Below are 72089 nucleotides of genomic sequence, written 5' to 3' on the forward strand. Positions count from 1 at the left end.
CTCCTGAAAACTAGGACCACAGAGTTTGTGGCCGTTCTGCGGTGTTAAATCAGGTGGAGATGTTTCAAATTGAGGGGAAAGCCGTATCAAACTCAACCCCTCCCCTATACTTGTCGTCCCTCCAAAGTTTTGTTAGGCAAGGGGATGAAAGGTAATGGAACAAAGGTGGCTGGATGGAGTTAAGATGCAGAGGAGCCATGACCTAATGAATGGCAAAGTGGCTCAAGGGGCTGAAGGGCCTCCTCCTGTTCCCATATTTCCTCAATCTGCACACCATGCACTTCCCCCATTGGCCCCAATATTTAAATGAGGACCAGTGGTGTTGATTCCCTTAACTTCCTGTTTTATTCTTTCACAGGATGCGGGTATCACTGGCCAGGCCAGCAATTGTTGCCCATCTCTAATTGCCTTTGAAGTGAGTGGCTTGCCGGGTTATTTCAGTGGGCAGTTGAGAGTCAAGCACCACATACGAATCACAATTAGGCCAGGCCGGAGATGGGTATTTACAACCATCAGTGATAGTTTCAGGCTACCTTTCATTCAATTCCAAATGTATTCATTAATTGAATTTAAATTCCAGCAGCGGTCATGGTGGAGTTTAAACCCTTGTTCCAAGAGTATTAGTCTGACTCTCTGGATTACTAATCCAGTCACATTGCCGCTGGGCCACCATTTGCCCCACAGTGAAGGGTTCTCAGTGGGTATCTGTGAATGCCATTGCCACTTTGAAGGGGGAAAGAATGAGGCTATATTTAAGAAGCACAGACCTCATAAGGTATAACCCCCTGCTCCTCCCACTCACCCTGGCCCATAGGAAAACACAGGGAGCACATCTCCTATGAAGACCCAAGTGTGTATTAGAAGATTTTGGGCATGATCTACCGGCCGCGTTGTGCCCAAAAGGCGGCACGACATGGCAGTTAGGTCCTTCTTCCAGGATATCCCAGCCTCCGGAGATTGCATTAGATAGCTATGGGCTTTGAATTATCCAGCTGTGAAACTAACCACAATACTTATAAACATCTAGCTACGATTGACAGCTCCTGGACCACATCAAAGACAGTTAAGTGCTTTCTGCAGAGATAACAAGGAAATGAAAGCACTTAAAGCACTTCATTGATTAGTTTCACAGCGGTCTACTTCAAAGCCACTCAAGGTGAAGAAAGATGGATGAAACAATGCAGACAGCTGGATGTGTGCGGAAGCTGTCACTCACAGCCGAGTGACAACAATTTTACATGGAAATGAATGAAAGGCTTGGAGATCAAAGATCTGAAGGGGTTTAAACCCAGCGGACTGGTTTTTGAATTCCAGGAATTGTGAGCTGCTGCTTCCTCTGCCTGAGCCAGCAGATATATTACACAGGTGAGTTTTAAAGCAGTGATTCATTTCACTGCGTCTGCCTGAACTGCTCTCTAGGTTCTAGGCAGGGGTCTTGCTGGTGGGGGGTCTTCCAGGTGGGGTCTGTCTTATATGGGGCTTCCAATTAGTGGTCTCTCTTACGGGAGACTTCTCGGCAGGGTCTCTCTTATGGGGGGCTTCCAGGCAGGGTCTCTCTTATGGGGGGCTTCCAGGCAGGGTCTCTCTTATGAGGGGGTCTCTGGTGGGGGTCACTGCTGGCTGTTTTCTCTTACAGGGTGTCTCTGATGGGATCTGTAGTGGGGTCTCTGGTGGGGTTTCTATAATTGGGGGTCTCTGTAATGGGGGGTCTCTGGTGGGGGTCTCTCTCCTGGGAGTCTTAATGAGGGGTCGTGGGGTTCGGGTCACCATCGTATTGTGAGGGGACACAGAAAATACTGGGAGGGGTAGCTGAATTGGGTTGCGGGGGGTAGGGGGGCGCAGCCATCGAACCTCATTATTGGGTTATATAGCGGGATTCTCGAGGGAATCCCTCGCAATCCTCACCATGCATAAATTTGTATGGCTAAGGACTGTGCCTTGCTTCCGATTCTGCGCTCCCAGCCTGAGCACAAATCAGGTGAGATTCAGCTCCAGCGGGACAACAAAGGGCTGGATTCTCTGATTATGAGGCTAAGTGTGGAGGATCTGTGGCGTTTTATGTGAAAGAAATCGGCGGTACCCCCTCACCGATCCTGCGACCGGCTGCTAGAGGCTAGCCGCCGCGCCGTGTAAAACCCCCGGTTCCCACAATATAAATGGCGGGAGAATGGCCGGGTCCGTGGCTGCGCCTGGGCACAGCGACGACCTGCAATGGTCACGCTGTAAAACATGGCGCTGACCGTGGGTGGACCTGATCTGCCTGATGGTGCCCCCCCTGGCCACCCCTTGGCTACCCCCCACCAGCCTCCCCAGCCCCTGTGGAAGTCCCCGCCGGCCAGCAGCACGGCTCCCGCAGACTGTGGCGCCGCTGGACATAGTCCGCAGCTGCCCCGCCGGGCTCCCGACTGCTGAGACCACACGTCCCCCGCGTGGTCGGGAATTCTGCCCACAGGGCGGAGCATCGGGAGAGGGCCTTCAGGTGACATGCTAAGGCCGTCCCAATGGCGTGCGCCGCGTGATGCAATGACGCCATTTTGGAGGGGGCGGAGCGTACAAAACCTGCATCAAACAGGCGACATCCCCGATTTTGTCATCAAAAGGGATCCTCCGCCTGGTCGGCGATTACAAAATCGGCGTCGGGGAACGGAGAATCCCGCCCATAGTCTCCCAAACGGAGAATCCCGGCCATTATTATTTTAGAAGTACAAGTTGTTGTGTTGGCATTATAGAACTAAACAGATTGTCAGATTAAAACACCAAAATGTGGGTAGGGAGGTGAGTTAAACTGGATAACCTGGTACTGATTGCCTGCTATGTTACATGACTGCTGCGTCCAGCCTGTTCTGGCCATTGGGCCACAATCATCAACAGGGGATCATGACTGCTGCCAGGAAAACAGGCATTCATCAGTACACAGGTCACACACCAGCTGCACAATGCTGATCAGTATGGCCAAGTTCAGATAAGGAGCATGAAAACAGTGTGTGCATTCGATGGCCCCCCTTCCCCTTGGAGAAGCCTGTAAGCAGAGCAAATCTTCCTGTTCACTCAAACCTAACTGACTGGTGAGATGGAATGAGATATATATGTTGCTTATTCTATAGCATCTGCCTGCTGCAGATGTATCTGTCCATGACAGAATTGGTAGAAGTGATCACCGCACAGTTCTTGTGGAGACAAAGTCCCGTCTTCACATTGAGGATACCCTCCATCGTGCTGTGTGGCAATACCACTGTGCTAAATGGGACAGCCTGTGAACAGATCTAGCAACTCAAGACTGGGTATCCATGAGGTGCTGCGGGCCATCAACAGCAGCCGAATTGTATTCAAGCACAATCTGCAACCTCATGGCCCGACATATCCCCCACTCTACCATTACCACCAAGCCAGGGGACCAACCCTGGTTCAATGAAGAGTGCGGGAGAGCATGCCAAGAGCAACATGAGACATACCGAAAAATGATATGTCAACTTGGTGAAGCATATAGCACAGTGGTTAGCACTGTTGCTTTACAGCGCCAGGGTCCCAGGTTCGATTCCCGGCTTGGTTCACTGACTCGTGGAGTCTGCACGTTCTCCCTGAGTCTGCGTGGGTTTCCTCCGGGTGCTCCGATTTCCTCCCACAAGTCCCAAAAGACGTACTTATTAGGTGAATTGGACATTCTGAATTCTCCATCAGTGTACCCGAACAGGTGCCAGAGTGTGGCGACTAGGGGCTTTTAACAGTAACTTCATTGCAGTGTTAATGTAAGCCTACTTGTGACAATAATAAAGATTATTATTGATAATTATTATTACAGTACAGGACTACTTGAGTGCCAAACAGCATAAGCAGCAAGTAATAGACACAGCTAAGCAATTCCACAATGATCTAAGCTCTGCAGTCCTGCCACATCCAGCCGTGAATGGTGGTGGGCAATTAAACAGCTCACTGGAGGAGGTGGCTCCACAAATATCCCCATCCTCAATGATGGAGGAGCCCAGCACATATGTGCAAAAGACAAGGCTGAGGCAGTCACACCAATCTTCAGCCAGAAGTGCCGAGTGGATGATCCATCTCGGTCTCCTCCGGAGGTCCCCAGCATCACAGATGTCAGTCTTCAGCTAATACGATTCAAGATACGGCTGAAGACACTGGATACTGAAAAGGCTATGGGCCCCGACAATAATCCGGCAATAGTATTGAAGATTTGTGCTCCAGAACTTGCCGCCCCGCTAGCCAAGCTTTCCAGTACAGCTGCAACACTGGCATCTACCCGGCAATGTGGAACATTTCCCAGGTGTGTCCGGTGCACAAGAAATAGGACAAATGCAACCCAGCCAATGATTGCCCTATCGGTCTACTCTACATCATCAGCAAAGTGATGGAAGGAGTCATCAACAGTGGTATCCAGCGGCACTTACTCAGCAATATCCTGCTCATGGATGCTCAGTTTTGCCTCTGCCAGGGTCACTCAGCTCCTGACCCCATTACAGCCTTGGTTCAAACATGGACAAAAGAACTGAATGCCAGAGGTGAGATGTGAGTGCCTGACCTTGACACCAAGGCAGCATTTGACCGAGTATGGCATCAAGGAGCCCTAGCTAAACTGGAGTCAATGCGGATCAGGAGGAAACTCTCCACTGGTTGCAGTCATACCCGGCAGAAAGGAAAATGGTTGTGGTGGTTGGAGATCAATCATCTCAGCTCAAGTATATCACTGCAGGAGCTCCTCAGCGGAGTGTCCTAGGCCCAACCATCTTCAGCTGCTTCATCAATGACCTCCCTTCTCTCATAAGGTCAGAAGTGGGGATGTTTGCGGATGACTGCACAATGTTCCGCACCATTCGCGACTCCTCAGATAATGAAGCAGTCCATGTTCAAATGCAGCGAGACCTGGACAATATCCAGGCTTGGGCTGACAAGTGGAAAGTTACATTCATGCCACACAAGTGCCAGGCAATGACCATCTCCTACAAGAGAGGATCTAACCATCGCCCCTTGACATTCAATGGCATTACCATCGCTGAATCCCCCACAATCAACATCCTGGGGGTCACCATTGATCAGAAACTGAACTGGACTAGCCATATTAATAGTGTGGCTACCAGGGCTGGTAGTTTCAAGATGATGGCCCGCAGCTGCTCTCCGGCATTGGGCTTTGGACGAAGTAACCTGTGGGCTCTGTGCACTTTTAGGGGTTTAGGGGCACTTTCCCTCCAACCAGTTAGCCAAGCATCTCTGCCACATACTCCATAAGGTTCCTGCCCTCAGTACCCACCGGCAGGCCCACAATGTTTAACCTTCGTGACCGGTTCTCTTGATCTTCGACCTTTGCCCTTAGCATCCCTTGTGTCGCTACCAACTTTGCCATCTCTGTTTCTGATTGGTCGAAGGCTTCTGCAGCTCTCTGATCATCATCTCCTGTGTCTCCAGGCATTGCTCCGTCTTTTCCAGCACTGCTTGAAGGAGGACCAGCGCCTCTGCTATGGCCGCTTTCACCGTTGCCATCATAGAATCATAGAAGTTTACAGCATGGAAACAGGCCCTTCGGCCCAATCATTTCTAGCTTGATACTGTCTTAGAACACTTGGAGCTCGTGTGTTCGGAGATCCATCCATTCCTTTCTCGGGGTAGCCCAGCACATGGCCTGGTGGCCCATTCCGTTCGGGTGTGCCCCCCCCCCCCCTGGATTTAGCAGTTTGTTTTTAGTGTCTAATTTCAGATTGTGAAATCCACTCAGCACATCGCCGTCACCGGGAGTCTCGTTCAGCACCATTCGCAACTCCTCCAATACCGAAGCAGTCTGTGTCCATCTGCAGCAAGACCTGGGCAATATCCAGGCTTCGGCTGATAAGTGGCAAGGAACATTCGTGCCACACAAGTGCCAGGCAATTACCATTTCCATGACCACCTCCTCCAAGAGAGGACCTATCCATCGCCCCTTGACATTCATTGCATTCGCTGAATTCCCCACTATCATCATCCTGGGAATTACCGTTGACCATAAACTGAACTGGGCTAGCCATATAAATACTGTGGCTGCAAGAACAGGTCAGAGTCTAGGAATACTGCAGAGAGTGACTCACGCCCTGGTCTCCCAAAGCCTGCCCACCATCTACAAGGTACAGTCAGGAGTGTGATCGAATACTCTCCACTTGCCTGGATGAGTGCAGCTCCAAAAAACACTCAAGAAGCTCAACATTATCCAGGACAAAGCAGCCCGCTTGACTGGCACCCCATCCACCACCTTCAACATTCACACCCTCATCATTGACGCACAGTGGCAGCCGTGTGTACCATCTGCAAGATGCACTGCAGGAACTCCCTAAGCCTCCTCCGACAGCACCTTCCAACCCCACAATCTCTACCAAATAGAAGGACCAGGGCAGCAGATACCTGGGAACACCACCACCTGGAAGATTCCCTCCAAGCCACACACCATCCTGACTTGGAACTATATTGTTGTTCCTACACCGTCACTGGGTCTAAATCCTGGTACTTTCCTCCTAACAGCACTGTGGGTGGACCTAAATCATGCGGACTGCAGCAGTTCAAGGAGGCGGCCTCACCACCACCTTCTCAAGGGGCAGTTAGTGAAGGACAGCAAATGCTGGCCTTACCAATGGCATCCCCTCTCCACAAATGAATAACAATAATGCTAAGGACATGAGAGGCTCTACAGAAATTCAGTTTATCTGCTTGTCTCCATGAAGATGGTATATAGAATGAAAGGATCCTATGACATGGCGGCCTCAAGATTGCCAGGCTCCCCTGGCGGGTGTGAACCTTTAATAAAAAGATGAGTGTGGGTTGCTCTGGTTAGTGAATCCTATTTGCACAGTGTTGTTTAGCAGCCACGAAAATTGCTGGACGATAAAGGGTGTGTTGATGATCAGCACAAGTCCAACTAAATGCTTCAGAAATTGTGTAAATTACTGCACAATATCAACATTAAATGTTCTTCAAACAAAATTATTTGGTGGCATGGGAGTTAACAACAATGCTTATTGCTTTGTCTCTGCCATTGATTTTCCCATATGAAATGGGACAGCACTCTGTGGATAGACCGGCCTATAGCAGCAGGCTTCTGAATTACTGGTTGGAAAGTCACATTCACTGTGTGTCCACGACAGGGATTTTCTGATTTTCACTGTTTCAGCCTAATATTTCTTCTGCATCGCAAGCACATTCATTTCCAAATTCATTTGTTGCAATGGTCTTTCCAGTTGCTCTTGAAGCACCCTGCATGGGCCGAATGACAGTTCCTTTGGAAGTCCAATGACAGCCCTAGACTGGCAGAAAGAAGATGAAGGGCACGATTCGCAGGCCTCATTAAGCTGTCGCTCAAGCGAAACAAGGCTGTTGAATAGTGGGAGAGGCAGAAAACGAGAACCGCGGCAGGCGCCAAACAGTTTGCGATGCAACTGGCCCAATCCCATGGGCAAAATCGGGATCTTGCTGAAGCGTGGCGAGAAACCAATTATCACCACTTGAGGCCTTTTCCACACAATTAACAAGAGCCACTCCATATCCAACAGCCTTTCCCGTCATTCATCAGCTTCCCCAGCAATTGGTCACGCCGGCGCCAGTTAGTACTCTATTTGAGAAACGTGAACCTCTTGGAAGGGCTTCTGTGGGGATCTGAGGAGGGGAGTAGCCATCTTTACTCACAGGCAAAGAGCCCAGGGGGTGCTGGGCTTGCTGCCCCAGTGCTCAGAGGGGAGGGAGGGGGAGGTCCCTCAGATGAGGTGGGGGACCCTCCGCAGGGGTGGGCAACCGCTCGCGGCACCATCATGCCAATCCCTGGATTGTGTGTACCCATTCCAGGGGCAATCTTTGTCTGCCCGTCTGCCTCAACAACCACCCATAATCCCGACCGACTGCTGAGGCCTCTGGCTGTGCGGCTAAAGGCAATTGCTAATGGGGAATTGGCAATCATAGTTAAGTGAGCACTTCAGACAACCCAAGGATTCTCGTGGGTACGTGGGCTATGTAGCATGTGGGAGTTATTGCCTCGCATTCCAATCAAACCACAATGCCTGGACACTGGGCCGGAACACCACACATGCAGCAGCTAATACCCGAACACCCAGGGGATGGGACATAGCTCCAGGGACATGTCCACAGCTGAAGAATAGGTGAGTGCAATGGTTAGGGAATCAGCACCCGGTCCAGGTGACGTTAGGAGTGGGTGCCTGGGGTACAGGGTCTGGGGTCCGGTGAGGGGGGCCCAATGCTGCTGTGAGGTCATGGCAGGGCGTTCTAAGTGGGGGGGGGGGAATCAAGGTTGGAATGGAGGGCCCTGGGGTGGGAAACACCGCTGTTTGTCAGTCTATCACGCGCTCCCAGTTCCTTCCAAATATTGAACATTATGGCAGGGATGTTGGACGCAGACGTTGCCCTCGTGGTGCTGCTGCTAGGCCGGGCAGCCAGGCGCCGGGGATGGCGGCAGCAACAACACATCTGCAGATGCTCAAGGTGCGGACCATGTGCTGGACCCATCCCACACCATCAGGACACGGCCGCGCATGAGGTCAGGAGGGACCCAGAGGGGGAGTCCCGTGACGGCCCAGGGTGTACAGGCTTCGCTGGTCATTCGAACAGATGACGCACAGCGCATGCTGTAGGAGACTCTGCCTCAACAAGGAGACAGTGTGACACCTGTGTCATGTCCTCGTGGACCTGGCACCACGTGGAGGAGGAGGACACTCTCTCTCGGTGGCCGACAAGATCACCGCAGCCCTGAACCCTGTCTCCTCGGGATCATCCCAGGGCTCGAGCGGGGATCTGTGTGGTATCTCAGGCCACCGCCCACAGGTGTATTCGACAAGTCACGAACGCCCTGTATGCCCAGGGTGGACTTTGACATGGACCAAGCCCAGCAAGATGCCCGGGCTGCAGGTTTCTCCGTATCAGTGGAATGCTCCAGGTCCAGGGGCTAATAGATGCCACACATGTTGCCCTGCGCTCACTGGGCCATCTGGGGGTGCCCTATGTTAACAGAAAGGGGTTCCACTCCCTCAACATACAGCTCATTGGCGACCATCAGATGAAGATAATGCACTTGTATGCACGCTTCCGGGGAGTGTCCGCGACAGCTACATCCTGGGGCAGTCAGTTATCCCTGGCCTCTTTGAGAAGCAACCCCTGGATGGGCGATTGGCTCTTGGGGGTAAGGGGTTTCCGCTGAGGATCTGGTTAATGACGCCAGTACGGAGGCTGGAGACTGAAGCGGAGACCAGGTACAACGAGGCCCATGCGGCCACCCGGACTGTCATTGAGTGGTGCATCGGACTCCTCAAGTTGCGGTTCCGATGCCACGATCGCTCCGATGGTGCCCTGCAATACCCTCTCCGGTGGGTCGCCCACTTTGTGGTGGTCTACTGTGCCCTCCACAACCTCACACAGCAGTGTAGTGACGAGCTGGAGGTTGGTGATGAGGAACATGTGGCCACCTCTGGGGAGGAGGAGGACGAGGCTGATGAGGTGGCGCTGGACCAGCAGGGACTGCAGGACGAGCCCGGGGAGGAACATGAGGATCAGCTGGAGGCTGAAGGACAGGCAGCAGCAGCGAGGGTCCAGCAAACCCAGAGGGCGAGGGAGGCACTCATACTCATCCAATTCACTTAATATGTGGCCTGGTCGTCAGCCTCACCCCCATTTCCCACCCTACCAGGGTCTCCATCACATCACTCCAGAGTGCTGGGGCTGTATTGGCGCCACCAGCAGCTCACTGTCGAAGGCGGGGGTGAAGATAACCCGCAGAGAGCTGAGCGCCAGCCCTCCTCAATCTCTGCCATAGTCTGACCCCGGTCTGCCTGCTGAGTGCTCGCTCACACCCATCATCTGCACGCGGTGTGCCTGGGGGGACAGGGGGTTGCCAGGAGAGATGGGCCAAGGGTTCAGAGGCCGGCCTGTATTGCGGACGAAAGTGACAGAGGCATCATATGGTTTTGCACAAGGGTGTTTAATGTGTAATACAAGTTCCCACTCTCCCAATGAAGACGCCCCCAGCCCAGTCACCCTCTACTCTGTTCCCTCCCCCCCCACCTCGTCCCACTGTTATGTTCTGTGTTGTGACCGTAGTACAGATGCACACAGAACACCGAGAAAGATCATTTATTAACAAAATGAACACGTGGAAAGAGAACTAATGAATTGTGATACAAACAGTAAGGAATAAATGAATTCAGTGAACTCTCCTGGAGCTATTTCTCATGTAACTATCCTCTTGTACGACGTACTGCCAACTGCCGAATCTCTCGAGTCATATGGTGGATCTCTATCACCACCTGGTGGTCGGAGGCCATACCGATAACTATATACATTGATAGAGAACTATATACTATCTCGTGTGCTGGCTGCGAGACGCAGCCTCATCAGAGGGGTGGAACTCGAGAGAGCTGGTGGCCACTGTCGCCACTCCAAGGGATGGGACCGGGCTGGCACCCAGCGTCCCCTCCTCCTGATCGGTGCCCTTCGGGCCCTGGGGTTCACCTTGGGATAGAGGGGCAGCTGGTTAAAGTCCTGGTTGCCACTGCATCATCTGGCTCTGCCAGCTCTGGCGGTTCCCCAATGTCTGCACCATCATGTCGACGCCCTCGGCGATGTTCCTCGGTGACTGGGACAAGCTCCGCAGCGCCTCAGCCATTCCCATCTGAGAGCGGGACATGTCCCTCAGAACCTCACCAAGATCGGCCTGGCACGGGTCACATACCCCAGTGAGTCAGACATTCTGCCGAGACCCTCAGCCCTGGCCATCACCGACTGCCCGACGCTTGGACACCTTCACTAATCATGCCGACGTTGTGCACCAGGCTCCCCACTGCAGTCGCCACCCGAGCAGTGTTGACCTCGGTGCCACTCATTGCTGGCGACAGCTCCAGCGCATGTAACCTCTGGGAGTTCTCCAATCAGCTATGGACATACTGGAGTGACACTAACATCTCCCTCTGAATGTCCCGGCTGCTCCCTTTCATCTCCATCTGCTCCGGGTAACTCTGTACGACAGCTCAGCATCAGGCTGGGACCCAGCTGGGTCCTTGGACCCAGTAGCCCTCTAACTGCTGTCTTGCCTGGGGGTTCTTTCCTCCACCTGATGTACATCAGCAGCAGTGTGGTGCTCACCAGATTGTGCCCCCGAAGCCTGTCCACTAACATGTCCCACCGAGGTGTGCGTATCTGCGCTGGTGGAGGGTGGGAATGATAGTTGTAACCATTATGATGGCATCCTCGGAGCGGAGCTCTCCTCCGAGGTGATCTCCTGGGAAACTGGAGAGGGAGCCACCCGGGATGGGCTGGCGACATCGGCTGGAGGACCTTCCACACATCCTCCTCGGCGGACGAGGCCTGGTGTTCATCCTCCTCCTCCAGCACATTGCCGCTCTGCTGCGTGATGTTGTGGACACAGCAGGCCACCATGATTGGATTGGATTGGAATTGTTTATTGTCACGTGTACCGAGGTACAGTGAAAAGTATTTTCCTGCGAGCAGCTCAACAGATCATTAAGTACATGAGAAGAAAAGGGAATAAAAGAAAATACATAATAGGGCAACACAACATATACAATGTAACTACATAAGCACTGGCATCGGATGAAGCATACAGGGTGTAGTGTTAATGAGGTCAGTCCATAAGAGGGTCATTTAGGAGTCTGGTAACAGCAGGGAAGAAGCTGTTTTTGAGTCTGTTCGTGCGTGTTCTCAGACTTCTGTATCTCCTGCCCGATGGAAGAAGTTGGAAGAGTGAGTAAGCCGGGTGGGAGGGATCTTTGATTATACTGCCCGCTTTCCCCAGGCAGCGGGAGGTGTAGATGGAGTCAATGGATGGGAGGCAGGTTTGTGTGATGGACTGGGCGGTGTTCACGACTCTCTGAAGTTTATTGCGGTCCTGGGCCGAGCAGTTGCCATACCAGGCCGTGATGCAGCCTGATAGGTGATGCGGGTGACCTTCTTAACATCATACTGGAGGCCCCTCCAGAGCAGTCCAGGCACCTGAATCCCATCTTCAGGATGCCGAAGCACCGCACAATCACGCTCCTGGTTGATGTATGGGCGTCATTGTAGCGAGCCAACCCCCCAACTGCGGGGGAGAGTCTTGACCATGTCAGGAATCGTTCAGCATGCCAGGATGAAGACATCATGCACAGTGCCCAAGTTGGGCACAGAGGTGAATGATGCGTAGCTGATGGTCACATATCAGCTGCACATTCATTGAGTGGAATCCTTTTCGGTTTGTGTAGAGCAGCCGGTCATCTGCAGGTGTCAGTGAAGGGACATGTATCCTGTTGATCAGCCCCTGGATCCGGAGCATCCCGGCGATGGCAGCAAACACCGCTGCCCCGGCAGGCTGGTGGGTCCTGTCCACATTGAAGTGGATGTATTGAGCCTTCTGGGCATATCGTGCCTCCGTGATGCCGTGGATGCACCTGTGCACCGAGGTCTGTGAGATCCCGGACAGGACCCACTCGGCGCCTGGAAGGAACCCGTCGCATAAAAGTTCAAGGCGACCGTCACCTTGACGGCCACTGGGAGCGGGTGTCCTCCCCCATACCCCCGCAATACCAGGTGTGCTATCATCTGATGGCGGCACGGTAGCACAGTGGTTAGCACTATTGCTTCACAGCGCCAGAGTCCCAGGTTCGATTCGGGCTTGGGTCACTGCCTGTGTGGAGTCTGCACATCCTCCCCGTGTCTGCGTGGGTTTCCTCCGGGTGCTCCGGTTTCCTCCCACAAGTCCTGAAAGACGTGGGGCTGTATTCTCCATGCGGTGACGCCGGTTTCGCGGCGAATCAGTATTCTCCGGACCGCCAAACTTGACGTAATCATGGCTCCTGCCGTGCGGCCAGGAAGCACAGTCTGCATTTCATTATCTGCCCTGAAGACCGATTCTCCGGGGCCTCGGCGATTCCGCGCCCCGGATGGGCAATTTCCCGACGGCATGTTTCTAACATCCTTGAAAAAATCGTGAAGCTGGCGTGCTGGCTGAGGCGGTTGCGAGAGGAGGTAGGAGGTGGTGTGGGGAGACTGTGGGCTCCCCTATCGGACCCCGGCCGTGCTTTCTGGGGGGGAGGCGGGGGGGGGGGGGGGGGGGGGGGGTTGACAGAACGGGGGAGGGGAAGGGAGGGCGGGATCTGGCCGATCAGCCAGATTTGACAGGGGAAGCGCCCAGGCACCGAGCGTCATTACGACGGCCACCTTGTTGGCCACCAACCCCGGCCCCTGGGTGCCACTGAGAACACGGCATATGGGTGGGTGCCCCCCGGCCCCCCCCCTCCCCGGCCACTCAACTCAACCGACGACACCCACCGGGGGACCACCCAGGGCCACACCGACGGCAACCCCCAGTGAGGACAGTGCCATCAAACGGTGGCCCTGGAAGCAGGGACGGGCGCCAGGACCGGGGGCACCGACGGGGCCATGGTGCGTGGCTGGGGCGCGCGGTGACAATCGGGGCCACCATGTAGCCCATGGTACCTGGTTGTGCATGGGTGTATGCAACATGATAACACGTTTTCCCCTCACCCCTTGCAGATAATCATGTTTGGTCAGCAACCAGCGATGTTGGCCGCCGTGGCAGCAGTCGCTGCCGTGCAGGTAGCCCTGTGGCAGCTTGAGTGGGACCGGCTCACAGAGGTGGCAGAGGCTGCAGCAGAGGAGTGAGCTGCAGAGGGGGAGGTGCCAGCCGCTCAGGCTGGAGGGCCCGCCAACAACAGAACAAGGAGGAGGATGTGGAGAGGGGACCTGATGTGTTAAGTAAGTTGGTTCAATGTTGACTGCAACTGGATGCAGTGAAACTAGAAACAGGCTTCTGACACAGGAGATGGTCCAACACTGTTTTATTGAACTTCCTGATTGCTGTACATAGTCTGCTGTGAGTTCACACTCTATTAATCTAACTGATAACCGCCTACTGGCTTGACCAGACTAACTCTCTACCTCATGGTGATAGTGCTCACTGACTTGTGCACTCTTACTGTCTCAGTAGCTGTGTCCTGTAGAGAGAGGGAGAGTCTTAATGCCCTGTGTGCTTTATAGTGGTGGTGTCCTGCCTGGTGATTGGTTGTTATGTGTCGTGTGTGTTCATTGGTTATCCTGTGTGTCAATCACTGCTTGTCTGCATCTCATTATATACATGAGTGGATATTATGACAGTGCCAAAGAGGAGCCGGATGAGACCCGGCGTGAACCGGTGCTGCGTGTCCTTTGAGGACCTTCCGGACTGGGCAGGAGGCGACTGCGCATGAGCAGAGAGACAGTGAGACACGTCTGCCACATGATGGCACACGTGGCACCACATGGGTATGGGGGAGGACACCTGCTCCTGGTGGCCGTTGAGGTGACGGTGGCCCTGAACTTCTAGCGATGGGGCCTTTCCAGTCGCCAAGTGGGCACCTGCCCAGCATCTCCCAGGCATCGGCGCACAGGTGCATCCGCGCCATTACAGACGCCCTGTATTTCCTTGCGGACCGGTACATCCAGTATCCTGTGGACCGCACCCACCAGGGTGCCCGGGCAGCGGGTTTCGCCGACATTGCTGAGATTCCCCGGGTCCAGAGTGTAATCGATGGGGTGCACGTCGCCCTGCGGCTACCGGCGGATAACAGGCCGCTGTTCATGAACAGGAAGGGGTACCACTCAATGAACGTTCAGGTGGTCTGTGACCAACGGATGAGGATCCTGCACGTCTGCGCCCGGTCCCTGGGTATTGCATATGACTCGTTCATACTGGCACAATCGGTGAGCGCCGACATATTCGAGGGACACCCCCCACCGGCTGCGGGGCTGGTTGCCGGGTGACAGGGGTTACCTGTTGTGGTCGTGGCTGATGACGCCTATACGGAGGCCACAGACCCGATACAATGATGCCCATTGTGCGACCAGGGGTGTGGTTGAGAGGTGCTTCGGGGTGCTGAAGATGCGTTTCAGGTGCCTGGACCGCTCCGGGTGGGGCCCTCCAGTACGAAGCCAGGAGGGTCGGACGCATTGTTGTGGTCTGCTGCATCCTCCACAACATCGCACGACAGAGGGGCAAAGTGCAGGAGGAGGATGAGGAGGAAGCACAGGCCTCGTCAGGCAAGGAGGATGAGGGGGAGGGGGACAGGGAGGGGGCAATGAGCGGGACATGGGGGCTGGCCAGGCATGGGAGTCCGCACAACGGAACCGCCAGGGCCAGCGAGCACGGGACATATTAGTCGAGACACGTTTCACCAGCTAGGGGGAGGGGGGGGCTGCTGGGCAGGGACACGGACACCACAGGACCACACCCCTTCACCACCGAACAGCCGCACCTCTCACATCACCGACCACCCTCGCATCCCATACCGCCAATACACCCCCACCCCCACAACACCGACCGCCCTCACCCCCACACCACCAAGCCACCTGCATGCACACCCCACTCCGTTATATATACCTGCGGCACCACGAGCCGGTGGCACTGGGTTGGCAGTGACAGCAGGTCTGGTCCATGGGATGGAGAATGATGACAGCCCGCTCTGTGATGAGCTCCGCGCTCCACCACATCAAATAATGTCTGACTCAAGAGCACCTTGCACCTGGGTGATCCCTGCATGCGAGCTGGCCAGTCCATCACACGGCCCTGTCGAATAGCTGGGGACGGAGTGATGGGGACAGTCAGGGGCGGGGTGGGGGGAGGGGGACTACACGGTCCACCCACTGGGACTCATTCGTCCACCACCCCTCAACCCCAGTGGCCATCATTGACCGCCCCACCCCCACACCCATCAGACAGAGCACAGAGGGAGGCATCAACAGTGTTAACAGGTGTTTATTGTGAAGAGGTATATACAGTCTGTGCCCTAATCCCTATAACTAAACTATGTCCTGCACCCATGCCAATTTAACTGGTGTCTCTAACTTTCTGGCCTAACAGGCCCTCGCACTACGCCTCGGTGGTTCCCCAGACAGTACAGCAGGAGTGGAGGCGGACTGCTGTGACTCCTGCCCTGGGGTGAGGGTCCCTGTTGGCGCACGTCTCCTGGGGCGGCTCGGCCTGGAAGGGTCCGGCTGGTCCTCGGACGTCCCAGGTGGCGTGGTACCGCCCTGTTCTGTCCGCTGCCCACCAGATACACCAGGCACAGGAGAGGGGGAGTCCGAGGTGCTACAGTGCTCCAGGATCTCCCCTGCAGGGGTCGCCGGCATGGGCCCCAACACTTCCTCCTCCCTCGGGGTACCCGATGGCCCCGGGCTTCTCCATGGGATGGGGGTGCGAGCAGAGCCAGACCCCGAGGCCCCCCCTGACACTTGGCGTTTCCAGTCCTGGATGCCCGCTCTGGTATCGACAAGGGTCTGAGTGTTAGCAGCCATGGTGCACAGGGAGTGGGCCTCCTCCCTCTGTGTCTGTGCAACGCCGGCCAGCACCTGGGCAATGCCGCCAATGCTCTCAGCAATGGCCTACTGTGACTGGGCCTTCACCTGGGCAATGCCGCTGATGCGCTCAGCAATGGCCTGCTGTTGAGGGTGGACAGGCAATATGCGGAGGCACCGGAGGAGGGACTGTACAGGGAAAGGCAAAGGCTACATGTAGAATTTGATTTGCTGACAACGGGTAATGCAGAGGCACAGTGGAGGAAGGCACAGGGTGTACAGTATGAATATGGGGAGAAGGCGAGCAGGTTGCTGGCCCACCAATTGAGGAAAAGGGGAGCAGCGAGGGAAATAGGGGGAGTGAGGGATGAGGAGGGAGAGATGGAGCGGGGAGCGGAGAGAGTGAATGGAGTGTTCAAGGCATTCTATAAAAGATTATATGAAGCTCAGCCCCCGGATGGGAAGGAGAGAATGATGTGTTTTCTGGACCAGCTGGAATTTCCTAAGGTGGAGGAGCAGGAGAGGGTGGGACTGGGAGCACAGATCGAAATGGAGGAAGTAGTGAAAGGAATTAGGAGCATGCAGGCGGGGAAGGCCCCGGGACCGGATGGATTCCCAGTTGAATTTTACAGGAAATATGTGGACTTGCTCGCCCCGCTACTGATGAGAACCTTTAATGAGGAGAGGGAAAGGGGACAGCTGCCCCCGACTATGTCAGAGGCAACGATATCGCTTCTCCTAAAGAAGGAAAAAGACCCGCTGCAATGCGGGTCCTATAGGCCTATTTCCCTCCTGAACGTAGACGTTAAGATTCTGGCCAAGGTAATGGCAATGAGGATAGAGGAATGTGTCCCGGGGGTGGTCCATGAGGACCAAACTGGGTTTGTGAAGGGGAGACAGCTGAATACGAATATACGGAGGCTGCTAGGGGTAATGATGATGCCCCCACCAGAGGGGGAAGCGGAGATAGTGGTGGCGATGGATGCCGAGAAAGCATTTGATAGAGTGGAGTGGGATTATTTGTGGGAGGTGTTGAGGAGATTTGGCTTTGGAGATGAGTATATTAGATGGGTACAGCTGCTGTATAGGGCCCCGATGGCGAGCGTGGTCACGAATGGACGGGGGTCTGCGTATTTTCGGCTCCATAGAGGGACGAGGCAGGGATGTCCTCTGTCCCCATTATTGTTTGCACTGGCGATTGAGCCCCTGGCAATAGCATTGAGGGGTTCCAGGAAGTGGAGAGGAGTACTCAGGGGAGGAGAAGAACACCGGGTATCTCTGTATGCGGACGATTTGTTGTTGTATGTGGCGGACCCGGCGGAGGGGATGCCAGAGATAATGCGGATACTTGGGGAGTTTGGAGAATTTTCAGGATATAAACTGAACATGGGGAAAAATGAGTTGTTTGTGGTGCATCCAGGGGAGCAGAGCAGAGAAATAGAGGACTTACTGCTGAGGAAGGTAACAAGGGACTTTCGCTACTTGGGGATCCAGATAGCCAAGAATTGGGGTACATTGCATAGGTTAAATTTAACGCGGTTGGTGGAACAGATGGAGGAGGACTTCAAGAGATGGGACATGGTATCCCTGTCACTGGCAAGGAGGGTGCAGGCGGTTAAAATGGTGGTCCTCCCGAGATTCCTCTTTGTGTTTCAGTGCCTCCCGGTGGTGATCACGAAGGCTTTTTTCAAAAGGATTGAGAAGAGTATCATGAGTTTTGTGTGGGCCGGGTAGACCCCGAGAGTGAGGAAGGGATTTTTGCAGCGTAGTAGGGATAGGAGGGGGCTGGCACTACCGAGCCTAAGTGAGTACTACTGGGCCGCCAATATCTCAATGGTATGTAAGTGGATGGGAGAAGAGGAGGGAGCGGCGTGGAAGAGATTGGAGAGGGCGTCCTGCAGGGGGACTAGCCTACAAGCTATGGTGATGGCGCCGTTGCCGTTCTCACCGAAGAAATACACCACAAGCCCGGTGGTGGTGGCTACTCTGAAAATTTGGGGGCAGTGGAGACGGCATAGGGGAAAGACGGGAGCCTCGGTGTGGTCCCCGATAAGAAATAACCATAGGTTTGCTCCGGGGAGAATGGATGGGGGATTTGGAACATGGCAAAGAGCGGGAGTAACACAATTGAGAGATCTGTTTGTAGATGGGACGTTTGCAAGTCTGGGAGCGCTGACCGAAAAATATGGGTTGCCCCAAGGGAATGCATTCCGGTATATGCAACTGAGGGCTTTTGCGAGGCAACAGGTGAGGGAATTCCCGCAGCTCCCGACGCAGGAGGTGCAGGATAGAGTGACCTCGAAGACATGGGTGGGGGACGGTAAGGTATCAGACATATATAGGGAAATGAGGGACGAGGGGGAGATTATGGTAGATGAGCTGAAAGGGAAATGGGAAGAAGAGCTGGGGGAGGAGATTGAGGAGGGGCTGTGGGCTGATGCCCTAAGTAGGGTAAACTCATCGTCCTCGTGTGCCAGGCTAAGCCTGATACAATTTAAGGTGTTACACAGGGCGCATATGACTGGAGCACGACTCAGTAAATTTTTTAGAGTAGAGGATAGGTGTGCGAGATGCTCGAGAAGCCCAGCGAATCACACCCACATGTTCTGGTCATGTCCGGCACTACAGGGGTTTTGGGTGGGGGTGACAAAGGTGCTTTCGAAGGTGGTGGGGGTCCAGGTCGAACCAAGCTGGGGGTTGGCTATATTCGGGGTTGCAGAAGAGCCGGGAGTGCAGGAGGCGAGAGAGGCTGATGTTTTGGCCTTTGCGTCCCTAGTAGCCCGGCGCAGGATACTGTTGATGTGGAAGGAAGCCAAGCCCCCGGGTGTGGAGACCTGGATAAATGACATGGCAGGGTTAATAAAGCTGGAACGGATTAAGTTCGCCCTAAAGGGATCGGCTCAAGGGTTCACCAGGCGGTGGCAACCGTTCGTCGAATACCTCACAGAAAGATAGAGGGAATGGAAAAGAAGAAGACAGCAGCAGCAACCCGGGGGGGGGGGGGGGGGGGGGCGGGAGGAACCAGAAGGACTCTCAGGGTGTTAGTGTATAAGTCTAATATGTATAGGTTGTTGTTATAGGTAATTGTATACTAGACTGCTGAATTGTATTTTTGGAGAGTATTTATTTTGGACAAGGCAGTTGCCATTTAGTTTTGTTTTGTTTTTTAATTTTGATGTTGTTTATATATTATTTATTTATTGTTTAAAAAACTGGCCATTATTATTTATATTGTTATATTACTGTGTAAAAGATACACAATGTACTGTTATGGTTGGCCAAAAATTTTGAATAAAATATATTTTAAAAAAAGCAATAGCCTGCTGAGACTGGGCCTTCACCTGGGCAACGCCGCCGATGCTCTCAGATATGGCGGGGAGGGTCACATGTGTGTGAGAAGGTAGGGGGGTTAGTGCCAGGGGCAACATCTCTGGCTAACCTGAGGAGGTTGTGCAGTTTTTTCTGCACTGGTGTCCAATCCGGGCCATCTCACTGACGGCGCTGATGGCGGCTCCCAACTCCACTCAGGCACGGCGAACGATGGCGCCTGATGACCTCCGCCCCGGCCTGGGGTACAGTTTCAGCCTCCTCTCCTCCGCGGAGTCAAGGAGGATCTCCAATTCGGCGTCCCGGAAGCGCTGTGCTGCCCTCCTTGCAGCCATGTTGGCTGCGACGCTTGTGAGTGTGAGGGGGAGAATGCTTTATGCGCAGCCACGGCGTCGCGCCAATCACAGAACCGGCGAATTGACGGCCAGTCCGTTAACAGCGTGTTGTGGTTCCCGATACGTGCGTGTCCCTTGGGAGTGGTTGAATCGCTGCAGCTGTGGAGCCGATCATGCCGTCGTGAAACGCCACCGTTTTAACAACAGCGTCAACACTTAGGCTGGGATTCTCCACCCCGCCGCGCCACATTCCTGCCCCGACCGGCCGGCGGGAGTCTCCGTTACGCCGGCCGGTCAATGGGGTTTCCCATTGTGGGGGAGCCCCATGCCGTCAGGAAACCCCCGGGCGCCGGCATAACGGAGCATCCTGCCGGAGGAGAATCCCGCCCATAGTCTCAGGAACGGAGAATTCAGCCCATGCTGTTCAGTAATTTAGACATTCTGAATTCCGCCTGCATGTAACCAAACAGGTGCCGGAATGTGGCGACTAGGGGCTTTTCACAGTAACTTCATTACAGTGTTAATGTAATCCTACTTGTGACAATAAAAGTTTATAAAACAGATGTGACGCACTGTCTCTCTGCTCAGCACGTCTGGTCCGGCATGGTAGCACAGTGGGTTAGCATTGTTGCTTCCCAGCACCAGGGACCCGGGTTCGATTCCCGGCTTGGGTCACTGTCTGTGCGGAGTCTGCATGTTCTCCCCGAGTCTGCGTGGGTTTCCTCCGGGTTCTCTGGTTTCCTCCCACAGTCCAAAGATGTGCGGGTTAGATGGATTGGCCATGATAAATTGCTCTTAATGTCCAAAAAGGTTAGGTGGGGTTACTGGGTTATGGGGATAGGCTGGATGTGAGGGTTTAAGTAGGGTGCAGACTCGATGGGCCGATTGGCCTCCTTCTGCATTGTAAATTCTATGAATCTATGAATAAGGTCCTCGAATGACAGGTGGTGCAAGTACACACGAGGCCTCTTGTGGCGCCTCTGATGCACGATCAATTGCACAAATACTTGAGTTGGGTACAACTGAGGCTTTATTGCTCTAAGATGTGTGGCCTCCCACAGCAGCTGGTGAAATGGCTGCAGCATGGAGGACACACATATTTATACTCTGCCTACTGGGCGGAGCCAGCAGGCAGGGACTACTAATGAACCTGTAGTACAGGTCCTACCATACATCACCTAATAGAGGTGCAACAGTGGTTTACCACAGTCTCCTTGGCTTCTACTCCTCCATGTTGGGCGGCTTGCTCTCCATCCTGGGCATTTGTAACCTGTCCCTCTGCGACACGTTCTGCTGCTGCAGCTTCGTCCGGGGTTTCAGCGACCAGCAGGAAGACCACCATTGTTAGCTGAATTCCAATATCCATTGTCTGCAGGGGGTAAAAGGCCGACATGTTAACATGGTGTGTACCCCCCTGCCCAACCCGGTCCACCAGGCTACATGGTAGCCCCGGTTGGCACTGCGGGCTCTGCCCCCATGTGTCACCCCCAACCCCTTAGCCCTGGCCCTGTCAGTGGCAGGCACTGGCGCACGTCCCTGATGCCACGAGTACCGTCGGCTGGCACTACCCTCACTACGCTCCGCAGCCCCCATAGGGGCTACTGTGGGTGTTGCCCGGGTGGAAGCCTGGTTGGGGGGGGGGGGCATATGGCCGATGTCACTCTGCAGAACCAGGGGCCACAGTGGCTGGTCATCAGTGCGCAGCAAGGTGGCTGTGATAATGGAGGTCCCTGCCTGGACAACACCCCAGTCCCATGGGGGGTCACCCTGGCTGCTTGGCCTATTCCCCCGTCACTTCCCCCCTCCCCTGGCCCTGGCAGGGCTCCCCACCCCAGTCAGCCCGGCTAGTGTCCGGCCCTGCAGCCCATGGCCGTGCCTCACTGTGTCCTACACCCTCCTTCAGCAGCCATCACGCTGCTTTCACGTTTTTTTCACAAGTGAACGACGCCGTCAGGAACTCGGCCCATTGGAGGCAAAGAATCGCGAAGGCCCAGGAGAATACCGGGCCGGGCCCGCTAATGACATGTACGTGCATTTATTGTACGTGTGTTCTGGTACGCTTAGACGCCGCTGTCGAGGTGACGGAGAATTGCGATTTGGTGTCAAATTGGAGTCCGCCTCAATTTTGGTATCGGAACCGATTCTCCGCCCAATCGCGTTTCGCAATTTTACCGTCGGCCAATGGTGAATCCCGCCTCCAGTTCTTCAAAATATGCCCGGGGTCTTTTATACTCACCGGAGCAAGCAGACAGTGCCTCAGTTTAACATCTTACTCAAGAAGCAACTCCATTTTAATCATGGCAGGTTTGCAGATAATAGACCAGCAAGGACCTGTTTTGTTTTACTTCTGTTTCACATCACCTTCAGCACCACACCAGAGTCGGCCCGGGTGTTTGAGGGGCTATTTGAACCCACAACCTTCTAGCTCAAGAAGGCTGAACACTGAGCACTGGGCAAATGGTGCCTGGTGATTGTGCATTCCTGACTGCCACCTCCTGACAAGCCAAGGGCACTGCAGTCCTCTGGGGCAGGTGCCCTGAAATCCCGACGAGCAATTCTGCTTGCACCCTCGTTAATCAGCAGCCTAGCCACTGAACAGCAGAGAGCAGAATATTGCCCGCCCACAGACTCTGCCTCACGTACCCCACCCTACCCCCCACCCCTCCCATTTCAGGGTTCCTCTCATTTCAATCGTTGATTGACACTGCTCCCTCCCACCCCATCATGTACTTGCTTAAGGCCAACAAACACTTTAAATCCATTCAGGATGCTGGCAAAGATGAAAGTAATATTAATATGCAGCCACTTACCTTTATTGATTTTGCAATTTCCTCCATAGCTGCATTGGGTTAGGTGTAGCTCTTCACACTGAGGCCTTTTGTTAAAGGTTTGAAGGCTGACAGGGCATCAGGGGCAGTCGGTACTGAGGAGCCACTAACCTTTGAGTGCACGCATCCTGTTAAATTTGGCCCTGCTCTTTATAGACCATTCCTGGCACAAATTGGACCTGAGATCTCAAAGTATGAAACACCTTGCGTCAGCTCTTTTTCTGGATTGCTACCCTTCCTGTGTGAAAATAAATCAGACTGCCTAAAGAGAGCGCAGCTAGTCATTGCATTTCTCCAGTGACTTGGGGTGTTTTGTTACATTAAAGGTGCTATATAAATATACGTTATTGTCGTTGCCTACCACTATCCTGGGCCAGTTGCATAATTTCTCACGAGGCAGGGTGTTTTGTTCTTAATGGTACCGCCAGCGATGCTGTGGCGCATTTTAATGCAATTCAGAGCACTCAAGCCACTGCTGATGATTTTTAATGAGTCTCATTCTGTCACTCTGAACAAGTTGTGGTAATGGCAGGCTTTGTAAATAAAATATCTGCCCTGAGCACTTGGAAAATAACTCAAGGTTGCCTGGTGCGCACTCAATCACTGCTCTATGGGGGGTGACAGGATGTTGCTTGTCACTTTATGTGAGAGCTACGTGATCTCCGTTGGGTTTATCTCTGGGGAGACTGAGAGCAGAGGGACACAACACCAGGGGTGGCATCAGCCTAGGTTTCAGGTGCAGTTGAAATTGCCCCCGGAAGCATTTCCAAAACTCGGCCTCAATAAACGCAAGGGGAGGTCGCTAAAATAAATCCAACAAAGAATTTGAAGAAAAAAACCCTCTTTTTGCAAAGTAATTAGAAGGTGGAAAATCTGCTCCCACATGAGGCAAACAGCACAGATTCATTTAGATTTAGATTCATTGAAGGGAAATCTAAATTAGTACATGAAGGAGAAAGGAATAGAAGGATATGCAGATAGGGTGAGTTGAAGTTGGGGTGGCAGCAGGCCAGTGTGGAGCCGAAGCACCAATTAGCTGACTGATCTCGATCTGTGTTGTAAGATCTATGTAATTCTATGTAAAGTGGAGTTAGCAATAATGCTAACTCTGCTGGCCTTTCCTTCACTCCCACAGACTTACTAATGGTTGGTTACACTGCAGCATTGGCAAGACGTGCTGGGCGCACATTTCCGGCTGACAGCTCCGATACTACATGAGCCGGGGGGAAAGGGGAGACGGTGTTCTGTTGGGATAGTATTATGTATCATTAGGAGAAAAGGAATTGGCTGTTCCAATGCCCGAATGAGCCTTTGTTCAAAGATTTCTGGAGCTATGTCAGCGCCACCTGTGCAGAACTCCCAATTCTGCCTTTAGCTTGAAGCTTCATGCGAGCGAGCACATCAAAATTGTTTCGCCATCTTTGTTCTAATGTTCGGCTGATGTCCAAGCGCTTGTGGGCGTTCCTCCATTAATCACAATTCAGGAGTGAGAACCCCTGGTAGAACTCGCTGTGGCTAAGCCTGGGAATGCCCATGATTCAACACTCTATCCAAGATGTGTTCACATGTCAAAGACCAGGATTAAACTGGGGCCATCCCCTGGATTGGATTGATTATAATCTTTATTATTGTCACAAGTAGGCTTACATTAACACTGCAATGAAGTTACTGTGAAAAGCCCCTAGTCGCCACATTCTGGCGCCTGTTTGGGTACTGAGTGAGAATTCAGAATGTCCAAATTGCCTAACAAGCACGTCTTTCGGGACTTCTGGGAGGAAACCGCACAGACAGTGAACCAAGCGGAAATCGATCCCAGGTCCCTGACGCATTAACGCAACAGTGTTAGCCACTGTGCTACCATACCGCCCGTACCATAGATCACGGCGTGTAAGCTGACCCAGCATCCAGTTAACCCCCTTTCTTTGATCTTAATAATCATGCTTTTGCATATACGCGGTGTGGTGGTATGTATTAGGGGTAATACGGTACACCACGTGTCGACAGGCTATTGGTGGAGGGATGCCAGGTCCTGATAGGATCTGCCACCTACTGGACTCCACCCAGAAATGCCAGTGTAAGAACCCAGTTTTTCCCTCCATTTCCCTCAGCAGCTGCATTCTGTAACCACGCTGCTGGGGATAAAGTTCTGCTTAATAAAGCCTTCAATTGACATTACCTCAACCTGCCTCGCGTCATATTGATGGTGCTACAATTTATTAAGCAGAATTTAAATTGAAGAAAACGACGTGGGAACATGGAGCTCCGAATCACCCCAGAGTGCCTGCGCATCGCACCCCAAGCAGCTAACTCGGCCTCTATCTTCAAGCACCGGATGGCATGCTTTAAGGGCTACCTCCGAATGGCCCCCGGCACACCGACTGACGAACAAAAGATGCAGGTCCTCTATTCCAGGGTGAGTCCTGACGTCTACACCCTTATCGAGGACGAGAACGGGTTCACCGGTGCCATCGCCGCGCTGAAGGATATCTACGTCCGGCCCGCCAACCAGGTTTTTGCTCGCTACCAGCTCGCCACACGACGGCAATTTCCGGGGGAATCGCTGGACGAGTTTTATAACGCCCTGCAGATCCTGGGTCGAAACTGCAACTGCCCAGCGGTAACAGCAAGTGAACACACAGAGCTCCTGGTCCGCGATGCGTATGTGGCAGGTTTGGCCTCTTCCCAGATCCGCCAGAGGCTTCTGGAGAAAGAATCTCTGGGACTTACAGAAGCTCGGGCCCTGGCGGCATCCCTCGATGTGGCCTCGCGTAACGCCCGCGCCTACGGCCCCGACCGCACTACAGCGCCTTGGGCTCCGTGGACCACCGCTGCGGTCGACTCTCCGACACCCCCCCCCCCCACCCACGCAAACCTGCGCGGCCAAAACACCAGACCAACCGGGGGGGCCCCGCTGCTATTTTTGCGGCCATCCAAAACACCCTTGGCAGCAATGCCCGGCCCGCGCGGCTACCTGCAAAAGCTGCGGGAAGAAGGGCCACTACGCGACGGTGTGCAAGTCCCGCGGGGTCGCCGCTATCTCCGGGGAAGAAATGGGACCACAGACCCAGCCCCCCCAGCGATCCACGTGTGACCAACGGACGCCGCCATTTTGGACCCCGGACGCCACGAGGGAGAGATGGGCGCTGCCATTTTGTCCACCCTCGACCGCGCTCGATCCGTGGATGCCGCCATCTTGGCTGAAGGACCCCGACACAGACGGCCACATACTGCCTGATTACGATGCTCAACTTCAACAACCACGTCTGGCTTCGACGACCCTCGACCAGTCGCGACCCCGGATGCTCCAGACTGCAACCACTACAGTCCTAGTGAATGGCTACGAGACGCCGTGTCTTATCGACTCTGGGAGCACGGAGAGCTTCATTCATCCAGACAGGGTAAGGTGCTGTTCCCTTGTAATTTGGCCAAGCACCCAGAAAATTTTCCTGGTGGCGGGATCCCACTCCGTTCAGATCACGGGGTTCTGCAACGCTAACCTAACGGTGCAGGGGAGGGAGTTCCTAAATTACCGGCTATATGTCCTCCCCCATCTCTGTGCGCCCACACTCCTAGGGTTGGACTTCCAATGCAACCTCCAGAGTTTAACATTTAAATTTGGCGGCCCTATACCCCCACTGACTGTCTGCAGCCTCGCGACCCTCAAGGTTGAACCGCCTTCCTTGTTTGCGAACCTCACCCCAGATTGCAAACCTGTCACCACAAGGAGCAGACGGTACAGCGCCCAAGACCGAGCATTTATCCGGTCTGAAGTCCAGAGGCTGCTGAAGGAAGGCATCATCCAGGCTAGCAACAGTCCCTGGAGAGCCCAGGTGGTAGTTGTTAAGACCGGGGAGAAACAGAGGATGGTCATCGACTATAGTCAGACCATCAACAGGTACACTCAGCTAGATGCGTACCCTCTCCCCCGCATATCCGACATGGTCAATCGGATTGCACAGTACAAGGTCTTTTCCACCGTGGACTTCAAGTCCGCCTACCACCAGCTCCCCATCCGTCCCGGTGACCGCAACTATACTGCCTTCGAAGCAGACGGGCGGTTACACCACTTTTTTAGGGTTCCATTCGGCGTCACGAACGGAGTCTCGGTCTTCCAACGAGAGATGGACCGAATGGTTGACCAGCACGGGCCACGTTCCCGTATCTCGACAACGTCACCATCTGCGGCCACGACCAGCAGGACCACGACGCCAATCTCCAAAAATTCCTCCAGACCGCTCACGCCCTGAACCTCACTTACAACAAAGAAAAATGCGTGTTCCGCACCGATCGTCTAGCCATCCTGGGCTATGTAGTGCGTAATGGAGTGATAGGCCCCGACCCTGAATGCATGCGCCCCCTCATGGAGTTCCCTCTCCCCCACTGTGCCAAAACCCTGAAACGTTGCCTGGGCTTCTTTTCTTATTACGCCCAGTGGGTCCCCCAGTACGCAGACAAGGCCCGTGCACTAATCCAGTCCACCACTTTTCCCCTGACGACAGAGGCATGCCAGGCCTTTAGCCGCATCAAAGCGGATATCGCAAAGGCCACGATGCGCGCCATCGACGAGTCCCTCCCCTTCCAGGTCGAGAGCGACGCATCGGATGTAGCTCTGGTGGCCACCCTCAACCAAGCGGGCAGACCCGTGGCCTTCTTCTCCCGAACCCTCCACGCTTCAGAAATCCGCCACTCCTCAGTGGAAAAGGAGGCACAAGCAATAGTGGAAGCTGTGCGACACTGGAGGCATTACCTGGCCGGTAGGAGATTCACTCTCCTCACTGACCAACGGTCGGTTGCCTTCATGTTCGAAAATGCACAGCGGGGCAAGATCAAGAACAACAAGATCTTGCGGTGGAGGATCGAGCGCTCCACCTTCAATTATGAGATCTTGTATCGTCCCAGAAAGCTGAATGAGCCATCCGATGCCCTATCTCGCGGCACATGTGCCAATGTACAAGTGGACCGTCTACAAGCCCTCCACGAGGACCTCTGCCACCCGGGGGTCACTCGTTTCTACCACTTCCTTAAGGCCCGCAACCTCCTTACTCCGTCGAGGACGTCCGAACAGTCACCAGAAACTGCCAGATCTGCGCTGAGTGCAAACCGCACTTTTTCAGGCCAGATAGAGCGCACCTGGTTAAGGCCTTTCGACCCTTTGAACGCCTCAGTTTGGATTTCAAAGGCCCCCTCCCCTCCACCGATCGCAACGCGTACTTCCTGAACGTCGTTGACGAATACTCCCGTTTCCCTTCCGCCATCCCCTACCCCGACATGACAGCGTCCACGGTCATTAAAGCCCTCGGTACCATTTTTACACTGTTCGGTTTCCCCGACTATATCCATAGCGACAGGGGGTCCTCCTTTATGAGTGACGAACTGTGTCAATTCCTGCTCAGCAGGGGCATAGCCTCGAGCAGGACGACCAGTTACAACCCCCTGGGGATAAAGTTCTGCTTAATAAAGCCTTCAATTGACATTACCTCAACCTGCCTCGTGTCATATTGACGGTGCTACACGCGGCCTATATGTGGACTCCCACCATCCACACGTACACAACATACTGGGCCAGAACCTCTGGGGAGTGGCGGTCCCAGTTGGATTCCTCGCTGAGCTCCTTTTAACTTACACTGAAATGCACCCACCTTCCGCACCCAACCTTCCAACTGGGGCCTCCTCAGAAAAGTGCAGCTCAGTGGGTTCCCGAGGCCCTCAGCAGAGTCAGAGCAAAGAAAGCTCCTTCCGTTTTTAAAAAATGGAACTTGATGCCATAAAGCAGGCACATTTAAATGTTCCAGACACTTTGAGAGGCCAGGAAGAAGGTAAATGTGTAGTAGTAAGTGGGTAGGATGTGGTAGGGGTGGGTGTCGGTTGTTTGAGGGAAGGGGGGATGGTAAGCAGAGATCAGATGGTTATGAGCGGGTTGGATGGTAAGTGAGGAGGAACGGATGGTCAGTGATGGGGTGGTCAGATGGTCAGTGGGGGTTTAATCATGTGGTCTAGAGGTTAGTTGGGGTTAGTTTGGGTGTCGGGAGGCTAGTTGGGTGGTGGGCCGTAGTCGGGGCAACGAGAGGGGATTGGGCGGTTGGAATGGTAGTCAGGTGGGTGGGAGATAGTCGGTGGGGGGGATTGGGAGGGTAGTCGGGTATGGCCGGTGGGGTAGCCAGGGGAAGTTGGGGTGCCAGGAGGGGAGGCAAGGTTGGGGACTAATCGGGTGGGTAGTCAGGGTGGGCTTGGGGGCAGTTGAGGGGTCAAGTAGTCAGGTACAGCCGGTGGTGGGGGGGGGGTGGTGATGATGGATAGTTGGGCCTAGGGGAGTATTCGGGGGTAGTTGGGGATTCGGAGTGTATTTGGGTGTGGGAGGCAGGAGCGTGATCAGGGATTGGGGAAATGTTCAGGGATAGTTGGGGGGTGGGGGTGGTAGTTGGGGTTCTGGAGGAGAGTGGGGTGTCGAGGAGGGACAGGGCTATAGATACCCAGGAATTAGGTGTGGTTTTATTTATTCCAACTTTTCCTGGGTACCTATCGTGCGAACACAATTTGTGCCACCCGAAGTCAGTGACTTAAATCAGAATGGTGGATGACTCCTGGTGCCAGGATAATTGCCCATCATAAATTTGAACTTTCCAGGCAATTCCCATGCAGTCATTATGTGGGAACGTCTCTGGGTAGGGATGGGTCCCCAGTGCATTTCCTGGGATACTTCCTGGTACTTCCCAGCAACCCCCACCCCTTAGAACCACATTAGTAGTCAGGCTCAGTTTTTCACCTCACAAATAGATATTTTACCTCACTAGCTGCAAGAGATCAAGCAGGCATATGTGCATATGTTTTAATGCAAGGAGCATTACGGGTAAGGCAGATGAACTTAGAGCTTGGATTAGTACTTGGAACTATGATGTTGTTGCCATTACAGAGACCTGGTTGAGGGAAGGGCAGGATTGGCAGCTAAACGTTCCAGGATTTAGATGTTTCAGGCGGGATAGAGGGGGTTGTAAAAGGGGAGGTGGAGTTGCGCTACTTGTTCGGGAGAATATCACAGCTGTACTGCGAGAGGACACCTCAGAGGGCAGTGAGGCTATATGGGTAGAGATCAGGAATAAGAAGGGTGCAGTCACAATGTTGGGGGTATACTACAGGCCTCCCAACAGCCAGCGGGAGATAGAGGAGCAGATAGGTAGACAGATTTTGGAAAAGAGTAAAAACAACAGGGTTGTGGTGATGGGAGACTTCAACTTCCCCAATATAGACTGGGACTCACTTAGTGCCAGGGGCTTAGACGGGGCGGAGTTTGTAAGGAGCATCCAGGAGGGCTTCTTAAAACAATATGTAGACAGTCCAACTAGGGAAGGGGCGGCACTGGACCTGGTATTGGGGAATGAGCCCGGCCAGGTGGTAGATGTTTCAGTAGGGGAGCATTTCGGTAACAGTGACCACAATTCAGTAAGTTTTAAAGTACTGGTGGACAAGGATAAGAGTGGTCCGAGGATGAATGTGCTAAATTGGGGGAAGGCTAATTATAACAATATTAGGCGGGAACTGAAGAACATAGATTGGGGGCGGATGTTTGAGGGCAAATCAACATCTGACATGTGGGAGGCTTTCAAGTGTCAGTTGAAAGGAATACAGGACCGGCATGTTCCTGTGAGGAAGAAAGATAAATACGGCAATTTTCGGGAACCTTGGATGACGAGTGATATTGTAGGCCTCGTCAAAAAGAAAAAGGAGACATTTGTCAGGGCTAAAAGGCTGGGAACAGACGAAGCCTGCGTGGAATATAAGGAAAGTAGGGAGGAACTTAAGCAAGGAGTCAGGAGGGCTAGAAGGGGTCACGAAAAGTCATTGGCAAATAGGGTTAAGGAAAATCCCAAGGCTTTTTGCACGTACATAAAAAGCAAGAGGGTAGCCAGGGAAAGGGTTGGCCCACTGAAGGATAGGCAAGGGAATCTATGTGTGGAGCCAGAGGAAATGGGCGAGGTACTAAATGAATACTTTACATCAGTATTCACCAAAGAGAAGGAATTGGTAGATGTTGAGTCTGGAGAAGGGGGTGTAGATAGCCTGGGTCACATTGTGATCCAAAAAGACGAGGTGTTGGGTGTCTTAAAAAATATTAAGGTAGATAAGTCCCCAGGGCCTGATGGGATCTACCCCAGAATACTGAAGGAGGCTGGAGAGGAAATTGCTGAGGCCTTGACAGAAATCTTTGGATCCTCGCTGTCTTCAGGGGATGTCCCGGAGGACTGGAGAATAGCCAATGTTGTTCCTCTGTTTAAGAAGGGTAGCAAGGATAATCCCGGGAACTACAGGCCGGTGAGCCTTACTTCAGTGGTAGGGAAATTACTGGAGAGAATTCTTCAAGACAGGATCTACTCCCATTTGGAAGCAAATGGACGTGTTAGTGAGAGGCAGCACGGTTTTGTGAAGGGGAGGTCGTGTCTCACTAACTTGATAGAGTTTTTCGAGGAGGTCATTAAGATGATTGATGCAGGTAGGGCAGTAGATGTTGTCTATATGGACTTCAGTAAGGCCTTTGACAAGGTCCCTCATGGTAGACTAGTACAAAAGGTGAAGTCACACGGGATCAGCGGTGAGCTGGCAAGGTGGATACAGAACTGGCTAGGCCATAGAAGGCAGAGAGTAGCAATGGAGGGATGCTTTTCTAATTGGAGGGCTGTGACCAGTGGTGTTCCACAGGGATCAGTGCTGGGACCTTTGCTCTTTGTAGTATATATAAATGATTTGGAGGAAAATGTAACTGGTCTGATTAGTAAGTTTGCAGACGACACAAAGGTTGGTGGAATTGCGGATAGCGATGAGGACTGTCGGAGGATACAGCAGGATTTAGATTGTCTGGAGACTTGGGCGGAGAGATGGCAGATGGAGTTTAATCCGGACAAATGTGAGGTAATGCATTTTGGAAGGTCTAATGCAGGTAGGGAATATACAGTGAATGGTAGAACCCTCAAGAGTATTGAAAGTCAAAGAGATCTAGGAGTACAGGTCCACAGGTCATTGAAAGGGGCAACACAGGTGGAGAAGGTAGTCAAGAAGGCATACGGCATGCTTGCCTTCATTGGCCGGGGCATTGAGTATAAGAATTGGCAAGTCATGTTGCAGCTGTATAGAACCTTAGTTAGGCCACACTTGGAGTATAGTGTTCAATTCTGGTCGCCACACTACCAGAAGGATGTGGAGGCTTTAGAGAGGGTGCAGAAGAGATTTACCAGAATGTTGCCTGGTATGGAGGGCATTAGCTATGAGGAGCGATTGAATAAACTCAGTTTTTCTCACTGGAACGAAGGAGGTTGAGGGGAGACCTGATAGAGGTATATAAAATTATGAGGGGCATAGACAGAGTGGATAGTCAGAGGCTTTTCCCCAGGGTAGAGGGGTCAATTACTAGGGGGCATAGGTTTAAGGTGAGAGGGGCAAGGTTTAGAGTAGATGTACGAGGCAAGTTTTTTACGCAGAGGGTAGTGGGTGCCTGGAACTCGCTACCAGAGGAGGTAGTGGAAGCAGGGACGATAGGGACATTTAAGGGGCATCTTGACAAATATATGAATAGGATGGGAATAGAAGGATACGGACCTAGGAAGTGTAGAAGATTGTAGTTTAGTCGGGCAGCATGGTCGGCACGGGCTTGGAGGGCCGAAGGGCCTGTTCCTGTGCTGTACATTTCTTTGTTCTTTGTTCAGGCGATAGAGGCTGCGCAAGGACCTGCCGGAGTTTAAGACACTGTGTGGCGAATGACAAAGATGGCAACCACACCCACTCAGGCCCGGGATTCATTTTTATCCACGTTGTATAAATCGACCCCAGTATTTTTGGTGGGGGGAGATTTTGTGAGGCTTCAAAGGTTATCATATACGCTGACACTTACAGTAACTGGTGGAGTCCATGGAGTGGACCGTTATAGATAAATAGAATTTACAGTGCAGAAGGAGGCCATTCGCCCCATCGAGTCTGCACCGGCTCTTGGAAAGAACACCCTACCCAAGCACACACCACCCTATCCCCATAACCCAGTAACCCCATTCAACCAACACTTAGGGCAATTTTGGACACTAAGGGCAATTTAGCATGGCCAATCCACCTAACCTGCACATCTTTGGACTGTGGGAGGAAACCGGAGCACCCGGAGGAAACCCACGCACACACGGGGAGAACGTGCAGACTCCACACAGACAGTGACCCAGCAGGAAATCGAACCTCGGACCCTGGAGCTGTAAAGCAATTGTGCTAACCACTATGCTATCGTGCACCTAGAGGCAGTGACCTCTCACCACCTTGCGAAGGATTTTCATGGTATCGAGGTGAGGTACCACGTGTTATCTGTGTAGCGCACAAAGACTCCGTGAGACGAATAGAGTGAAGTCGATGAGGCTTTATTAAGCGTGTCTGTTCCCCCGCAGCTCGATAGTAGAATGGCCTGCGGGGGAGGACTCCGGCTTCTTATACTCCGCCTTCAGGGCGGAGCTAGAGGTCAACGGCCAACCAGGACCCGGGATCTGTCAGCCAATGACATTAGGGCTTCCAGTCCCACATGACCCCCTAATACATACTACCACAATCTGAAAGGTTTTCTTTCCTTGAATGTGCCCCGTTACCAAGTCCCATATGGAGCAACCAATTAACAGCGGTCCTGAGGTTTAGTAAATCACATCGCACACCTGTTCGTCAGTAAAAATATCTGTCTTACTTTCATTCAGAAACCATAATATCTTTCTTGCAGCAGCTTTCTAAATGTCATGTTTGATGAGTTGGTTAGGAACAAGTAGCTGAGATGAACACATGGAAAGGTATAGACATGACTGCTGCAGGGGACACTTTTTAATATCACATTGTTGAGGATAATGGATTCACAAGGAACCAGTTTTTTCTTTTAGTTATGTTTCATATCATATTTAATTCTTATTCACTTATTTTATTCCACTTTCCTCTGATCCATTTGCATTCTCCACTGAAAGAATGTTCTGGAATAAAAGATTTCCTCACTACAGCTGACCAATACACATTTGGGACACTAACAAGGGGCGTCATTCTCCGACCCCCCAGCGGGTCGGAGAATGGCCGTTGGCCGCCGTGAATCCCGCCCCCGCCGGTTGCCGAAGTCTCCGGGGCGAAATTCTCCCCAAACGGCGCGATGTCCGCCGACTGGCGCCCAAAACGGCGCCAATCAGACGGGCATCGCGCCGCCCCAAAGGTGCGGAATGCGGAAAGAGTGCCCCCCCGGCACAGGCCCGCCCGCGGATCGGTGGGCCCCGGGGCACCCCCCGGGGCCAGATCGCCCCGCGCCCCCCCCCAGGACCCCGGAGCCCGCCCACACCGCCTTGTCCCGCCGTTCAAAAGGTGGTTTAATCCACGCCGGCAGGACAGGCAATTTATCGGCGGGACTTCGGCCCATCCGGGCCGGAGAATCCAGCGGGGGGACCCGCCAACCGGCGCGACCCGATTCCCGCCCCCGCCGAATATCCGGTACCGGAGACTTCGGCAACCGGCGGGGGCGGGATTCACGGCAGCCCCCGGCGATTCTCCAACCAGGCAGGGGGTCGGAGAATGACGCCCCCGGTACCGGATATTCGGCGGGGGCGGGAATCGGGCCGCGCCGGTTGGCGGGCCCCCCCGCTCGATTCTCCGGCCCGGATGAGCCGAAGTGCCGCCGATAAATTGCCTGTCCCGCCGGCGTAAATTAGAGTACCTATTTACCGGCGGGACAAGGCGGCGTGGGCGTGCTCCGGGGTCCTGGGGGGGGGGGGTGGGGCGATCTGACCCCAGGGGGTGCCCCCACAGTGGCCTGGCCCGCGATCGGGGCCCACCGATCCGCGGGCGGGCTTGTGCCGTGGGGGCACTCTTTCCCTTCCGCCTCCACATCGGCCTCCACCATGGTGGAGGCGGAAGAGACTCTCCCCAGTGCGCATGCGCGGGAAACTGTCAGCGGCCGCTGACGCTCCCGCGCATGCGCCGCCCCGACATGTAATTTCCGCTCCAGCTGGCGGGGCAACAAAGGCCGTTTACGCCAGCTGGCGGGGCGGAAATCCCTCCGGCGCCGGCCTAGCCCCTCAATGTTGGGGCTCGGCCCCCAAAGATGCGGAGCATTCCGCACCTTTGGGGCGGCGCGATGCCCGTCTGATTGGTGCCGTTTTGGGCGCCAGTCGGCGGACATCGCGCCGTTTGGGGAGAATTTCGCCCAAGAAGTGGGAAAACAGGAGGGATATATTTTCCGGTCCCGCCCGCCCCCAGAATCATCACGGCAGGACGGACAATTTGGAGGACCATGGAAAGGTCCATTGACCTTGGGTGGGAATTTCCGGTATCGGGGTGGGCGGGACCGGCACATCTCGTAGCTGGGGAGGGGAAGCTAAGCCTGTGAGGTATTCCCAGCTCAAGAGCTCCCGTACAGTTTGGAAGAATAAAAGGTGATCTCTACTGAATCATGCGGGCGGGATTCTCCGTCGGCTGACACTGGCATCGGGAAATGTGATTGGGCGGAGAATCGGTTTGGATGCCAAAATTGTGGCGGGCGCCGGTTTCATGCCAAATCGCAATTCCCCAGTGCCTCAACAGTGGTGTCTTTGAGCTCCAGAACGTGCGTACAGTAAACGCCATTGGCATTCATTAGTGGGCCTGACCTGGTATTCTTCGAGGTCTCCACGATTCTCCGCCTCCACAGGGACGAGTGCATTGTGTATATGCGGCTGCATCTTGTCAGCCTCCCGAGTGTCAATCACGGACCAGGCGAATCCCGCAGCATTTCTCATTGGAATCGATTGTGTTCCACGAGGCGCCGGTGCTAGCCCCTTAACAGTCGCTGAATCGATTCAGGTGCTGTGCCAGTTTTGATATCATGGATGTCCACAAATCCTGCTCTGATGGCAAGACTTTAGTCTCAGGAACGGAGAATTCCGCCGATAACATTTTTAAGGGGGCTGACAGGGTAGGTATTGAGAGAGATGATTCACCTTGGGGAATCTAGAGCTAAGGGGGGTCACCATCCCAGAATAAGGAGGTCAGTCGTTGAGGAAGGAGATGAGAAGATGTCTCCTCACTTAAACGGTTGTGAATCTTTGCAATTCAATGCCCCAGTGGGTTGTGGGTGCTCTGACTGAATGGAGGTGGAGGTGGGAAGGTGCCATACGGGATCGCCATCTGACTCTCTCCGGCCGAATCAAATTTCCCCCTACCAACAAATTCACCATGGGATTGGACAAGAGGGGCAAAATTCTCCGTTATCGGCGGAAAGTCCGCCGATCGGCGCAAAAAACGGCGCAAATCCGACTTGCGTCACGTCGGAAAAATGGGTCGATAGTCTCCGGCCCGAAATGGGCTAGCAGCGACGTAACGGGATCCGCGCTTGCGCAGTGGTTCACGCCGTGCAGCGTCATACGCGCTGCACGGCGTGACGGCTCATAAGGCCGCGCTGCTCCCCCCCACCCGACCGGAACACCCGACCGCAACACCCGACTGGATGGCTGGCCGTCGCTCAGCCCCGAGGTTCGAGTCACGCGATGTGGAGGCGCTCCTGGACGCGGTGGAGCAGAGGAGGGACGCCCTGTATCCCGGGCACGGCCGCAGAGTTGCCCCACGCCACAGCAGGCGTCTGTGGAGGTAAGTGGCAGAGGCCGTCACCGCTGTGGCCCTGACACCACGGACAGGCACCCAGTGCCACTAGAAGGTGAACAACCTCGTCAGAGCAGGCAGGGTGAGCCTCCCCCATATCCCCCCCTCCCCATATCCCCCCTCCCCCATATCCCCCTCCCCATATCCCCCTCCCCCATATCCCCCCTCACCCATATCCCCCCTCCCCCATATCCCCCATATCCCCCCTCACCCATATCCCCCCTCCCCCATATTCCCCATATCCCCCCTCCCCCATATCCCCATATCCCCCCTCCCCCATATCCCCCCTCCCCCATATCCCCCATATCCCCCCTCCCCATATCCCCCATATCCCCCCCTCCCCCATATCCTCCCTCCCCCATATCCCCCCTCCCCCATATCCCCCCTCCCCATATCCCCCCTCCCCCATATCCCCCCCTCCCCCATATCGCCCATATCCCACCCTCCCCATATGCCCCCTCCCCCATATCCCCCCTCCCCCATATCCCCCATATCCCCTGCTCCCCCATATCCCCCCATCCCCCATATCCCCCTCCCCCATATCCCCCATATCCCCCCTCCCCCATATCCCCCCTCCCCCATATCCCCCCTCCCCATATCCCCCATATCCCCCATATCCCCCCTCCCCCATATCCCCCATATCCCCCCTCCCCCATATCCCCCCTCCCCCATATCCCCCCTCCACCATATCCCCCATATCCCCCCTCCCCCATATCCCCCATATCCCCCTCCCCATATCCCCCATATCCCCCCTCCCCCATATCCCCCATATCCCCCCTCCCCCATATCCCCCATATCCCCCCTCCCCCATATCCCCCCTCCCCCATATCCCCCCTCCCCCATATCCCCCATATCCCCCCCACCCCCATATCCCCCTTATCCCCCCCTCCCCCATATCCCCCCTCCCCATATCCTCCATATCCCCCCTCCCCCATATCCCCCCTCCCCCATATCCCCCATATCCCCAAGTGAATCCAGCCCTAACCTTAACCTCTGCAATGCACGCGCAACCGATGGCGTGCATTCATATACCTGCCTAACACTGTTGCCTTTTACCCCTGCCCCCCCCCCCCCCCCACAGGAGAAGCGCGCACACAACAATAGGGAGCATGTGAGGACTGGAGGAGGGCCCGCTGATGAGAGGCCACTGACCGTACACGAGGAAAGGGCCCTGGAACTGGCTGGCGGACCTGAGGCCCGGGAGGTTGCTGACGCAGAGGTCGGGGGCGTACTAGCGAGTGAGCCACCGACAGCCCGTCCCCATATCCCCCCTCCCCTTTATCCCCCTCCCCCGTATCACCTGATCACTGCCTGATGTCTAACCATGCATGCTTCATTGTGTATCGCAGGACCAAACGTCCAGGCACCCATCCCCGCAGATGCAGACCGCCCGCAGGATGCCCCTCGGAGACCACAGGAGACGGAGAGACCCGCACCCTCCAGCATGCGACGCCCGCAGGATGCCCCTCGGAGACCACAGGAGACGGAGAGACCCGCACCCTCCAGCATGCGACGCCCGCAGGATGCCCCTCGGAGACCACAGGAGACGGAGAGACCCGCACCCTCCAGCATGCGACGCCCGCAGGATGCCCCTCGGAGACCACGGGAGACGGAGAGACCCGGACCCTCCAGCATGCGACGCCCGCAGGATGCCCCTCGGAGACCACGGGAGACGGAGAGACCCGGACCCTCCAGCATGCGACGCCCGCAGCATGCCCCTCGCACACCACGGGAGACGGAGAGACCTGGAGCAACAGGGAGACGACACCCCCGTCACGTGCGGGAGCGACCACCCAGCGACGAGGGGGGCAGCCACAGGCCCCCGTCACATCCGAGCCAGGACACCACTACCCAGGACACCACTACCCAGGACACCACTACCCAGGACACCACTACCCAGGACACCACTACCCAGGAAGACGAAATACCGGACAGTGACTCAGAGTGGATGGGTGGAGACGACCCCCACCACAAAGTGCCATGGACTCAGAGTGGGACGAAGAGCACGACACAACGCCACTGCTGTCACCAACACCCTCCACCATCGCAGAAACACTCACCACGGTTGGGCACTTTAGTGATGAGGCGCCTGGTACACTCACTGGTGCGCACAACACAGCCGTCCCGGTACAGCAGGTGGAGGTAGGAGCAGCAGAGGGACCGGGCGGTCGGAGGGCAGCCCAGCCCAAGCGAACATCTGCCGCCCAGATGGATCCCGGGTTCCTGCAGTTACCACACCCACACATAGATCCGATGCAACCACCGACCCGGAGACGAGCGAAGAGGGTGACGGGCGGCTTGCGGCGGCTGCGGTCGCAGGTGGAGGAGTCCACCCGCGTCCAGGAGCTGGAAGTGGTGCCGGTCATGCGTGCCACCCAGGCCGACACCGCACGGGTGGCGTCCGCGGTGGAGGCAATGGGTGCGACGGTGTCAGACATGGGGAACGGTTTGCGAGGCCTGGGGCCTTCCGTGCAGGCGGCGTCTGTGGCCCAGGAAATGGCTGCCCTCTCACAGGAGGCCATGAGCCAGTGCCAGCGGCAGAGGCGCTCAACGCCATAGCCCAGTCTCAGCAGGCCATGGCCCAGTCTCTGCAGGCCATGGCCCAGTCTCTGCAGGCCATCGCTGAGGGCATCGGCGCCAGTGGCCTTGTGCGAGCCGGCGTCGCACTGTCACAGACAGGGTTTGCCAACCCCCTGGGCTCCATGGCTGCAAACCTGCAGACCCCTGTCGATACCAGCACGGGCATCCAGGACTGGCAGCGCCAGATGTCGGGGGGGCGTCGGATGGCCAGTCCGTTCGCATCCCCCACCCATGTAGAGGCCTGGGGGCCATCGGGCACCCCGAGGGAGGAGGAGGTGGTGTGGTCCGTCCCGGCTCCCTCTGTAGGGGAGGTCCCGGTACACCGCGACACCTCGGACTCCCCCCCTTCCGTCCCAGGTGCATCGGGTGGGCAACGGGCAGGACAGGCTGGCAGCTCGTCATCCCAGTCGCCCGGGCCGCAGCCTGGCCCATCTAGGCCAGGACGCCCCAGGAAACCGCCGCCAAAGGGATCCAGTGTCAGAGGGCAGGAATCACAGGAGTCCACCTCCAGTTCTGCTGTACCGTCTGGGGAACCACGTAGACGTAGTCAAAGGGCCCGTAAGGCCAAACAATTAGACACTGAGTAAGTTGGCATGGGTGCAGGGCACAGATGAGTTTTAGGGGCTAGGGCACGTGCATGAACTCCTTTGGTTATTAAAGTCAATGTTACACCTACCGAAGCTGCCTTTGTGCTCTGTCCAAAGTGTGCGGGGGTGTCATGTACGTTGAGCGCAAGTGTGTGTGTGAGGGGTGGTCTTACCCCAGCCCCAGGTGAGTCTGCCCCCTTCCCCCTGGGCCGCCATCAACATCCCCCGGGCAGAGGACGGGACCGTGCGCTGCAGTGTCACAGCCGCATGCAGGGATGGTCCGGGTGGATGGTGGTACTGTGGCCATGGGTCAGACATAGTCCAACGATGTAGAGCCAGGAGCTCATCGCAGGGCGGGTTGTCATCATCCTCCATGGCCTGCGATAGACACGCGTCCACCCGCAACTGTGTGAGCCCGGCCCGTTGTGCCGCAGATGGATCGGCAATGGGGGGGGGGGTTCATGCGGGTGAGGTGGGTGGGGTTGGGGAAGGGGGTGAGGGTGCTGGGTGGGTGGATGGGTGGGGGGTGTGGGTGGTCGGCTGTTGCCATGGTGTGCGGTCTGTGGCCATACTACCCGATTCCCACGCCCATCTAATCAGTGAAGCGGGTGTCTATCAGTCTGTCCCGTGCCCGCTGGGCCAGCCGGTAACGGTGGACAGCCACCCGCCTGTGTCCACCCCGTCTGCCCTGACCATTGCCCCCATCCCCCTCATCTGGGGAGGACTGGGCCTCTTCCTGCTGCTCCTCCACTCCGCCCTCCTCTGCCTGCGGCACATCGCCCCTCTGCTGGGCTATGTTGTGCAGGACGCAGCACACCACAATGATGCGGCCGACCCTATCTGACCGATACTGGAGGGCGTCCACAGAGAGGTCCAGGCACCTGAAACGCATCTTCAGCACGCCAAAGCACCTCTCGATCACTCCCCTTGTCGCTACATGGGCATCATTGTAGCGGTTCTCCGCCTCATTGTGTGGCCTCCGTATAGGCGTCATCAGCCACGATCGCAATGGGTAGCCCCTGTCGCCCAGCAACCAGCCCCTCAGCCGGGGATGGCGTCCCTCGTACATGCCGGGGATGGATGACCGCGACAACACGAATGAGTCGTGTACACTGCCTGGGTGACGGGCGCAGACGTGCAGGATCATCATGCGGTGGTCGCAGACCACCTGCACGTTCATCGAATAGGTCCCCTTCCTATTAGTGAACACGGCCCTGTTATCTGCAGGTGGCCGCACGGCGACGTGCATCCCATCGATCGCGCCCTGGACCATGGGGAACCCGGCAACGGCAGAGAAGCCCACGGCCCGGGCATCTTGGCTGGCCCGGTCCACGGGGAAGCGGATGTAGCGGTGCGCCATGGCATATAGGGCATCTGTCACTGCCCGGATGCACCGGTGCACCGATGTCTGCGATATGCCGGACAGGTCCCCACTCGGTGCCTGGAATGACCCCGTTGCATAAAAGTTCAGGGCCACCGTAACCTTGACGGACACGGGAGAGGGTGTCCCCCGCCAGTGCCACGCGGTGACAGGTGTGCCAGCAGGTGGCAGATGTGTGCCACGGTTTCCCGGCTCATCCGGAGTCTCCTCCTGCATTCCCGGTCTGTGAGGTCCTGGTATGACTGCCGGGGCCGGTACACACGGGGCGCCCTCGGGTGCCTCCGTTGCCGTGGGGCCGCGACGTCCTCCTCCCCCTCCTCGTCCTGTCGGTCAGGTGTCCCTCCAGACTGGGCGGCTGCCGCCTGCCCCTCTGCGGCAGCCTGCGCCGCCTCTCTGGCATGCTCCTCCTCCTCCTCCTCATCCAGGGCAACATAGACATGAGCGGCTGCCACCACGGCGGCCAACATCGCTGGATGATCTGAAAACATGACGGCCTGGTGGGGGGGAGGGGAACGACGACATGTCATCATTGCCCATATCCCCTCCTCCCCCCAGCCAGGTGGCATGGACCGCATGGATCCAACTGTTGCAGGCTGGCACCTGGCCAGGTGGACCAACACACTTGCCCTCCCATCCCCCTCCTCGGCACGAACCCCCCCCCAACCTCCACCCTGGCACGGACCCCCCCCCAACCTCCACCCCAGCACGGACCCCCCCCCCCCAACCTCCACCCCAGCACGGACCCTCCCCCAACCTCCACCCCGGCACGGACCCCCCCACCCCAACCTCCACCACAGCACGGACCCCCCCCCAACCTCCACCCAGGCACGGACCCCCCCCAAACCTCCACCCCAGCACGGACCCCCCCCAACCTTCAACCCGGCACGGACCCCCCCCCAACCTCCACCCCAGCACGGACCCCCCCCCAACCTCCACCCCGGCACGGACCCACCCCAACCTCCACCCCAGCACGGACCCCCCCCCAACCTCCACCCTAGCACGGACCCCCCCAGAACCTCCACCCCAGCACGGACTCCCCCCAACCTCCACCCCAGCACGGACCCCCCCCCAACCTCCACCCTAGCACGGACCCCCCCACAACCTCCACCCCAGCACGGACTCCCCCCAAACTCCACCCCAGCACGGACCCCCCCACCCAACCTCCACCCCAGCACGGACCCCGCCCAACCTCCACCCCAGCACGGACCCCCCCCCAACCTCCACCCCAGCACGGACCCCCCCCCCAATCTCCACCCCGGCACGGACCCCCCCCCCAACCTCCACCCCAGCACGGAACCCCCCCCAACCTCCACCCTAGCACGGACCCCCCCCCAACCTCCACCCCGACACGGACCCACCCCCAACCTCCACCCCAGCACGGACCCCCCCCAACCCCCAACCTCCACCCCGGCACGGACCCCCCCCCAACCTCCACCCCAGCACGGACCCCCCCCCCCAACCTCCACCCCAGCACGGACGCCCCCCAACCTCCACCCCGGCACGGACCCACCCCCCAACCTCCACCCCAGCACGGATCCCCCCCAACCTCCACCCCAGCACGGACCCCCCCCCAAACCCCCAACCTCCACCCCGGCACAGACCCCCCCCCCAACCTCCACCCCAGCACGGACCCCGCCCCCCAACCTCCACCCCAGCACGGATCCCCCCCAACCTCCACCCCGGCACGGACCCCCCCCCAACCTCCAACCCAGCATGGACCCCCCCCCCAACCTCCACCCCAGCACGGACCCCCCCCCAACCTCCACCCCGGCACGGAACCCCCCCCAACCTCCACCCCAGCACGGACCCCCCGCAACCTCCACCGCAGCACGGACCCCCCCCAACCTCCAACCCAGCACGGACCCCCCCCCAACCTCCACCCTAGCACGGACCCCCCCACAACCTCCACCCCAGCACGGACTCCCCCCAACCTCCACCCCAGCACTGACCCCCCCCCAACCTCCACCCCAGCACGGACCCCCCACAACCTCCACCCCACCACGGACTCCCCCCAACCTCCACCCCAGCACGAACCCCCCCACCCAACCTCCACCCCAGCACGGACCCCGCCCAACCTCCACCCCAGCACGGACCCCCCCCCAACCTCCACCCCAGCACGGTCCCCCCCCAACCTCCACCCCGGCACAGACCCCCCCCCAACCTCCACCCCAGCACGGAACCCCCCCCAACCTCCACCCTAGCACGGACCCCCCCCCCAACCTCCACGCCGGCACGGTACCACCCCCAACCTCCACCCCAGCACGGACCCCCCCCAACCCCCAACCTCCACCCCGGCACGGACCCCCCCCCCCAACCTCCACCCCGGCACGGACCCCCCCCCCAACCTCCACCCCAGCACTGACCCCCCCCCCCAACCTCTACCCCAGCACGGACCCCCCCCAACCTCCACCCCGGCACGGACCCACCCCCCAACCTCCACCCCAGCACGGATCCCCCCCCAACCTCCACCCCAGCACGGACCCCCCCCCCAACCCCCAACCTCCACCCCGGCACGGACACCCCCCCCAACCTCCACCCCGGCACGGACCCCGCCCCCCAACCTCCACCCCAGCACGGATACCCCCAACCTCCACCCCGGCATGGACCCCCCCCCCAACCTCCAACCCAGCATGGACCCCCCCCCAACCTCCACCCCAGCACGGACCCCCCCCCAACCTCCACCCCGGCACGGAACCCCCCCCAACCTCCACCCCAGCACGGACCCCCCCCAACCTCCACCCCAGCACGGACCCTCCCCCAACCTCTACCCCGGCACGGACCCACCCCCCAACCTCCACCCCAGCACGGACCCCCCCCAACCTCCACCCCGGCACGGACGCCCCCCAACCTCCACCCCAGCACGGACCCCCCCCCCAACCTCCACCCCAGCACGGACCCCCCCCCAACCCCCAACCTCCACCCCGGCACGGACCCCCCCCCCAACCTCCACCCCGGCACGGACCCCCCACCAACCCCCAACCTCCACCCCGGCACGGCACGGGCCCCCCCCAACCTCCACCCCGGCACGGACCCCCCCCCCAAACTCCACCCCAGCACGGACCCCCCCCCAACCTCCACCCCAGCACGGACCCCCCCCAACCCCCAACCTCCACCCCGGCACGGACCCCCCCCCCAACCTCCACCCCGGCACGGACCCCCCCAACCTCCACCCCAGCATGGACCCCCCCAACTTCCACCCCGGCACGGACCCCCCCCAACCTCCACCCCAGCACGGACCCCCCCCCAACCTCCACCCCAGCACGGACCCCCCCCCAACCTCCACCCCAGCACGGACCCCCCCCAACCTCCACCCCGGCACGGTCCCCCCCCAACCTCCACCCCGGCACGGACCCCCCCCAACCTCCACCCCGGCACGGACCCCCCCCCCAACCTGCACCCCGGCACGGACCCCCTCCCGGCACTCCCCCGGAGCCCAGCCTACTCTAACCACCCCCCCCCCCCCCCGCCGCACACACACACACAACCCGAGACACACCTCTCCTCACGCATTCAGACTGCGGCCACGCCATTGCCTGCCCAGAGCCAACCCCCCAGGCCATCACTCACCTCCACGCTGGTCGGCGTGAGCCTGGAGCACCAGGTCACGCCGATGAAAAGGAGGTTTAATTTACGTCGACGTGAACGGTCATCACGTCGACGGGACTTCGGCCCATCCGGAAGGGAGAATATCGGCAGGCCGAAAATCGGCTGCCTTGCGCAGACCCGTGACATTCTCCGCGGCAGCGGCGCCATTAACGCCCCGCCGACGTTTCTCCCTTCGGAGACTTCGGCAACCGGCGGGGGCGGGATTCACGGCGGCCAACGGCCATTCTCCGACCCTCTGGGGGGTCGGAGAATGACGCCCGAGATCTCCCTCCACCCACCCCCATTAAATGGAAGAATCCCTGAGGGAATCATTGCTTCCAGTTAATGTTGTCCATGGGGGGGGGAGGGTTGTGCATTTAGTGGGGTGTTTCCCGTTGGCTGCAGCGCTGAGAAACATCCCGCTATTCAGTGGCACTTTGCCAGTTTTCTGTGTCCTTGGTGGGGAACTTCCCGTTGTGGCCACACTTACATAATTTCCTGCACTGCCGAGTTCAGCTCCCAAGTGCAGGAAGAGCACTCGTGAATCAGGGCGCCATTTATAAAGGCAGCCCTGAACTTTCGATCTTCCTCAGCAACCCTACCATGGCCTCCGGATCTCCCACTGCACCCAACTTACCTCTTCCGGGGTCCTCACCCCACCTGGCACGGGCAACCTGGCACCCGGGCATCTTGGCACTACCATCCTGGCACTCTGGCAGTGCCCCTGTCAGCCTGGAAGTGCCTGTCAAGGTGGCTGGGTGCCAGCAGGAGTGTCAGGGTACCACCCTGCCCAGAGCCCCCCATGTGCCGTTAAGACTTGTCCACGTGTGTGTGAACCAGTACTAAACACCGCCTGGTTGAGGCCTCACTGGGGAGGCAGTTAATTTCCAGGCCTCAGGAGAAGAGGCCTTTCGTGCGATTCAACCGCCTCATCCTGACTCCAAGTCTGACTCAAAAAGACCGTTAAACTGCGTATAGTGGGGTATAGTGACACCACACCTGGAGTATTGTGTGCAGTTTTGGTGTCCTTATCTGAGGAAGGATGTTCTTGCTGTGGAGGGAGTTCAGCAAAGGTTTACCAGGCTGATTCCTGGGATGGCGGGACTGTCATATGAGGAGAGACTAAGTCGGTTAGGATAATATTCATTGGAGTTTAGAAGAGTGAGAGGGGATCTCATAGACACTTACAAAATTCGAACAGGATAAGACAGGGTAGATTCAGAAAGAATGTTCCTGATGGTAGCTGAGTCCAGAACTAGGGGTCATAGTTTGATGATAAGGGTATTCGGCGGGGGCGGGAATCGCGTCGCGCCGGTTGGCGGGCCCCCCCCCCCGCGATTCTCCGGCCCAGTTGGGCCGAAGTCCCGTCGCTAAAATGCCTGTCCCACCGGCGTAGATTAAACCACCTACCTCCGGCGGGACAAGGCGGCGCGGGCGGGCTCCGGGGTCCTGGGGGGGGCGCGGGGTGATCTGGCCCCGGGGGTGCCCCCACGGTGGCCTGGCCCGTGATCAGGGCCCACTGATCTGCGAGCGGGCCTGTGCCGTGGGAGCACTCTTTCCCTTCCGCCTTCGCCACGGTCCCCACCTGGCGGAGGCAGAAGAGACTCCCTCCACTGCGCATGCGTGGGAATGCCGTCAGCGGCCACGAACGCTCCCGCGCATGCGCCGCCCGGAGATGTCATTTCCGCGCCAGCTGGCGGGGCACCAAAGGCCTTTTCCGCCAGCTGGCGGGGCGGAGATTCGTCCGGCGCCGGCCTAGCCCCTTAAGGTTGGGGCTCGGCCCCCCAAGATGCGGAGCATTCCGCATCTTTGGGGCGGCGCGATGCCCGACTGATTTGCGCCGTTTTGGGCGCCAGTCGGCGGACATCGCGCCGATACCGGAGAATTTCGCCCCAGGTCATTAACCGTATCAAGGCCGACATCGCCAAGGCCACGATGCACGCGGTCGACGAGACGCTCCCCTTCCAAGTTGAGAGCGATGCCTCAGACATCGCTCTGGTCGCCACCCTCAACCAGGCAGGCAGGCCCGTGGCATTCTTTTCCCGCACCCTCCATGCCGCCGACATTCGGCACTCCTCCGTCGAAAAAGGGGCCCAAGCCATCGTGGAAGCTGTGTCGCATTGGAGGCATTACCTGGCCGGCAGGAGATTCACTCTCCTCACTGACCAACGGTCAGTTGCCTTCATGTTTAATAACACACAGCGGGGCAAGATTAAAAATGATAAAATCTTGAGGTGGAGGATCGAGCTCTCCACCTACAATTATGAGATTTTGTATCGCCCCGGCAAGCTCAACGAGCCCCCCGATGCCCTATCCCGAGGTACATGTGCCAGCGCACAAGCCGACCGACTCCGGACCCTGCACGACAACCTCTGTCACCCAGGGGTCACACATTTTTACCAGTTCATCAAGGCCCACAACCTGCCCTACTCCATCGAGGAAGTCAGGGCTATCACCAGAGACTGCCAGGTCTGCACGGAGTGTAAACCGCACTTCTACCGGCCAGACCGTGCGCGCCTGGTGAAGGCCTCCCGCTCCTTTGAACGCCTCAGCGTGGACTTCAAAGGGCCCCTCCCCTCCACCGACCGCAACACGTACTTTCTCAGTGTGGTCGATGAATACTCCCGATTCCCCTTCGCCATCCCATGCCCCGACATGACATCTGCCACCGTCATCAAAGCCCTCAACACCATCTTCGCTCTGTTCGGCTTACCCGCCTACATCCACATCGACCGGGGATCCTCATTCATGAGCGATGAGCTGTGCCAGTACCTGCTCAACAGGGGCATTGCCTCGAGCAGGAGGACCAGCTACAACCCCAGGGGAAACGGGCAGGTGGAGAGGGAGAACGGGACGGTCTGGAGGGTCGTCCAGCTGGTCCTACGGTCCAGAGATTTCCCTGCCTCCCGCTGGCAGGAGGTCCTCCCCGACGCACTTCACTCCATTCGATCGCTCCTGTGCACCGCGACTAATGAAACCCCCCATGAACGTCTCTTTGCCTTCCCCAGGAAGTCCGCCTACGAGGTATCGCTCCTGACATGGCTGGCAGCTCCAGGACCCATTGTTCTCCGTAGACACACTCGACTCCACAAGGCGGACCCGTTGGTTGAGAGGGTACAGCTACTTCACGCTAACCCGCAGTATGCCTACGTAGCGTACCCCGACGGCCGCCAAGACACAGTCGCCCTCAGGGACCTGGCACCAGCTGCTTCCACAAACCCCCACCCCTGCCCCAGCACCACCCTCCCCTCCCCCGGCCCACCCTACCACAGCCCCGCTCCGGGACAATCCGTCCTCCCCTTGCTCACACCCGGGGATGAAGAGGATTTCAACACGCTCCCGGAGTCACTGAAGACCAAGCCGCCGCCGGAGTTGCCACCAGCACTGCGGTGCTCTCAACGACAGATCAAGGCACCGGACCGCCTGAATTTGTAATATTATCTGTACTTTTAAAACACAACTTTCTGTATATCGTTCTCCACCACCCCCGCGGACTCATTTTTTTAACAGGGGGTGAATGTGGTAGTCACACTGATGTGTATATTGTATATATAGGATGTTGATATAGGTGCTTTATGGTAAGGCCTCTGTACACAGGTACGGGGGTAGATCCCTACCTGCTGGCTCCGCCCAGTAGGCGGAGTATAAATATGTGTGCTCCCAGTACAGCAGCCATTTCATCAGCTGCTGTAGGAGGCCACAAATCGCAGTGTAATAAAGCCTCGATTACACCCTACATCTCTGTGTAATTGATCGTTCATCAAAGGGGTAAACCTTTTAGGACTGAGGTGAGGAGAAATTTCTTCACCCAGAGAGTGGTGAATCTGTGGAATTCGCTGCCACAGAAAGTAGTTGAGGCCAAAACATTGTGTAATTTCAAGAAGGAATTAGATATAGCTCTTGGGGCTGAAGGGATAAAGGGATCTGGGGGGAAGGCGGGATCAGGGTATTGAACTTGATGGTCAGCCATGATTATAATGAATGGCGGAGCAGGTTTGAAGGGCTGAATGGCCTTCTGCTTCTATTTACTCTGTTTGTATGTTTCTATGTTAAGGAAGAGCTGGAGACTGTGCAATACATAAAGGCAAAACATCACACTGGCATGAATCACAAAACAAATAAGTCAAAATCAAAAACCAATCATGATGACCACACCGGGGGCACACAGGTAAATATAGCCCCCGGAAGGTGAGGGACATGTCCAGACAGTGCCCTGGCACTATCCCCCTGACACCCTGGCACTGCCCTCTGGCTGTGCCAATCTGGCGGTGCCAACCTGACAGTGCTAGAGTGGCAGTGCCAGGGGCAGGCCCTCTGGGAAGCCCCATTAGGGGTTTCCCCTTGTTTGTGGTGGGAAGGCACACACCTATGTTTGTGGGGTCGGGGAGTGCCCCAATGTTTTATGGGGTCGCCTTGATGTTTTGAGGGTGCCCTCAGTGATCCTCGACGTGCTTTGCCTTCCTAGCTCTACCACTACGTCTAGGTGTGTCCCCAGGATGTACTTCAGTACTATGATGCCCCAGCGGGCGTCCTCTGGGGGCTCTGAGGCCAGAGGGCCCTGGCTCACTTGTGGGCGGCACATGCACAGCTGTGCTGGCCGTGAGACGCGGCCTCATCAGAGGGGTGGAACTCAGGGGGGCGGGTGGCCACCGGCACCACTCCATGGGACGGTGGTTACTCCGTGCAGCTGGTTTGAGCCCCGACTGCCCCTGCATGATCTAACTCTGCCAGCCTGGCGGTTCCCCGTGGTCCGCACCACTGTGTCGTCGCCCTCGGCGATGCTCCTCAGTGACTGGGACAACCTCCGCAGTGCCTCAGGTTCTGAGAGCAGGTCATGTCCCACAGAACCCCATCAAGGTCAGCCTGGTACTAGGTCACGTCCCCAAGCGAGTCGGACTTTCTGCCGAGACCCTCAGTCTTGGCCGTCACCGACTGGGCGACGCCTTGGACACCTTCACTAATGGCGCCAACATCATGCACCAGGCTCTCCACTGCGGTCGCCACCCGAGCAGTGTTGGCCTCGGTGCCGCTGATTGCCGGCGGCATCTCCTGTACCTGTGGATTAAACCACCTCACTTACCGGCGGGACAAGGCAGCGTGGGTGGGCTCCGGGGTCCTGGGGGTGGGGGGGGGGGGGGGTGGGGGAGGGGGGGGCGGGGCGATCTGGCCCTTAAGGTTGGGGCTCGGCCCCCCAAGATGCTGAGCATTCCGCACCTTTGGGGCGGCGCGATGCCCGACTGATTTGCGCCATTTTGGGCGCCAATCGGCGGACATCGGGCCGATACCGGAGAATTTCGCCCCCGGTCCTTCCTAGACTGGAGAGATGGTCCGTTACCTACAGTAGTAAGTCATCTACATACAGGGACACATGGTGCTCCATACCTCCTCTCTCTACACCTTTCCACTTCACCGGTGACCTTAGTGCAATCGGCAGCAATTCAATTGCCAACGCAAAGAGTAATGGGGCAAGTGGGCACCCCTGTACAACCTGAAGTACCCTGACTTTAATGTGTCAGTACAAACACTCGCCGTGGGAGTCCTGTCCAGCATCTGATCCAAGAAATGAACCTAGGTCCACAACTGAACAGCCCCAGTACCTCAAAGAGATACACCATTCTACCAGGTCAAACATTTCCTCCGTGTCCATAGAGATTATTACCTCCCGCTCCGCACTCAACAGGGCATCATCACCACATTCAGTAGCCCCCTTATATTGGCTGACAATTGTCAGCCCTTCATGAACCCTGTCTGAGCCTCCACTATACCCCAGGCACACATTCTCCAAGTGAGTTGCCAACACCTTGGCCAACAACTTTGCTTCAGCGTTCAATAGAGACATGGGCTGATAAGACCCACACTCCTCTGGATCCTAATCCTTTTTTAAAATTAAAGTGATGGAAGCCTGAGTCAGTGTTGTCAGCAACTCCCCCCGGGGTAATCATTTGACATCTCCATTAAATGAGGCCCTAGCAACATCACATATTTCTTATAAAATTGCACTGGGAATCTGCCCGAGCCCGGAGCCTTCCCAGACTGCTGAGAACCAGTGCACCTCATAATTTTCCCCAGACCAAGCGGAGCCTCCAGCCCCTGCACTTTCTCCTCCTCCACCACCGGGAAGCCCAAATTAAATACAGCACTTAGGACGAAGAGGATCGAACGATATGGGGTGAAAGCAAGATTAGGCTATTGAATTGGATGATCAGCTATGACCATAATGAATGGTGGAGCAGGCTCGAAGAGCCAAATAGCCTCCGCCTGTTCCTATTTCCTATGTTTCCTGTGTTTCCTATGGTCAGTGGGAGGGATGGGTCAGTCAGCAAGGCAATAACAACTCACGTTGAACAGGTCATCCAGGTGGTGTCCAGTGGTTCCTCACCTCTGCGGCATCCGGCAGCCTCCGCGTTGGTGACTGCTCTGTCCTCGGCAACCCCAGTCACCTCCAAGGCCTTCTCCTCGAAGGAGGTGAGGATTGTTATGTCCAGCACCCCACCAGCCTGGGCCCTTTCCCGGCGATTGTGGGAAAGCTTGGTCTGGAGGAAATTATGAGGTGCATTGGTTCAATGCAGCCTGGGAAAGGCTCCGGGCTCGGAGAGCTTTTCCTGAGGAGACACCCAGAGGGCATTGTTAGCCAGGGGGGTGGAGGGAGGATTGGGGGGTTGAAGGGAGAGAGGGGGTGGGGTCGCATGGAGAGTGGGGTGGTGGATGCGCGCGTGGGGGCGGAAAGGTCTTGTGCTTCCCGGTGTAAGTCATTGACCTTTTTCCGGCACTGGAGGCCAGTTTTTCTGGTCACATCCCCGAGCTCACAGCTGCCGTCACATCATCCCAGGCAGCACTGACTGCCCTATGGCTCACCCTCCGGGACCCTCGGGGGAACCGGAAATCTCTCCTGGCCTCCACTACGGCTAGGAGCCTCTCCAGGTCAGCATGCCTGAATCTTGGGGCCAGTCTCCTGGGTGCCATTGTTGCGGGCTGGCTGAGGTTGGCTGAGCAGATGCTGCTTAAGTACAGCTCAACCTTGTTAGCGGGGGGCTGGCGAATGCAATGCCGGCAAATCGCCTGGTAAGCCTTCATTTGTGGCAAGAAGCCTGTGGGGCCTCGTTAAGTGGAAAAATTAACTTTGGATAGTGTTGTGCTCCTCGCTGGTCTAAGCACCGGGAAACTCGTGGCAGTTCCCACTCTGTATCACACTTAGAAAATTTTCCGGAGAATCACGCACTATGTTCAACTCGAAAATGACTCTTCTTCAGCATTGAATTGGGGCAGAAATGTGATGGGTTTTATGTTGCTGAAAAAGAGGGGAGGGGCAGGTGGAGCACAAGAGAGATTCAGGGATAAGATGGAGGGTGATGGAGATTCAATGACAAAGATGTCATGGAACACATGACAAATGAAATCTTAATTAAGGTCTTTAATCTTAATTAAAGATACAGAATATTGGTCCAGAGTAGGTGTTAGCAGCAGAACAAACAGGCATGAAAATAAGATACAGTTGGCACTTGGAGGGAAATATTCAAAATGGAGGACAGACATGGTCTAAAGCTGTTGGACTGTGCAGTGAACCTTAATTTCAACATGGAGAGGGTAAATGCTGATGTTGGGCAATAATGTAAAAGGGGCTGTGCATCGCATATCTCTCCCAACTGGAGTTCAGTGGAAATGAAGCGACAATAAACTTGAGGTCAATACATACAGAATAAGACAACAGGCCTCAAGTTAGCTGAACCCAGTTTATGTGCTCGTAGCAAAAAACATGAGACCAAGGCTCAACACTGTAATGTATCCCCTGATTATGTAATACTGTAAGCTCTGTCGACACCACCCCAACTCAGAATATGGTCAAGAGTCGAAATAGCTCCGAAGATACCAAAGGCCATTGTTGACTAAATTCGAAGAAATGGCAGTTGTGCGTTACTTAAAAATATTCTGCACATTCTGTGAGACTAGTGTGCCGGGTGGGGTACCTGCCTGATGTGAGTAATACATCTCAGTAATTCCGCTGTTTTAGGGGGAAATCACCTTCAGCTATTTTGATCTCGACGTGAGAAACCGAACAAAAGAGAGAGAAAAGAAACTGGAGCTGTGCAACCTACATCCCTCTCTGCAGGGACTCAAATAGATTTATGATAGATGGCCGAACCCTTGGTAACATGGATTCCAGTAATAACAGGTGTTTTCAGTTTCCACGGGCGAGAATCTCCGACCCCCCGCCGGGTCGGAGAATCGCCGGGGACTGGCGTGAATCCCGTCCCCGCCGGTTACCGAATTCTCCACCATCGGAGATTCGGCGGGGGCGTGAATCGCGCGGCGCTGGTTGGCGGGCCCCCCCCCCGTGATTCTCCGGCCCGGCTGGGCCGAAGTCCCGCCGCTAAAATGCCTGTCCCGCCGGCGTAGATTAAACCTACCTTACCGGTGGGGCAAGGCGGCGCGGGCAGGCTCCGTGGTCCTGGGGGGGGGCGAGGGGTGATCTGGCCCCAGGGGGTGCCCCCACAGTGGCCTGGCCTGCGATCGGGGCCCAACGATCCGCGGGCGGGCCTGTGCCATGGGGGCACTCATTCCCTTCCGCCTTCGCCACCGTCTCCACCATGGCAGAGGCGGAAGAGACTCGCTCCACTGCACATGTGCGGGAATGCCGTCGGCGGCCGCTGGCGCTCCCGCGCATGCGCCGCCTGGAGATGTCATTTCCGCGCCAGCTGGCGAGGCACCAAAGGCCTTTTCCGCCAGCTGGCAGGGCGGAATTTTGTCCGGCGCGGGCCTAGCCCCTTAATGTTGGGGCTCGGCCCCCAAAGATGCGGAGCATTCCACACCTTTGGGTGGCGCGATGCCCGACTGATTTGCGCCGTTTTGCGCGCCAGTCGGCCGCTGACAGTTTCCCGCGCATGCACAGTGGGGAGAGTCACTTCTGCCTCCGCCGTGGTGGAGGCCGTGGCGGAGGCGGAAGGGAAAGAGTGCCCCCACGGCACAGGCCCGCCCGCGGATCGGTGGGCCCCGATCGCGGGCCAGGCCACCGTGGGGGCACCCCCCGGGGTCAGATCGCCCCGCGACCCCCCCCAGGATCCCAGAGCCCACCCACGCCGCCTGGTCCCAACGGTAAATACCAGGCTTGATTTACGCCGGCGGGACAGGTAATTTCTGGGCGGGACTTCGGCCCGTCCGGGCCGGAGAATTGAGCGGGGTGTCCCGCCAACCGGCGCGGCCCGATTCCCGCCCCCGCCCAATCTCCGGTACCGGAGACTTCGGCGGGGGCGGGATTCACGGCGGCCAACGGCCATTCTCCGACCCGGCGGGGGGTCGGAGAATGACGCCCCAGATGTGAAAACTTGACAACTGTCAGATGCGAACAGGGGGCGCGATTCTCCACTCCCACACCGGTTGGGAGAATCGCCTGGGCCGCCAAAATTTCCGGGGACGCCGGTCCGATGCCCTCCAGCGATTCTCCCAAGCGGCGGGAACGGCCCGGTCGAGTTTCGCGGGCCGCAGGCCGGAGAATCGCCGGAGACACCCAAAATGGCGATTCTCCAGCACCCCCACTATTCTGAGGCCCCGATCCTGGCCCATTGTCAGGGCCTGAATCGGTCGGGACCGGGGCCGTTCCGCGCCGTCATGAACCTCGACGGCGTTCACGACGGCGCGGCCACTTCGGCGTGGGAGTGGAGAATCCTGCCCAGGGAGTTTTGTGATAAAGGCACCTCCAAATGGTTGAGAATGGAGAACTGAATGAAGATAACTGTTGAGATCTATGGTAATAAAAGATGATGTGGAGATGCCGGCGTTGGACTGGGGTGAGCACAGTTAGAAGTCTTACAACACCAGGTTAAAGTCCAACAGGTTTGTTTCAAATCACTAGCTTTCGGAGCGCTGCTCCTTCCTCAGGTGGAAGATAAGTTGAATAAAAGATGAGTTGGTGGTTAATGGTTTTTAATAATTACCGGAGGTCATGCTGTGAATTTAATTAATCTCCTTATCAGACACATTTCTCAATTTCCATCAATCCGATACATTCTCCGAAGACTTATTGTAGGGTGAACTGTTATGATAGTTGGAGATATGGAGCAGGCTGCAGATAATATGCTTTGAATGTGGCTTCGGATGACAGTAACTGCAGAGATTATTTCAGTTTAAATTAATTACAGAAATATGGGGGTGAATTTTGAGTTACAGGAGAAGGGGGTGGGGGGGGTGCTAGAAAGTGAGGAAATGGACAACACATCGCTCCAACACACCCTCCCCCCGCCCCCAAATACCGACGTTTACCTGAAACGTGGTAGACTGCCTGTGAGAAACCCCCTCGGGAGAGGTGGGCTGTCAATTTCCATGTTAATTGATCAATTACTGTGAAAATAACATGATTTTTTTGAATTTAACCTTGTGTGCGTAGGTTCTTTTTAAATTAATTCACATGATGTGGAGATTGCTGGCCAGGCCAGCATCCATCGCTCATTCCTAATTGCCCTTAAGAAGCTGGTGGTGAGCCACTTATCAGAACTGCTGAAGTCCATGTAGTGTAGGTATACCCACAGTGCTGTTAGAGAGGGAGTTCCAGAATTTTGACTCAGCAACAGTGAAGGAATGGTGATATAGTTCCAAGTCATTGACCAGGAACTGAACTGGATCAGCCATATAAATAGTGTGGCTACTGGAGCAAGTCAGAAGCTGGGAATTCTGTGGAGCGTAACTAACCTCCTGACTCACGGGGCAGCATGGTAGCACAGTGGTTTGCACAGTTGTTTCACAGCTCCAGGGTCCTAGGTTCGATTCCCGGCTTGGGTCACTGTCTGTGCGGAGTCTGCACGTTCTCCTCATGGGTGGGTTTCCTCCGGGTGCTCCGGTTTCCTGCCACAGTCCAAAGATGTGCAGGAAGATGGATTGTCCATGCTAAATTGCCCTTAAGTGTCCAATTATGTTACTGGGTTACGGGTGTGGACTTAAGTGGGGTGCTATTTCCAAGGGCCGTGCAGACTTGACGGGCTGAATGGCCTCCTTCTGCACTGTAAATTTTATGAGTCTATGACTCCTCAAAGCCTGTCCGCCATTTACAAGGCACAAGTCAAGAATGTGATGGAATTCTCTCCACTTGTCTGGGTGAGTGTAGCTCGAACAGCACTCAGGAAGCTTGACACCTTCTAGGCCAAAGGAACCCATTTTATCAGCACCATATCCATCACTTTTAACATCCACTTATTTGACTGCCGGCGCACAGTGGCAGCAGTATGTACCATCTACAAGATCATAAAAGAATCATAGAATTCCTCCAGTGCAGAAGGAGGCCATTTGGCCCATCAAGTCTGCACTGGCCCTCTGAAACAGCACCCAACCCAGGCCCACTCCCCTGCCCTATCCCCGTAACCCCATAACCCCACCTAACCCATGCATCTTTGGACATTAAGGGGAAGTTTTATAGCATGGCCAATTCACCTAACCTGCACACCTTTGGACAGTGGGAGGAAACCGGAGCATCTGGAAGGAATCCACGCAGACCCGAGGAGAACATGCAAACTCCACACAGACAGTCACCCAAAGCTGAAATTGAACCCGGGTCCCTGGCTCTGTGCGGCAGCAGTGCTAACCTCTGTGCCACTGTGCTGTCCAGTATTGCACTGCAGGAACTCACCAAGGATCCTTCAATAGCACCTTCCAAAAGAAGGGCAAGGGCAGCATTCAAAAACAGCCTCTTCCCTGCTGTTACCAGACTCCTAAATGACCCTCTTATGGACTGACCTGATTAATACTACACAGCTAAATGCTCCACTCGATGCCGGTGTTATGTAGTTACATTGTGTACCTTGTGTTGCCCTATTATGTATTTTCTTTTTCTTTTCTTTTCTTTCAGGTACTTAATGATCTGTTTGAGCTGCTCGCAGAAAAATACTTTTCACTGTACCTGGATACACGTGACAATAAACAAATCCAGCAGTTGCATGGTAACACTACCACATGCAATTTCCCCTCCAAGCTACACATTACCTTGACTTGGAACTATATCTTCATTAGCAAACTATGCTACAACCAGAAACAAGCCATCGGCATGCTAATGATGCACTTCAGGGGCGGAATTCTCAGCAATCGGCACGATGTCCGCCGACCGGCGCCAAAAACGGCGCGAATCAGTCCGGCATCGCGCCGCCCCAAAGGTGCGGAATCCTCCGCACCTTGACCGGCCGAGCCCTAACCTTGAGGGGCTAGGCCCGCGCCGGACTGATTTCTGCCCCGCCAGCTGGCGGGAAAGGCCTTTGGTGCCCCGCCAGCTGGCGCGAAACTGACTTTGCCGGGCGGCGCATGCGCGGGAGCGTCAGCGGCCACTCACGACATCCCCGCGCATGCGCAGTGGAGGGGGTCTCTTCCGCCTCCGCCATGGTGGTGTGGAGACCATGGCGAAGGCAGAAGGAAAAGAGCGCACCCCACGGCACAGGCCCGCCCGCGGATCGGTGGGCCCCGATCGCAGGCCAGGCCACTGTGGGGGCACCCCCCGGGGCCAGATCGCCCCGCCGGTAAGGTAGGTGGTTTAATCCACGCCGGCAGGACAGGCATTCCAGCAGCGGGACACCGGCCCATCCGGGCCGGTGAATCGCCGGGGGGGACCCGCCAACCAGCGCGGCGCAATTCCCGCCCCCGCCGAATATCCGGTGCCGAAGAATTCGGCAACCAGCGGGGGCGGGATTCACGCCAGCCCCTGGCGATTCTCCGACTCGGCGGGGGGTCGGAGAATTCCGCCCCTTATACCTGAACACATCTGGAGGTGTTTGCACTTCATTGCATACCAGACAGGATCTACAGAAAGGTTGTGGTATGCTGCACTCTGCACAACAGCGGGATTTTGACCTGCGGGAGAAACAAGATATGGAGGAAAGCTTTTATGATCTGTGAAAACCTTAACAGTCATTAATTAAGGAAAGTTAACACAACTTTATTGAAGGCAAATGTTTAACTTACCTAATTGAGTTTACTGATGAGGGTTGATAAGGTTAATAGGGTTGATATGATGTACATGGACTTCCAAAAGGCATTTGATAAAGTGCCACATAACAGGCTTGATAGCAAAGTTGACGCTCAGGGAATAAAAAGGAACAGTGGCATCATGGATATGAAGTTGGCCGACTGTTGTTAACTGTTTTAATAACCAGAATATCCTACCCCATTCACCTGGGGAGGGTACCCAGTTCCTCCAATGCAAAATTACTGTTTGTAACGCTTGGTCTTGTACAAATGAAATGGTTACTGTTTTTAATTTAAAAAATATGAGCATGATTTTGGACCAGCCAAATACCTTTCATGTGAGCCTCACCCCATTGCATGGTGTTTTCCTTGTATCTATCTTTGTTCAGCTCTTTTATCGCAAGGCTTCACAATCTCTTAGAGGGGCCTAGATATTCCAACTTTATGTTTTTACATTCTCACAGGCAGCCTCAAGGCCTTTCAACTTTTTGCCTCCAGTAAGCTCTAATTAAAAAAAAAACTGACATAATTTTCCATTGGCCTCTTTTCAATGCCACGCTCCACTTCTAAGTTTCCCCCACTCTACCACCAAGCCAAGGTCCCAATAAAGGTTGGTGTGCGTTTCTAATAATAAAGTTAGATTTGAACAATTAGTATTCTTGTTCGTAACCTAATATTCTGACTGCACTGTTCCCATATTGGCAGAAGGAATGAGAGCCAGAGGACACCGATACAAGGTGAACGACAAAATCAAGGGCAGCATGAGGAAAAACATTTACACAGCAGGGGTAGATTCCACCTTCGGAATATGAGGCAGCATGTTGGGTACTGACTGAGTGGGTGACAATGGGGCATGGAGGAGGGGGTGGTGGGGAATGGAAATGCTTTGAACCAAGCCCCCATTTTCATATCCCCTCTCACCATCATCTCTCCCATGGTCGAGCCGCCCATCCCGGCTAGCAGGTGATCACTTTACTGCAGGGGAGTGGGGTGATAAATGGCCAAGGCTCGTGATTTCTTAAAAAGTATATTTATTAAGGTTTTACATTTCAAAGAATAACGAAACATTTAAAAATAATACATTGCCATAAGTAAGGATCAAGGAAAAAAAACTGTAACACAGTGGTTAGCACTGCTGCCTCACAGCACCAGGGACCCAATTCCGGCCTTCGGTGACTGTGTGGAGTTTGCACGTTCTCCCCGTGTATGCATGGATTTCCTCCAGGTGCTCCGGTTTCCTCCCACAATCCAAAGATGCACAAGTTAGGTGGATTGGCCATGCTAAATTTCCCCTTAGTGTCCAGGGATGTGCGGGTTAAGTCAGAGTACAGGTTGCAGGGATAGGGTGGGAGCCTGGTTAGGGTACTCCTTCAGAGGGTCGGTGCAGATTTGATGGGCCAAATGGCCTCCTTCAGCACTGCAGGGATTCTATGGAACACGATTGGGTGTAGTATACCATGGGCGTCATTCTCCGACCCCCCGCCGGGTCGGAGAATGGCCGTTGGCCGCCGTGAATCCCGCCCCCGCCCCCGCCGAAGTCTCCGCTCCCGGAGATTGGGCGGGGGCGGGAATCCAGCCGCGCCGGTTGGCGGGACCCCCCGCTGGATTCTCCGGCCCGGATGGGCCGAAGTCCCGCCCAGAAACTGCCTGTCCCGCCGGCGTAAATCAAACCTGGTATTTACCGGCGGGACCAGGCGGCGTGGGCGGGCTCCGGGGTCCTGGGGGGGGGCGCGGGGCGATCTGACCCCGGGGGGTGCCCCCACGGTGGCCTGGCCCGCGATCGGGGCCCACCGATCCGCGGGCGGGCCTGTGCCGTGGGGGCACTCTTTCCCTTCCGCCTCCGCTACGGCCTCCACCATGGCGGAGGCGGAAGAGACTCTCCCCACTGCGCATGCGCGGGAAACTTTCGGCGGCCGCTGACGCTCCCGCGCATGCGCGGAGAAACTGACAGCGGCCGCTGACGCTCCCGCGCATGCGCCGCATTTCCGCGCCAGCTGGCGGGGCAACAAACGCCATTTCCGCCAGCTGGCGGGGCGGAAATCCCTCCGGCGTCGGCCTAGCCCCTCAATGTTGGGGCTAGGCCGCCAAAGATGCGGAGACTTCCGCACCTTTTTGCCGGCGCGATGCCCGTCTGATTTGCGCCAGCTTTGGCGCCAGTCGGCGGGCATCCCGCCGTTGGGGGAGAATTTCGCCCCATGTGCCTATCTGAAAATTAATTCTGTCACCAGATAGCTGGGGCCCCCCTATCTCTCCATCTCCAACAGATAGTGGGATAGCACCCTATCTCTCCATCTCTGACATATAGTAAGAAGGCCCTTATCTCCCCATCTTCGACAAGTAGGGGTGGTATCTCCCATCTGCAAAAGGTAGCTGCGAAGCCTCTTTCTCCCCATCTTTGACAGATGGCTGGGAAGTATCTATCTCCGACAGGTAGTGGGAGAGCCCCTATCTCCCCATCTTTGACAGACGGCTGGGAAGTATCTATCTCCGACAGGTACTGGGAGGGCCCTATCTCCCCATCTTTGACAGATGGCTGGGTAGCCGCTATCCTCCCATCGCCAACAGGTGGCTGGGAAGTATTTTTTGCCCCACCCCCCATGTCCGACAGCGAACAAGCCAAAGTAGTGCTAATGTCCAGAACTTCCTGTTGTCACAAGCTGGTTGGAGGGGGTCGTGTGTTTCTTGGTGGCGCGCTGTTTGCTGATGGTGAGATTCTGTCCTCCTGTGGCTTATCAATGGGATTTCCCAATGAAGACACCTCACGTCGCTAGGAAACCCACGGGTGGGAGTGTGCTACCTGTGGAAAACGTTAATCGCAGAGACCGGAGACTTCCAGCCAGTGTGCCTAACGTTAAGAGGTGGTGGAGACTTGGAGCAGCTCAGATGGATCTCCTGAGGTCTAATGTGGAGTTTCTGAACTTTCTTTGAGTGAAACACCAGTGAAGTTTCTCACATTCGGCCCGACAGCCTGAGGCAAAACTGAGGTCGCCAATCTTACGTTGTATTGCGAGCCTGCGAAGCATTCAGCAAAATGAGGAGGAGGCACTGGCCAATGACCATTGAGGGAAGCAAAGGGGCGACTCTCAACCTCCAGGCAGAAGCGGATTTACACATTTGCGGGCATCACAAAGAGGGAGAGTGCCACGTCATGCCCTGCCCCTCAGTGACACGGCAGCCCGCCCCAAATAACATCAAGCGCTTCCCCCAATGCCATCAAACCCTCCCCACAATGGCATCAAACCCTGCCCCCAGTGGCATCAAACCCTGCCCCCAGTGGCATCAAACCCTGCCCCCAATGGCATCGAACCATGCCTCCAATCACATCAATCCCACCTGACCCCACCCACCTTCAGCGCACACAATGCAAGCCACAAAAACCTGCTCTGACGAAGAGTCATCGGGACTCGAAATGTCTCCACAGATGCTGTCAGACCTGCTGAGATTTTCCAGAATTTTCTGTTTCTCCATGGTCTTTGAACAAATTAGATCTAATTGACTGACAGAGCATGTCCGTGGGGCACAATGACCTCCTCTTCCTATTTGCTTTCTCTTGACATTTCACCATTTGCCGCTCATGCTCTTTGTGATCATTTTGGTATCGCAGGAATATCAAGCTAAAGAATTAGTGTAGAATTATTTGCCATGCGATCTTGGCATTTTGGAATTAATTTCTAAGAGCAGTTGAATGGCCTACTCTAAACTATGCATGCACATACACCAGAAGGAACTGTGACGCGTCTGTCAGTGGTTTTCTTAACCCAGGCATGGTATTAACATTTATCTCCATGTTCAATTAGGTAGAGCGGGGGTGACCTGTGTCAGTCAACTTCAACTCCAATATTTAAAGGGAGATTGCAGATGAAGTCTGATAGATTCTGGTATTGGGAGCAGAAGTGACAAACTGGAGTCTGCTTAACGTTAGTGAGGTCTTCCTGAATGTGAGGCTGAAAGCTGTTAGGGCCCATGGGGAGATATTGTTCCCCAGTAAGGGGAGGAAAGAAATCTGAAATGGATATCAAGAAGGCCTGGCTAGAGGTAGTGGAGAAGGTGAGCAGCAAGAGTATGCTACCACACTCCAAGATTCACAGCCGAAAACAGTTTAATGTCCTAATCAGGGCATGAAAGGTGATTATGGTGGCACATTAAACTACATCAGGGGCGAGGGGTCGGAGAATCGCCGGGGGCTGGCGTGAATCCCGCCCCCGCTGGTTGCCGAAGTCTCCGGCACCGGATATTCGGCGGGGGCGGGAATCGTGCAGCGCCGGTTGGCGGGCCCCCCCGCTCAATTCTCCTGCCCTGATGGGCCGAAGTCCCGCCGCGAAAATGCCTGTCCCGCCGGCGTAAATTAAACCACCTACCTTACCGGCGGGACAAGGCGGCGCGGGCGGGCTCCGGGGTCCTGGGGGGGGCGCGGGGTGATCTGGCCCCGGGGGGTGCCCCACGGTGGCTTGGCCCGCGATCGGGGACCACCGATCCGCGGGCGGGCCTGTGCCGTGGGGGCACTCTTTCCCTTCCGCCTCCGCCACGGTCTCCACCATGGCGGAGGCGGAAGAGATTCCCTCCACTGCGCATGCGCGGGAATGCCGTCAGCGGCCGCTGACGCTCCTGCGCATGCGCCGCCCGGAGATGTCATTTCCGCACCAGCTGGCGGGGCACCAAATGCCTTTTCCGCCAGCTGGCGGGGCGGAAATTCGTCCAGCGCCGACCTAGCCCCTCAAGGTTGGGGCTCGGCCCCCAAAGATGTGGAGCATTCCGCACCTTTGGGGCGGCGCGATGCCCGTCTGATTTGCGCTGTTTTGGGCGCCAGTCAGTGGACATCGCGCCGTTTCCTGAGAATTTCGCCCCTGATGTTTGGTGATTACAACCCTCTCACTCTGCCTTCTCAAACCTACTCCAGCATGATAGCCCTCTCAAAGATTTACCTTGCAGCCATCCCAGTCAGTCTGTGCACTTCCTCATAACCCTATCTGCCCATTCAGTACTGACACTCACCACCATCTTCATGTAGAGGTGCTCTTACACTTTTGGGAACTTCGCGCTCGCCCTCTTTGTGGGGCCCTCATATCAGGCCCAGCCCTCTGGTGACGTCAATCTCCACCCCAAATTAAATCACACCTCGCCCTAATGACATCAAGCCCACCCCCAATGATGTCAAGCCCCACCCCAAAGACATCAATGCCCCCCTGACCTCACCCACTTTCAGCTCATACTATAAGCCAATAATATCCCAAACCACCACTTAACTGCTTTGGTGCTCTTTAACCTATGAGAACAAGCCTGTAATTGATACATTGAAATCCACAATGCAAGCCGCAAACATCCAAATCACTACTTAACTGCTTTAGTGCTCTTTAACTTATGAGAACATGCCTGTAATTAATTAGTTGAAATCCAAGCCTACTTGTTTTCAGCATGACCCTAGAGATGGTCAATATTGCAATCTGTGTGTCTTTAGGTAAGCAAACATGAACTGGCTGCTGTGCAACGGGATGGAGAAATCAGCAGATGATGTGACTGCAGCACAGCACAGGCCAGTGCAGGACAGAATAAGTCATAAAAAGTCCAGTGCAGGAGTAAACACTCCAATGAAGTCAAGTGGAAGTCTTAATATTGATGGCTTTTCTGGCAACTGCTTTTGTTTTTTGTCCAGGAGAGAAGAGGCCTTCTGAAGGCCAGCATTGAGAGAAATGGGGGATTGCAGTTACTCAGCAGTTATTTTTTTTAAATTTAGAGTACCCAATTATTTTTTTTCCAATTAAGGGGCAATTTAGCGTGGCCAATCCACCTATCCTGCACATCTTTGGGTTGTGGGGGTGAAACCCATGCAGACATGGGGAGAATGTGCAAACTCCACACGGACAGTGACCCGGGGCCGGGATTCGAACCTGGGTCCTCAGTGCCGCAGTTCCAGTGCTATCCACTGCACCACATGCCGCACCTACTCACCAGTTATAACTGTCCGTGTGTGACCACCAGCCGTTATATCAGACCAGCACATGTTCTCTTTTGAAGAACAGAATTTAGACTGGATAACATGGCAGAGGGATAGATCCTTTAGATTTTCGTGGTCACCAGTTGTTTTCAATTCATGGCAATTTAAATAGCTTTTTGTCTACACTTTCTCTTCACAAAATCATCAATAACATCATCGTAGGTAAAATTTTCAATCAACGGTATTGCTGAACTTGTCAACTGTTCCTGACTCATCGTGCTTCCTAGATAATATTTCACCCTTTTCAATACAGAGGAAGAACATTCACCGGAAGCATTTGTGGCAGGTATTGTTGAAATGATCTTCACAATAGTTTCCATAATTGGAAAGGTTACCTGCAAACCATCACATAAAAGTGTGTACAAATTAGCTAGTCATCTCGAAGTCATGATCAATGAAATGAATGAATTATCTCACTTCATCTTCAAAAGGAATTGTGCCCATGTCCTCCCAGTAGAATTCAATTAATCTCTTACTGCAGCCGCTCTCAGTGTTCTCATTCAAACTTTTGTCAAAAAGCACGCAAAATAATTCAACTGTTTTCTTTAGAGATTCATTTCTACTCTGCAATTGCACCATTATTGTGTCACAAATAATCTTGACAGTCTCCATGATGAACCTCACTTTCCATTTTCAAGTGGTTTAATTGTCTCCAGTGTCATCAAAAATTAACACTTTGCCTTGTACACTTCTCATCATCAAAGGGACCTGTATTCTTTGTTAATGTTAGTGCCTCTGCTCCCACTGAGGTGCTGTCATTTTGAACTTCCCTGACAAAGCGTCATACCGAGGCTAACAATTGTGAAGCATTTGATAAAGTTGTTTTTTGCCATTATTTGCTGACAGCATTAATTCCTGGAAGTAAACGGTTCCACAAAACAGTAAAAGCTGCAATATTATACTTTTCAAGCTTTTACACATGGTGTCTCTGATTTTGATACGGCTATTTCTGATAAGCATTCCTTTACATCGACAAAGTTCAGTTTCAAAGCCTGGACAGCATCTGCACCACCTGGTGTCACAGATTCTTTTGATCGCCAAATGTTTTCCATTTGCCTGCTTCAAGTGGGATCACAGCATATTCCACTGATGGATGGATACCGAAAACAGACATGCAAGATTTGAACAGTCATAAAAATCTACAAATCAGAGTGCTGATGGAGGTGGCTAGAGAGATAGTGGATGCATTGGTGGTTATCTTTCAAAACTCTCTAGACCTGAAAGTCGCAAATATAAGCCCACTATTTAAGGAGAGGGAAAAGGACAATGGAGAACGACAGACCTGTTTGTGTGACGTCAACAGTATGGAAAATATTATAATCTATTATTAAAGGATGTGATATCTGGACATTTGGAAAAGAATGACGAAATTGGGCAGAGTCAATGTGGATTTTTGAAAGGAAAATCATGTCTGACAAACTTGTGGGCAGAGTAGATTCACCAGAATGATACCTAGATGAAAAATGTTGATTTATGAGGAGAGGTTACACAAAATAATGTATTCCCTGGAATTTAGAAGGTTTAAGGTTTCCAAGATGTTTGACGGTTCACAGGTGGGGTAGTTTGGGCGGATCTATTTCCGTTAGTTGGGGGAGTCCAGGACAAGGAGGCCTTGTCAAAAACTTAGAACCAGATCTTACAGGGGTGACGTTAGCAAGCACATAACACACAATGCATGGTTTAAGTCTCGGACTCTTCTACAAACAGCAATGTTGCTTCAATCAACTGTTCAATTTAAACCTGAGATTGATAGATTTTTGTCAACCAAAGGTATCAAGTGATTTGGGGCAAAGAAGGGTATGAAGTTAGGTCATATATTAGCCATGATTCTATTGAATGTCAGAACAGGCTGGAAGGGCTGAATAGCCTCCACCTGTTCCAATGGGTGCAATTCTCCCAAAAGGGAACAATGTCCCATAGCGAACGCAGTTAGCCGCGTGTTTCCTAGCACTCACAATGCTGAGAAACACATGGCTATTCAACATTGAACAAGGGGCCTTTTCAGGGAATGCACGGCCAAGACAGCACATAGCCCCATTTTCTATTGGGGAGCCTCGCTTGGCAGAACTCTCCGCTGTAGCGAGAGATCGGGATGCCATTTTTAAATGGTGTCCCGATCTCTGAGGCTTCTGAAACAATCCCCGACCTCCTCCCCTCAGACTCAACGCAATATGAGAGGGTCTCCGGCTCTGCCCCCCGTACCTCCCCAACACCCACACCAGGCAACCCCAGCTGGATCACGCGCGCTCAGAAAATGCCCGTGTGGCACTTTGGCAGTGCCAGACTGGCACAATCCTGCCCAAAGGAGGCCTCCGATCCCCTGGGATACCCCCAGGAGTGCTGAACTATCTAGTCCCTGATTGTGGGGACCAGGGCTGAATGGCGCTCGCCCGAGGTCTCTGAGGCGAAGGAGTTGAATCCCAAAGCCACAGGTACCTCAGGAATCTGCACATCAGAGTGAGGGATGGGATTTACATTGCAACTTCTCGCGCAATTGCGCTGAATCTCGCGAGGCGTTGCGAGCCGGGTAGATCCCGGCCAGTCTGCGCCGTGGCGAGCTTCCGGCGCAGCTTGACCACAGGAACACGCCCTATGTTACTGTAAGCTAACAACCAGGATAGGCTGCCACATTCCAGTCAATTCTGGGTCCAAAGTTTTGATGTGATTGTTGGTGGCCTGAATACCCATCCCTTTATCCTATTTTACCTACCATGTCCAAGCAGAGCTTAACAAATGGTATGGATTCTCAACGCATGTTTGTACAGGGCCTTGGTGAGACCAAACCTGGAGTTTTGTGCACAGTTTTGGTCTCCTTATCTAAGAAAGGATAATCATGCCAAAGACGGAGAGCAGTAATGGTTCACACGACTGATTCTTGGGATGGAAGGATTGTCATTTGAGGAGACATTAGGTCGACTGTGCCTGTATTCACTGGAGTTTAGAAGAATGATCTCATTGAAACGTATACAATCCTGACTGGATGCAGGCATGTTTTCTCTGGCTGGGGTGGGGGTCTAGAACAAAGGGCCCCAGTCTCTGTATACAGGGTGGGTCATTTAGGATAGAGATGAGCAGGGCAGCACGATGGTGCAGTGGTTAGCACTGCTGTCTCACGGCGCCAAGGTCCCAGGTTCGGTCCCGGCCCTGGGTCACTGTCTGTGTGGAGTTTGCACATTCTCCCCGTGTTTGCGTGGGTCTCAGCCTCACAACACAAAGCTGTGCAGGGTAGGTGGATTGCCCACTCTAAATTGTCCCTTAATTGGAAAAAATGAATTGGCTACTCTAAATTTGTTTGAAAAAATGGATTGAGATGAGGAGAAATTTCTTCACTCAGAAGGTGGCGAACCCGTGTGTGCTGACGTGGCCCCTTTAAGGAGCGGACTTTGCGGTCCACATGACCGGCTCAGGACCAATCGGTGGTAGTGCGCGAAACCCGACCAATAGAGATAAAGCACAGGGCCCTGGGAGCAGGGGCCCAGGCATCGTGGACCCTGAAGTTGGAGAGTCAAGACCTAACCATCATTGCTCTGTTCCTATGCATAGTTACCTTTGCCTCCTGTTTCTAAATCCCCTTTAGTTGTTACTGGAAGTCTCCAGTGTATTGTCTCGAGCCACCACACAGCGGAATTCTCCACCACATAAGGCTGTGGAGGCCAAGTCATTAAATATATTTAAGAAGGAAGTCGACAGGTTTCTAGACGTAAGCGTGTCAAGGAGTATAGGGAGAGAGCGGGAGTATGGTGTTCAGATAGAGGATCAGCTATGATCGTATTGAATGACAGAGCAGGTTCGAAGGGCCCCAATGGCCTACTCCTGCTCCTGTTTTGTATGTTTCTGATAGCAAGGCCCCATTGCTGCTGTACTTTTTCCTGTGACATTGCTGCAAAGCAGATTTAGTTGGTGCATCCCCGACACACTCTCATGCAAGGTGAAATTGCATCATGTGATGTCAGTGCGATTTCACCCAAGTATGTTCAAAGGATAATGCGGATGGGAAAGTTGTACTTAGTAATCTCTTGTTCTTAATGGGACTCAGCATTGAAAATGAATGGAAATTTGTCCCCACTGACGAATATTAAAAGGGAAAAGAAACCTTATCATCTGAGGGGACGCATTCTTATTTATTTTTGGTTTATTGGAAACCACGGTGATGATTTCTTTCGACGATTATTGAATCTTGTCTCCTTCGCGTGCACTTCATGCGTCAGACCCCAGATAGAGGTGAAATGTCATTGATTCTACAAACGCACATGAACAGTGAAAACTGACATTGACTCGAATGTCATCCAGGAGACATTTAGTTTGGACTTAAATAGAAAATGGAACAAAGGAAGTCTGAACTTTCAACCCACAGAATCCAGAGCTGTCACCTTCCATTGGTGTAGTTGTTCCTTACTTAACACTTTCCTCGTTCTATTTTAAATTGAATGTAATCATCAAATTTTATCAGCCCCAAGATCCTCAATTACAATAATCTCCATAATGCCTAACGTTAGATGAGGTTCCATGATTGGGCAGCACTTACTGAACAATCCCAAGTGTCCTAAAAATCACACAAACCCACTTACCCGTGCAAGACTAGATCCCACCCATTGTAGGTGGGACCCAAATCACGACGCCTTGTGAGATCTCATGAGGCATAATGGCTGCTGGGAAGCGCGGGGGAGGCCTCTCCCGGCATTTACTGGAAGTGTCCCGCTTTGATTCCAGCACAAAGTGGCTAGTAGATCGCACCCACAATGTAGCTCACTTGCACTTGCTACAAGCTACAAATATTCATATGCAGGGCCCTGTCCTCTTCAAGCAGAAAGTCCATGTCCAGGCTTTGTGCCTATTTTAACTAAATAAAAGCAATAACTCCCTGCAGCATTCTCCATGGCAATACCTCAACCAATCAGTGCTGACTGGCCAATCAATCAGCACCCTTTTCTTATACAGTATAAATTGTTGCTTCCTTTGAAAATTGGCATTCTTGGGTCTGACCTGATGGGTACAGGATGAAAAGCTTTGACAGTTCTTTTTTTTCTCAGCAATAAATGACATTACAAACAGTAACACATACATTGCAAATCATTGTTAACAGAGCATACCCAAAGAGGGCAATAGTTAACAGAATAAATAGCATGGTGGTGAGAGATGTCCTAACCCCAATGTTAGCTGATATTGTTAATAATTCCTTCTCCTTAGGGACTGTCCTCCTCCCTTATAATCTGACATTGTCATTCTCCTCCTCTTAAAACAAAACAAAACACCTTCTGTTCTTGCAAAATGATGTCTCTTCGCCCTTTTCTCTCCAAAGTCCATAAATGCCTTGTTACCTCACAAATATGTGCCCCCCTTTGCCACAATGCCATGAATCTCTCAACTCAGATTCCACTGCTGCCCCAGCACTGAAATTAAGCCACAGGCTGGATTCTCCGTTACCAGTCCGCCCAGCTTCCGCTGCTAGCGAGAATGGAGACTTTGGCCCCATGTTCCCTGGTGGCGGGATTCTCTACCCCCGCCACTTTTTGATGGGATTTCCTATTGGAGCCACCCCACTCCGACGGGAAACGCAGGGGCCGGGATGCGCTGCCGGCGGGATCCGAGAATTCCGCTGCCAGAAAACGGCCGGAGAATTCCTGTCGATATCTTTTATGAGTGTGATCACGGTAAACTATCCCTCCTTATCCTCTTGCAGCCTGTCTGCATCCTTTGTCGAGGTTAACCACTCCATCCCCTCCAATGCCTCTCCTTCATGGACAAACTGGGTGGGACTACATGCAGCTGGTTACATTCTCACTGAAAATATAATCAGACACTCAGCAGCGAAGGCAGCATCTGTGGAGAGAGATTTCACCCGGGATTGGCAAAGTTTAAAGGTGTGAAAGGTTTTAAGCAAGTGCAGAGGCAGAGAAAGGGGTAAGGAACTGTGCAGCTGGAAGGGCGGGGAGGGGGGTGGGGGTATTGTGGGGGTGCAGTTCCAATCTGAAGTCGGGATATTCACTGGTCTTGTAGGGTCATGGGATCTAGCGGAAACTCTAAGGATGATGAGGGGTGGGTTTAAGAACAGGGGCGATGGGGATGAGAGTAGGTACAGTGGAGAGGGATGGCATCTCCATTTTCACTATGACAGGATGCAGGATTAGGGAAGACAGTTTAAGGGTGACAGAGGGAAGGCGCTCAGTGATGCTCAGAGAGTCAATGGCGCTGGGGGCAAAGTCAAAGGTGACAGGGGGAGGGTGAAAGGTCATGGGTTGTAAAGCGAGGGTGACTTGGCTGACCGTTTTCAAAAACTCACTTGTGGCTTCAGGTGTGCCTCTCAAAATGGGTGGAGGTCAGTGTGGGGTGGCTGGAGGTTTAGCTGTGGACAAAGCGAGGGGTAGAAAATCTCACTGCTTGAGCTGAACAGGCAGAATTCCCGGACACACATTCTCATACCACTGACTGCCTTTTTCACACAGTTCACTTGGTAGAATACCTACGGGTCTCACAAAGCCTGTCTTCCTACAACCTCGGGAGCCAGAGGAGAAGATGCGACAAAGGACGGTTCTCTCTGGTCAACAATTGAAAGTGCAAAGCCAGCGTCAGGCTACACCAGAGGGGGAGGCGGCCAGGAGGCAGCCATCCAGGGAAATCACTGGAAAAAGAAGTCACTGATGATGCATCTTCAGAATGCGGACAAATGTCCGCCAGACAATGCCTGAAGCCGTCCCAGGAAACAATCAGGGGAACCTGCCGGATCCTGCAGCAAGCCCTGCAGCCTTGTGGGTTTGGCAGCAAACCCTCGAAGTGGCCGTGGTAACCACTAACTTTCTCACCAGTGGCTGCTGCCGCACATAGGTACATGAATATGAGCAATGACCTCCTCCATTGTGCCAATGAGTTCTGCTCATGTGGGCTTACCACAGATGATGACAGCCAGTTGGATAGGACAATGGTCTTTGTGTCCAGTACTCATTTCCCCAGTGTGCAAGGGGTAATTCACTGCATTCATGTTACCATTGGAGCTACCTGGGAGCATATGTGAACAGCAAGTGATTCCACTCTCTGAACAACCAATTGGTTTGCGACCACAGTTGAAGAACTATGCCGGTCTGTGCTCATTTACCAGGGAGCGTTTATGGCTCAACTATTTTCCAGAACTCCCAGGCCCCAGAGCTTACTGAGGTCACAGCCCAGATTGACAGTTGGATCCTGGATGATAGGGGCTATTCCCTCCGGGCCTGTTGCTGACACCAGTAAGGCATGTACACCGCCCAGTGAAAGCACGCTACAAGGAAGCCCACACCACCAACCAGAACCATAATTGAACAGTCCAAAATGAACTTCAGCTGCCTTGACACTTCTGGAGGGATTCTGTCGTATTCATCACACAGGGTTTCATGGATACTCGTGGTGTGTTGTTAACTGCATAATGTGGCCTTGCAATGTGACAAGACTCTTGTATCAGGACAACAGGGAGGAGCAATACTCCTCCAATGAGGGTGAATGGGATGAGCCTCAATAAGAGGACATGAATTTGCATGAGCCTTTAATAGATACCTGGCCATGGAGAGACATGCCAGGGACAATTTTATTTACACGGGATTAGCCCAAGATTGAGGAACCTACATGAGCATTCTCCCAATGCCAAAGAGAAAAATTCAGAATTCAAAGAAAATGGGAAAAAACCCAATCTTTTTAAATTTCTCAAAGATTGTTCTCCAGGATGGCACACAGCAGTGTTCTGGGGATTGATCTTCAATTCCTGAAGATTCCAGGGCAATCCTGGAGGTTTGGCAACCCAATGCTCAGTAAATCTACCAATCCTGCCAAGTGGGCTGCATTATAACAGGTCATTTACTTTACATGGGGCAGTTCAAATGTCCCTGTGTAAAATAATCTTAGGCAATCTCCTTGACATTGCATATAATGGATTGCCTGCAGAGCCCGTATCTTCCTGTATGTCACACAGACTAATCATCTAATCGGACACACACATGAACATCAAATAAGGGTTGGTCACAAATACACAACACCCCGGTCCCTACACAATAAAGGAGATGTCTAACATTTGCCTGCAGCTTTCAATGAGTGCTAACCGTGACTTAGTTATGGATAGTTAGGCATAGCTACGTTAATGACAAATCAAATCTCTAAGAAGAAGAATGATGAACACATGAATAAAGTGGAAACAATATATTGTGCAATATTTACATGCAACAAAGTTAATTCTGGAAGTATACCCTTTGTGGTCTCAACAATTCGTGATGCCCTGTTTCCTGCAATGACTTTGGTCTGCATCCTCTAACTGTCCAGGGCCTTGAGGGCTCTGCTCTAAGGGCGGCATCTCACACGGGTAGAAGGAATACCTTCTCAGCCATGCCTGCTGGAGATAATTGGGTCAATGGCAGAGGCCCTTGAGCCTTAAGGTAACTGGCATGTATTCCTCATTCATCTGAGTGCCAACCTGTTTCCCTGCATGGAAAGGGCACTTGGAGGAAGGTCCAAATGTCTCATTCCACTCTCACCTAGCCACTGCTGTGCTAGGCCCATGGCTGGAGTGATGGAATGCAGGTCAGAGAACGCATGGATTGAATGCTCAACCTGGCTCTCCAAGGCAGTTGCCAACCTCCCTATGGAGGAAGCCATGCA

This window comes from Scyliorhinus torazame, chromosome 1 (genome assembly GCF_047496885.1).
Source record: "Scyliorhinus torazame isolate Kashiwa2021f chromosome 1, sScyTor2.1, whole genome shotgun sequence".
Taxonomy (NCBI): Eukaryota; Metazoa; Chordata; class Chondrichthyes; order Carcharhiniformes; family Scyliorhinidae; genus Scyliorhinus; species Scyliorhinus torazame.